Below are 72089 nucleotides of genomic sequence, written 5' to 3'. Positions count from 1 at the left end.
AAGCTGCATCTTTCTAAATGGTCGTAAATCCTATCCCTGAGGACCTTTTCCATCAACTTACCGACCACCGAAGTAAGACTAACTGGCCTATAATTACCAGGGTCATTTCTATTCCCTTTCTTAAACAGAGGAACCACATTCGCCACTCTCCAGTCCTCTGGGACCACCACAGAGGACGTAAGGATCAATGCCAAAGGCTCTGCTATCTCATCCCTTGCCTCCCAAAGTCTCCTAGGATATATTTCATCAGGCCCAGGGGACTTATCAACTTTCAGTTTCTTCAAAATTGCGAGTACATCTTCCCTCCGAACATCTGCTTCCTCCAGCCTATCAGCCTGTGACACCCTCTCTTCCTCAAAAACATGGCCCCTCTCCTTGGTGAACACCGAAGAAAAGTATTCATTCATTTAATTTAAATGTTTAATTTCTGTTTTAAAGATATTGTGAATATACTTTCCTGGACAATAAAGAAATTGGAATAACTCACCTTGGGTGTGGTTGAATGGAATATATCAATCTGATATCCACCTACAGTCTAGTGAAAGTCTGGAATGTGTAGCTGGAAATCGCTCCCTAACAGCACTGCGGGTGTACTTATACCTGAGGCATTGTAGCAGTTCAGGAAGGCAGTGTTGGGGTTGACCATGGCCGAGGCAGCTACATACAGCCACATATTCTGTTATAATTGAAGGACTGCAGATTGAATGTCAGGCATTGTGGGACTGGACTATCTTGACCACATTCCTGTGACTGCTCAGTTTCTGCAATCACGGACCATTAAAGCTGCTTAGCAGGGCCCCAACAGAGGACCTGGTGAGAATATTTACACAGGATGGGTTAGAATTAAAATTATTCCAGGATCGGCTGGTGTTCAGCGGCTGAGATACCCGAATTTGTAAAACGTGGGTCTGACCAATCAACACACGGTGACAGGTAGTTGGTGAAGAAGCGTTCTCAGGCATTATTTAAATTATTTTATTATAAATGTGTGACCCGATAATGTCACTTCAGTATACTCCAAGTAGCACTGGATTGAAAAGTGGACCTCTGAGCGTAGCTTCTAATCGTTATAATCCTACCCAAGCATGGCCAGTGAAAAAATCAGAGCTCGAGTGGGTACCGGACAGGTCTCTTACCTGCCATTTGGAAACTAAGAACAAGAAACTTATCGATAAAATGATAAGAGAATAGAGCCAACGTTTTGAGTCTGGATGACACTTCAGAAGAGCTCTTATGAAGGGACATCGAGACTCGAAACATTGGCTCTATTCTCTCTCTACAGATACTGTCAGACCTGTTGAGACTTTCCATCATTTTTTGTTTTTTTTCAGATTCCAGTATCCGCAGTATTTTACTTTTATGATAAAATGATTCGGTCTGATTGGAATCCCCACGACCCTCCCGCAAAACAGAGGGAGTGGTGGGAAAGGGAGAAAAAGGATAAGGATGATAAAGTCTGGGTTCTGATTCTCCGAGTTCATGTGGAATTAACAAAACGAGTGAACCAGTTTATAAAGAACAGAAGTTACCCATCCCGAACAAAAACTGATCAAATTAAAGTAATTAGGTTGAGGAATATAACAAAAAAAATATGAAGTTTAAAAAAGTTTGTTGTTCCTGAACTGTATTGTTGTCATTTTGTTGTTACCACACTGTATTCACCTCAATGCTTGTGGAATCTGTGCAGCGAGCAAGAATTGTTTAAACGAAGAATTTCTTCTTTCATTTTGATCAGCAAGAGGACATTATATTCTGTGAAATCTGCCTCAAGAATAAGGCTGATTGTTCAGTCTGAGTGTGAAAGAAAGATACAGGGGGCGATCTTACCGGCTCGACTCGCCGCTCGATTAGACCGGTGAGCCAGGAAGATAGCATGCGAGACTGGCTGGGAGTTTTGCTAGTGCAGTTCGGGTGGGTTTAAACTAATATGGCAGGGGGGTGGGGATCAAAAAAATTAGGTCTACAAGTGTAGAGGCTGGGGACGAGCTTGGGGCCAGGACAAAGCTGGCAAAGAAGAGCACTCTGGGGGAGGATGACCTCACTGGGCCTGGAGGTCTGGAGTGCATCTACTTCAATGCAAGGAGCGTCGCATGTAAGACAGACCAACTGAGGGCCTTAATGCTTACGAGGAATTTGGATGTGGTTGCGGTGACAGAGACTTGGTTGAAAGAGTGACAGGACTGGCAGCTGAATATTCCGGGGTACAAGTGTTTTAGGCAAGACAGAGGAGGGGCCAAAAGAGGGGGGGGGGAGTCGCAGTATTAGTTAGAGAGCATATTACAGCGGTGCAGAGGGAGGACAATTCAGAGGGGTCGTGTAACGAGTCACTGTGGGTGGAGCTCAGAAACAGGAAGGGTGCAGTCCGTTTGTTGGGGGTATACTACAGGCCCCTCAACAGCCCAAGGGAAGTGCATGATAGGATATGTCAGGAGATAATGGATAGGTGCAGGAAAAATAGGGTAGCTGTAGTGGGAGACTTCAATTTCCCTGGTATAGACTGGAAATCGCGTAGGGCTGGGAGTCTGAATGGGGAGGCATTTGTAAAATGCGTACAGGAAGGTTCTTTGGAACAATATGTAGATAGCCCGACTAGAGAGGGGGTTATACTGGACCTGGTACTGGGGAATGAGCCCGGTCAGGTCTTCAAAGTTTCGGTAGGGGAACATGTGGCAAATAGTGACCACAATTCTGTTAGCTTTAGGATGGAGATGGAAAAGGATGAGTGGTGTCCCAAGGGTAAGGTGTTGGATTGGGGGAAGGCTAACTTTAGTGCGATTAGGCAGAATTTGGCAGATGTTGATTGGGAGAGGCTGTTTGAGGGTAAATCCACATCTGGCATGTGGGAGTCTTTTAAGGAATAGTTGTTAGGGCTGCAGGATAGGCATGTGCCTGTAAAAAAGAAGGATAGGAAGGATAGGATTCGAGAACTGTGCATAACCAGGGAAATTGAGCGATTGGTCATAAAGAAAAGAGTGGTGTACGTTAGATCCAGGCAGCTGAAAACGGAGGGAGCTCTGGAGGAATACAAAGAAAGTAGGAAAGAACTCAAACAAGGAATTAGAAGACGCTATTCACAAAGGAGAGGGATGTGTTGACTGGGAGTGTCTCGGAGGGGAGTTTTGACCCGTTAGAGATAATCTCCATTACAAGGGAGGAAGTGTTAGGTTTTTTAGGGAATATAATGACTGACAAATCCCCAGGGCCTGATGGAATCTATCCAAGGCTGCTCAGGGAGACGAGAGATGAAATCGCTGAGCCTCTGATGCAAATCTTTGTCTCGTCACTGGACACAGGTGAGGTCCCAGAGGATTGGAGGATAGCTAATGTGGTCCCGTTATTTGAGAAGGGTAGGAAGGATAACCCGGGAAATTATAGGCCGGTGAGCTTGACGTCCGTGGTCGGGAAGTTGTTTCAGAGGATTCTTAGAGATAGGATGTATGCGCATTTAGAAAGGAATAAACTCATTAACGATCGTCAGCATGGTTTTGTGAGAGGGGGGTCATGCCTCACTAACCTGGTGGAGTTTTTTGAAGAAGTGACTAGAATGGTTGACGAGGGAAGGGCCGTGGATGTTGTCTATATGGACTTTAGTAAAGCGTTTGACAAAGTCCCTCATGGTAGGTTGGTGCAAAAAGTTGGATCTCATGGGATAAAGGGGGAGATGGCTAGGTGGGTGGAGAACTGGCTTGGTCACAGAAGATAGAGGGTGGTAGTGGAAGGGTCTTTTTCTGGCTGGATGCCTGTGACTAGTGGTGTTCCGCAGGGCTCTGTATTGGGACCTCTGCTGTTTGTGATTTATATAAACGATCTGGAAGAAGGTGTAACTGGGGTGATCAGTAAGTTTGCGGACGACACGAAAATGGCAGGACTTGCAGATAGTGAGGAGCATTGTCAGAGGCTGCAGAAGGATATAGATAGGCTGGAAATTTGGGCAAAGAAATGGCAGATGGAGTTCAATCCAGATAAATGCGAAGTGATGCATTTTGGTAGAACTAATGTAGGGGGGAGCGATACGATAAATGGCAGAACCATAAAGGGTGTAGATACTGAAGAAGGGAAAGGGTTAATGTTTTTTGTATTCAATGTATTTTGTGCCTAAAAGGTTGAACTTTGTACCTGCAATGTATCATAAACATAGCCCTTCCTTATGGCTAGCCTCCTTTTTGTTTATATTGCTCCTGGTAGTAATACAAGCCATTTGTTCATGTCTTTCATCTTTTACTTTTAGTATAAGCCATTTGTTCATGGTTCCCTCGCTTGTTTATATCATTCTGATAAAACAGACAGTTAAATATAGATGTTAGGGGGTAAGTCTTTCTTTCTCGTAGGCTTGTGTATGATTTAAACAAAGGAAGCAAATGGTAGAGTGCGAGAACGGCCGTTTGAAGGAGGACTCCCACTGGGACAACTGCACTCATACTCAGTCACCTCAAAGGAAAAGCTGCGGGAAGAGCAGGGGACCAGAGGTGACACCTTGACTGCAACGACCAGGAGAATTGTGCTTTATGACCCAAGGATACCAGATGGTCTCTAACCATGATCCAAAGACTATCAGAAGCTGTTAAAGGAACCATAATTTACGATCAAGGACTGTTAACTGGACTTTGCTTTATGGCTTGTATTGGGAACCCTGATGTATAAATATCCATGCTTCTTGTGTTCAGGGAGAACTTTGGCTTCCGCTTTCAAGGGGTCAAGTTCTCCCATAAGCTTATGAGAATAAAGCATGACTGTATTTTGACTCATACCAGCCTCAAGAGGTATATTTTCCGATTTCATTTTGGTGCCGAAACCCGGGGAAAACCCCGGATCTGTTTGCGGGACTCTGTTTGCAGGCCCAGGTTGAATGGCCACAACCTGTGTACTGGAATAGAGTTCTCAACCTAATAGGGTGAGTCAAACTACAGTGGGCTGAGCATATGTGGTGAGTGTGTGTGAGAGTGAAAGACATCTGAACTGAACACATACGGACAAGGAGGCATTTGTCTGTTATGGATTCTCAAGTGAGTGTAAAGACTGGAGAAAAGTTGCCTGAGGTGTGATGTTCAGACATGAGTGAGAAAGAAACTGTTAGTGTGAGAGAGAAACTGTCTGTGTGATCACCGGAGTAGAAGTAAGCTTAATAGTGTAAGCGGTGGTACGGAGGGATTTGATCAACCCTGACAGGTAACACCGGACTCTGATAAGAGCGACCAAGGAGTGGGAGAGCGAGAAGGGAGAATAGAAGGCTCCAAGTGGTGAGTATAAAACTTATCTGTATTATGGTGGGATCACAAGCACAAGGACAGTGGGGACTACCGGAATCTCTGATAAATGAGTGTATGACTGAGAGGAACAAATTCATTAAACAGGTGAGAAAAGGGGGGTGGAACTTATCCTACCCTCTGGGCCAACAGCATAAGTGGTTGGATAAAGAAAAGAGAAATATGACAAAGAAAATAGGAGTATTGTTAATACATCAGTTAGCTGGACTAATTGAGCAAGTAGTTGCCTCTACTCAAAAGTGGAGTGAGGATAAAGAAAGGATTAGGGAGTTAGAATGCAGAGTAAGGGAACTGGAGAAACAAAACCAAGTATTAGAAGAAAAGCAATGGAGAGGGGAAACCATTCCTCTACCTCCTTATGAGTCCACACAACAGGGACTAAACACTCTTCCAGAGGAATGGGACGCCCTAGAACACAACTTAGTGCTAGTAACCCGAGGGGGAACATATTTGCAGCCAAAAGTAAATTACGAACCCTTCACCCTAGGTGAGAGGCAGCAGATAATTGTTTCCCTGGGTAAATTACAACCTAGAAGCGCAAACACTAAATTCTGGGAAGAATTAGACACAATCTGGGTAGGATGCCTATTACACCTGAGAGACGTACACCAGCTGGTCAGGGCAGCCTGTCCAGTGGATAAGTGCAGACAGGTAGCAGGTGGACCCGCCGCTCCTCCAGCACAGGATTATAGTGGTGGACGGTGGACACATGTAGTCGCCCTAACATCAGAGATAGATGCCCAACAGACACCCTTCACCCAGTTTAAGGTAGACATTCTGAGTGTATTAGGGAATTCTCCCACTGACTGGAGTAGAATGACCACAACGAAACAGCTAAAAGGAGCTTCTGAATGTGGGGGATGGTTGTCCAAGGTACATCAGGAGTGCTCTGGACAAGGAAACCCAGGTCGAAGAGATCGAGCGTTCATCCAGGCTTTTAAGGATGAATTCTTTAGTGTTCACCAAAAAATCCTTAAAATGAGTATTCTCAGTACCTCGAACTATGATGAGTTGGTAGAATGGGCTAATGGCATACCTGGAGGTGGATAGGAGAGATCTTAGTTTTTGTATTTCAGTGTGTTTGTGTGATCTGGTTTCTAGTCGAATGTAGGTGGTTGTTGTATTAAATTGAGAGCAGGAATTGTTGAAACCTTTGTTCTTGTGGAGTGTTTATTACGGGTAATAAATGACCTTAGTTTAGCCTCAGGAGTGCTGGGGAGGTGTTAAGACTGTTAAAGATTAAAGTGATAAGATTTCTTGCATTTACTTCTGTTTTGAGTTTTAATTACAGTTTGGAAGAAAGAAGAATAAAAGTGACTATCTTAATCCAAGTTCTGTATTCTTTTAAATGTTTTACTTACATCTCAGTTTAAGATGTTAAGTTTGAATGAGTGTTGGAAGCTTCCATGTGTGTCTGTGTGTGTTTGTTTTGATGTGATTTTACAACTGTGGGTTTGATACAGAATTTAAATAAAATTAGAAGGTAAATTGAAATTTCAAAATCAAAGTACATAAATTGAAGTTGGAAATAGCCAATTTGAATTTTGAATAAACCTGTGTTTGAATTTTGTTAAGAAAGGACTTTACCCTTGGAGGGAACCATGTGCTCTCCCCTTTGTCTTAAAGTGAAGATTATGAGAGAGTTAGTTGAGAAATTGGGAGAAGAAATTAAGTAATTTTATGGAAAAGTAGATAAGCAAGAACAAAAGAATGTTGTAAATGTACTGTCTATGAGTCAGTTTAAAATATTTTAAGTCAACTGAAATGAATTGTAATTCTGCTTATTTCAAGTTCCAGCCGGAGATTAATCAATTAAATCTTAGTTGCCAATGCAAATTGCCCTTACAAATGTCTGATAGTTTAAATTTCTGTAAACTGGTTAAAATCATGTACTGCCGTTGGAATTTTATGTGCTATCTATTGTTCAAAGTTTGCCAAATATTGAGCACTGTCAAGCTTAAAATCTAGCCAGTTGAAATCAGACCAAAATATTACTTATTAATTAACTAGTATGTTTTGTACCTACTTTGGTTTTGATTTGGTGCCTGTTGTGTTCCTCGAGTGTGGGGGGGGGGGGCGGTTTGATCTGGAGCTCAGTTTAAAATTAGAAACGGCTTGAATTAAAAAGGGTTTGGATATTACGGTTTTGCTGTGTAAAGTGGTATGATACAACTGCTGCTTGATTATTTTTATTATACAGTATAGCACTGCTATATAGACCCGAAAATAAAATAAAATCCTGAAAAGCCTTCACCAATTTTGTATAATATAGTTATATATTATATGTTGTGTATTGATAAAACATAATTCTGTAGGAGCTTCCTGTTTTCCTCACCATACAAATGATTAAATTAGAGATAATGTCGGGGTACATTATATAAAGATTGGAGCTGTATGGTATGTGATTTTAATGGGGAATGCGATGTTTTTTGATGAGATTATATACAAATGAATAGATGTCCAACTGCAGCCAAAAACCAGTGTAAAGTGTTATTTAATTCACACTAAGCTTTCTATGGAAGGGGGGGGGGGGTGTAGTTAAATGTATAATGTACTAGCTAAAGCCATACAAATATCGGGAAATTGTGGACAGAGATATTGCCCACTATACTGATGAGATTAAGAATGACCACAAACCGGACAACCGGATTAACCCCTTATGAATTAATGACAGAATGGGCGATGATGTAGGTTCACTAAAAGATGAATTCAGGAGATATATTTTGGAACTAAGCACCCAACTAAAAGGGATGCGCAAATTGGTAAAAGACAATCCGGAACAAAGAGACACAGAGAGAGAGAGAGAGCTTGAAATGCTCCCTGACGGGTGGGAAGTTCCATCCTAGTAAAAGCACTACTTAACAAACCTGGGTTTGCCCCTAAATGGAAGGGCACCTATGAGGTTAAAATTGTGTAGTGTGCTTAATTCACAGATATGTGAGACGGTTGACCTCCAAGCAAGCTGAACGGGTTCGCGGGCAGTGGCGCGCGGGTGGTATAGCCTTTGGACCATTGTATAACGGTCGCGCGGGTTATTAGTTAAGTGATAGGATGATTTTCTTGCTGCTTCTCACGACCCTTGCCCTGCTAGTTACGGAGGGGAAGTAGAGGTGAAATTGTGTAGACTTGGGGACAGAGCATCGCAAGCATCTCTCTAATGATGGCTCTGTCTATTGTAACCTTCCGACAGATGGAATAAGTCCCTGGGAGGTAACCCGTAGGGACCGCTGCTTAGGATTCCTTAACCATGCCATGTTGCCAACTCTGTTGGAGGGGCGAGGTCATTGGGGTCTCCCATGCAATGTAATGTGGTATAACTGAAATTTTTAGTGTTTAGCTGAGGGACCGGGATGGACCTGTACCCGGCATCAGCGGAGGGCTCGGGAGGATGTGTACATCAACATGAGATTTGGTCGATCCAAGCGATCATTGTACCAATCCTCTAAAAACCGACCCTATCACATGAACACTTTCATGTATATGTCTCACTTGTATGTATTGCAGTCAAAATTTTGAGCAAGTGCTGGGTCTGCTTACATATTCTCATGCACGAAGGAAAGGGGGGAAAGTCGTTTATCCCCTATCCCTTTGTCAACTCCAGGAATAGTAGAGGGGATTTTGAATCAGAATGGAACCCAAGACGGGACAAGGAAAGTGACATTTAAAACCCCATCAGGCACGTTGTGAAAAACCAACAAGGGGTGATCTATCTGCTTGGTAAGAAACGGAACCATACTTGTTGGCTGCAGCTACTGTACCCAGCAGGTTAATGTCACCAGTGGTGCCTGGGCTTTGGTGCAACAGATTACAATCCATTGCCCCATTGCTGACTGCATATGATGGTACCTGTTTTGTCTGTGGAAATAATGCCTACCCATGGCTCCCTTGGGATTGGGTAGGATCGTGTTAATTCGCCTATGTGGTACCCTATATTCACCATTAGTGAGACCGAACGGTTCTTTATGATAGCTTTCACACGTTATGGGACAGCAAAAGCAGCTCAGGAACGTATACATATGGCCTCGACCTTGGAGAGCATTGCGAATGAAACTAGAGGCAGGTTCGAGGAGGTGAGCACAGCCTTCTCTGAAGTATCAGCCGAGGTTGTAGCTATCCGGACTGTTGCTTTACAGAACCGATTGACACTGGATTATGTGTTGGCTTTCCAAGGAGGAACGTGCGCTATAATTGAATCCGAATGCTGCACGCATATCCCAGACGTTTCAGAAAATGTAACTCATTTGGCAGATCATATCAAACGAGTGATGATGACAATACAAGGTGAAGGGAACCAATATCATAATTATAACCCTCCGGGATGGCTGGGGCAATGGTTCGGGTCGTGGGGATCATACCTGATGCACAGGTTAATTGTATTAATTGTCATTGTTATCGCATGTTGTATTTGTATGGCATTATTGAACGAACAGCCCAAATTATGCCGAGGGCAAGTGTACAGGCAGAAGGGGCAGACTTCCTGACGAAGGGGGTAGGCCCATATGCTGGTAACATTTGGCTCTAAATTGGTCATGGGGCCATGTTTGCACTTGGCCTCTGACCAAAAGGGGGGATTGAAGAAGGGAAAGGGTTAATTTGTTTTTGTACTCAAATGTATTTTGTACCTAAAAGGTTGAACTTTGTACCTGGAATGTATCACAAACATGACCCTTCCTTATGGCTAGTCACCCTAGTCATTTGTTCATGGGTTCAGCTGTTACTTTTAGTAGTATAAGCCATTTGTTCATGGTTCCCTCGCTTGTTTATATCATTCTGATAAAACAGACAGTTAAGTGTAAATGTTGGGTGGTAAGTCTTACGTTTCCCGTAGGCTTGTATATGATTTAAACAAAGGAAGCAGCTACCAAATGGTAGAGTGTGAGAATGGCCGTTTGAAGGAGGATTCCCACTGGGACAGCTGCAATCGCACACAGTCACTTCAAAGGAAAAGCCACGGGAAGAGCAGGGGGAACCAGAGGTTGCATCTTGACTACAACTACCAGGAGAATTGTGCTTTATGACCCAAGGATACCAGTTACACTCTGGTTTATGATTAGAGACTATCAGAAGCTATTAAAGGAACTATAATTTATGATCAAGAACTGTTAACTGGACTTTGCTTTATGGCTTGTATTGGGAACCCTGATGTATAAATGTCCACGCTTCTTGTGTTTAGAGAGAACTTTGGCTTCCGATTTCAAGGGGTCAAGTTCTCCCACAAGCTTGTGAGAATAAAGCCTACTCTATTTTGATTCATACCAGCCTCAAGAGGTATTTTTACCGACTTCAAGGCTGACGAAGAAAGTAAAAGCCCATGGGATCCAGGGCAATTTGCTAAACTGGATCCAAAATTGTGTTTGTGACTGGATGCCTGTGTTTAGTGATGTTCCACAGGGATTGATGCTGGGTTGCTTGTTGCTTGTAGTGTACGTTAATGACCTGGATGTGAATATAGGAGGTATGATTAGTAAGTTTGCAGATGACACAAAAATTGCTCAAGTGCTAAAAACCGAGGAGCAAAGCCTTAGATTACAGGACGATATCGACAGGGCGGCACGGAGGCACTGCTGCCTCACAGTCCCAGGGACCCCAGTTTGATTCCCGGCTTGGGCTACCCTCTGTGTGGATTCTGCACATTCTCACCATGTCTGCGTGGGTTTCCTCCAGGTGCTTCGGTTTCCTCCCACAGTCCAAAAGACGTGTTGATTAGGTGCATTGGTCATGCTAAATTCTCCCTCAGTGTACCCAAACAGGCACTGGAGTGTGGCGACTCAGGGATTTTCACAGTAACTTCACTGCAGTGTTAATGTAAGCCTACTTGTGACACGAGTAAATAAACCTTAAAACTTTAATTAGATGGGCAGAACAGTGGCAAGTGGAATTCAACCCAGAAAAGTTTAGGTAATTAATTTTTGGAGGACTAGCAAGGTAACGGAATGCGCAATGAATGGTCAGATCCTAGGAAGTACAGAGGATCAGAGGGACCTTGGTGTGCATGTCTGTTGTGGGAAAAGTCACCACTCGGAGATCAGACTTGAGGTTCAACATGCAGTTTATTAAATTGAAGCTTCGGGAGGATCTCTGGGCAGAGTCCCTCAATCTGGCTTGGTGACAGGTGCATTTATATACGTTAAAACATCGCAAACCTCGGCAGTTTTGCATCAAGCCACAGGCGGTTACATACTTTGGCCAATTGTGCCCCTTGACAATAGTTGGTTATCAATAACTCCCAATCACATTTCTTTGAAAATACCTCACTGTTCTAGTTCCCCTTTCAGGCCATCTGCCCCTGAGCTACCTAACTATTCTTGTCCTTTGCTGTCTGACTATTCCTGCTTGCTTTGTACTTTTACACTAAAAATGAGACATAGCTCACCCCAGCTTGTCACCGAGTCAAGGCTCGAGTGTTTGTGGTTAACCACAGAGTGCAAAAGTTACATACACAACTTTTCTTGTCTTAAAAAGTTTTACATTCACAACGGTGGCTTGAACAGTTTTGATTTTAAGTTTACTCCAACAATCCCTTCTCTTGGGCTGGATTATCATTTAATAATCCAATAGACCAACAATAGTAAAGTCTCTGTATCATTGGTCCGGCAATTTATACACAGCCTTTCGAGTATCGGTCCTCCGTGATTTTCTGTGCGTATGCTGGACCCATAGCTCACTGCTACATGGCTACAGTTATCCATTCGTCTGGTTCTCTTCTCCGCGATTGTTGCCTTCGGATTCCTCTGGTATTCCCATCAGCTGTTCATCTTCGATGACCATGTTGACTCCTGGCACGACTTGAGCCATCATAACTTTCCAGCAGTTATTAAGACAGCCAACAATCAGACAGCAAACAACAATGATTACAACAAGAGCAATCAATCATAGAAAGCTTAGTGTAAATCAAATAACACGTTGCATATCCATTCATTTGGATATAATCTTATCAAAAGCCATCGATTTCCTTATTTCAATCACATACCACACAGCTCCGATCTTTGGATGATGTATTCTTACATTATATCTAATTTGATCATTTTATTGAGCAGAAATGATCCCTCTATCGGCAGATTGTCTCATAAGGTAAACAACAGTATTACGTGGTCACAGAGCCAGACACAGCTCTTTAAAAAGCACATAACCAAATGAGCTATCTGTTGTGTTCAGTCGAATGCTGCAAGATTTTTGAGTCTGGTTGTAAGGCCAGTCACCAACTCTTTCTCTCTCTCTCAAGTAATCCGGTTTCACTTCCTGTCATGCTAATGTTAATTGTGCAAGTTATTACAAATTATGGCAAAGAATGGCTAAATGTCTGGAATAAATAGCCTTTTCTCTCACAGAATTATGTTTTATCAATAAAATTGGTTAAGGCTCTCCAGGATTCGATTCTCTCAGGTATATCCAACCCCTCTTAATTTAAATTGTTTTTATTTTTAAACTGCTCCAGATCGGAATCCCTGCATTTTAGAACAATAACAAGCATAATACATATAACAATAACAATTGTTACTTGATTAGAAATGTTTTGGTTTCAATCCTAGCTGGCTAGGTTTTAAGCTTTGCAGTGTTTTTACATTTGGAAAACCGTGAACAATAGATGGCACATGCAATTCCAATGGCAGTATATAATTTTACAGAGCTATCATCAATGTGAGATGATTTAAATGATGTAATTTGAATGATGTAATTTGTTGCATGTTATCGGAACATTACACAAGTCTTGAATTTCATCTTATTATCATGTTATTTAAGAATAACTAACTGGTAACACAAGTTCCAACAATTCATGGTGTTTAAAAATACTCAAGGACAACACATTTGTTTGTATTAACAACTGAGGTTAATCTCCTGCTGTAACTTGGGGTCATCAGAACTACGCTTCATTTCACAATTTGATACACTTTAAACTGACTCAAAGACAGTATGTTCATCTTATTCTTTTGTTCCTGCTTCTCTTTGTTTTCACAAAATTACTTCGTATTTTATTATAACTTCTCAACTATACTCTTATTTTAACTTCAAGACAAGGAAAGAACACATGGTCCTTCCAAGGTTTAACTCCTTTCTCAACACTAAAGCGAACACCAACAAAACATTCACGCAATCACGTTGTTAAACACACAGATACACATGGAAGCTTCCAACATTTATTCAGACTTAACATCTTAAACTGGGATGAAAATAAAACATTTAAGAAGACTGAACGTTGATTAACAGTCTCTTTTATTCTGCTGTTTGACTCATAACTGCTATTGGCAACTCGCCAATTGCTTCTTGTTCTAGCGCTAATTGCGCAGCCTTGTCTGCGGCTTGGTTCTCTTTGTATTTTAATCAGTCGGGGTTGTCCCTTTGGTGAGCTTTAATTTTTATTACTGCCGCTTCTCGGGGTTTTTCGCTAGCTTTTAGTAATGCCTCGATCCTTTGTTGGTGCTTAATAGGAGTTCCTCCCGTGGTTCCAAACCCCCTTCTACTCCAGGCCGTCATATAATTCTAGGGCCTGTGTAAGTGCCATTAGTTCTGTTACTTGGGCAGATAAACTTCCGGCAATCCTTCCTGACTTTACCGTTTCCAATTTGTCATTTACTACTGCCCACCCTGTCCGGGGTGATCCCTCCACGTATTTACGTGAGCCATCTACAAAAAGGGTCTCCTCAGCTGTCGCTAAAGGTACATCCTTTATCCTACCTTCTTCTGTATCCGCATCTACGTCCCCACAGTTATGTGGTTCCCCTGTATCCAAACTTCCTTCTGCTGGGTTATCTCCTGTATCTCTTACTATTATGACTGATTTCCTGGGAGGTAGGAGGACAGCCTCCCATTTGGCCCTTCTGTAACTCCCTTCTCTGTTAAGTTTTGATTCTATATCTTAAGATTACTGCAAGTCTTATAACACAAATTTCCTGTCGCGGATTAGGTCTCTGCTCGTTTCAGCAGAGAGCCGGAGGGGTAAGTTCACTCAGTTGAACATAAATAAGTGATTAATCATCACTTCAAATATGCAGGAGTAATTCTTTCCATTTATCTTTTCATTGTAAATTCTATCAAGAGTACATTTTGTAACAAAAGCCTGATCCAAAAAAATCCATTTATGTTCATCACTATTAAAGATCTCTACTAATTACGACGTTTACACTTTCTCACAGACTCTCTGGTTTAAGCTCAAGATGAGCACATAATTAATTATTTCCCTTAAATGGTTAACTCTCCTTACAACTCTTCAGCTGTAATGTAATGCATGATTGTAAAATGTAATAGTTTATTAAACATTGATCTGCTATACCCTATTCCACCACATGTGGCTCTTGATCGCAAACTTTCACCCCCCTCTCTCTCTCTTCCCCTTGTCGAGAGAGAGAGAGAGAGAGAAACTCACAGACTGCTGGAGTTTTAACCCTTTACTCCCCTGTTCTGTTGTGTTGGACATGTTTTCCGATTGGTACCAGTGTATTCTTTCAACTGGGTCCAGTGTTTCCAGCCACCTCTGCCTTGCATATCTATACAGGCACAGGTGTCTCCACTAATGATAACCTTGTTGTAACATCTCCTGAGAGGTCGTGTACGGGGGGGAGGATCCCCAGAGGTTATTGGGCTGTGGGTTGTTTTCCAATGCCTGGTTTCCTTTTTCCAATTCCCTGATTCTGATGTCTAGTTTCTTAATTTTTGCCATGTCCTCATTCTCTATTTCTCCAATTTTGGATTCTAAGTCCTTAATTTTATCCTTGTCTTTATTCCACCTTTTGGTCTAATCCTTTACTTGTCCAAAGAGACCATCTAACTGGTGGACTAATAACACTCCCGTCTTTTCATCTTACTCTTTTTCTTCGAAGGTCTGAGAAGCATCCCAGCCATCTTTTGGCATTTCTCTCATCAACGAATGCCTGTCAGTCGGTAAGGGAGCCTGGAATTCCCCACTTCATTTCCTCGTCTGTCATCCCATAGACTCCTACGTTCCCTCTCGAGGGTTTGCTTCCCTATACGGCCACAATTACTCTCTTAGTAACGTGTTTCTTCCCACGGTTTTTTATACTCACGTACTCCCGGCCACGATTACCTTCTCTGATGTGTTTCTTCCACTGGAGTCCGGCTCAAAGTAAGGAGTGATCAATTCCTTTGCATGCTACGTTACAACTTAACCGGTAGACTACCAACCCAACTTATATAACCTTAAATACACAAAGACAAAACTCTGCGCTCTTCACCACGACAGAGTTTGATGTTAGCCGCCTTCTGCCACTTGTGCCTCACAATCCTAAGTGCCCTTGGTGTCTCTTTACCTCTTCAATACCTGACCATATCGTGGGGAATTTTCCCTCTTAACGTCTGATCTAAGGTGAGCTCAGAGACAGGCACTACCTTTTCCTCATGTCGATCAGCACAAGTCACAGTTACTTATCACTATCGACAGTTAATACTTATCACTATACCTTATCACTATATCACAAATTCCCCGAATTTTACCCCAGAAAACTACACCGTTGACTCAGTCTGACTCCTTCAGATTCAATGATCTCTATTCCGGCTTCCGATCGTGGCCATCGATCGGACTTACCAGTAATACAGACCCAGCCGACTACGCCATTTGTTGTGGGAAAAGTCACCACTTTTCAGACTTGAGATTCAACATATACTTTATTAAATCGAAGCTTCTGGAGGATCTCTGGGCAGAGTTCCTCAATCTGGCTTGGCAGCAAGTGCAGTTATGTACATTAAAACATCGCAAACATCAGCAGGTTTGCATCAAGCCGTAGGCGGTTACATATTTGGCCAATTGTGCCCCTTGACAATAGTTAGTTATCAATAACTCCTAATCACATTTCGTTGAAAATACCTCACTGTTCAGTTCCTTTATCAGGCCATCTGCCTGACTATTCCTGTCCTTTGCTGTCTGACCATTCCTGCTTGCTTTGTATTTTTACACTAAAATGAGACATGGCTCACGCCAGTTTGTCACTGAGTCAAGGCTCGAGTGTTTGTGGTTAACCACAGAGTGCAAAGGTTACATAGACAACTTTTCTTGTCTTAGAAATGTTTTACATTCACAATGATGGCTTAAAAAGTTTTACATTCACAATAATGGCTTGAACAGTCTCAATTTTACTCCAGCAATCTTGATAAACGCTACACTACAGAAACAGCTTGAATCGGACGAGAGCAAATCTGCCTGTCTGCAATGTTCAACTCCGCTGTGTTGCTGCAGGTTCCGATGGTGAGACTGAGAGCCCATGTCACTGAATTCAGGAAGATAACCGTTACTTTCAATCTGATTGTACGACTTATCCCGAACATCAAAACTTAAAATCGTTCGTCTCGCAAATATCTAAGGGAGCAATGATTTCTGCCCATTCGTTCATGCATCATTTTCACCTTTCTTCGAATAATCTCAATCAATTGCTCTCAGTAATAAAGGAAAATTACTGCGGATGACAAAAGAGAAAATGCTGCAAAATCTCCCAATGTCTGGCAGCACCTGTAAGGAGAGAAAAGGGCGGACGTTTCGAGTCCAGATGACACTTTATCAAAGCTCATTGTGCAATTGTACTTAGTATTTGTTTCAATATTTAATATCAATGCATTATTTAACACATATGTCTTCATTATGATTTGAATATCTCTGAAATTGAACATCACTGAATTGCAAACATAACTGCCCAACAGAACGAATCGAATCACCGGGAAATACAGATCGCAATTTTGAGATTGACTATCGTCAGCTTTTAAACAAAGTCAACTGCATTTAAATGTAGAGAAATCAAGAATTATCGTGACACTTGAGCCTTTTTAATTATGGGCCTGAAACATTTAGGCGCATAACTTCCTGACCTTTACAGGAAAGTCCAGTAGATCCGCACTGAGTCTCGATTCCCTCATCTGTCTGAGTGGCTTTTCCTGTTTCTCAGTGATGAAAAACGATTTTAAAATAGATCTTGCGTGAAATGTGCGCCATTTCCTCTAGTTCACTTGCAGTATGACTTGTTGAGCACACACTGTCAGGTATTTCAGATAGTGATTAACCATATTAGTCTGCACCTATAAACCCATTAAATTCTGCTATAGACTGAACGAGATGCGAATAAGTGCTGGTGTCAAAATCGAAATTTCCTGTCAGTGCGTCAAAAGAAGCGTTTCTTATTTCACAGAAAGCATTTGAGGGTGATGCCAGCATGTCTTTCAGACTGTGGGAGGAAAGCGGAGCACCCGGAGGAAACCGATGCAGACACGGGGAGAAGATGCAGACTCCACGCAGACAGTGATCCAAACCGGGAATCGAACCTGGGATCCTGGCGCCTTGAGGCAGCACTCTTAACTGCTGTGCCACTCGGTTTCGAACCGGCGTCTTTCCGCGTGTTCGGCGAATGTGATAACCACAACACTACAGAAACAGCTCAATGATAACATGCCTTTCACATCGAGGCTCGGATAATGGTGAGCAACGAACTGAAAACAAACAGTTTTCCCTTCCACGACATGAGGAAGCTTAATGAATGTTTCTGCCGGGTTTTGAACCGGGGACTTTCCGTGTGTTCGGCGAACGTGATAACCACTACACTACAGAAACAGTTGGGATAGCAGTGGAGCTAATCTGCCTGTCCGCAATGTTCAACTACGCTGTGATGCTGCAGGTTCCGATGGTGAGACTGAGAGCCCATGTCACTGAATTCAGGAAGATAACCGTGACTTTCAATCTGATTCTGCGACTTATCCCAAACATCGAAATTCAAAATCGTTCTTCTGGCAAATATCTAAGGGAGCAATGATTTCTGCCCATTCGTTAATGCATCATTTTCATCTTTCTTCGAATCATCTCAATCAATTGTACTCAGTAATAAAAGCAAATTACTGCGGATGAGAAAAGAGAAAATGCTGCAAAATCTCCCAATGTCTGACAGCTCCTGTCAGGAGAGAGAAGGGCGGATGTTTCGAGTCCAGATGAAACTTTATCAAAGCTCATTGTACAATTGTACTCAGTATTTGTTTGAATATTTAGTCTCAATGCATTATTTAACACATATGTCTTCATTATGAATTGAATATCTCTGAAATTGAACATCACTGAATTGCAAATATAACTGACCAACAGAACGAAGCGAATCACCGGGTAATACAGATCACAAATTTGAGATTGACGATCGTCAGCTTTTAAACAAAGTCAACTGCATTTAAATGGAGGAGAATCAAGAATTATCTGTTCGTGACAGTTGAGCCTTTTTTGTTACGGGCGTGAAACATTCATGCGCATAACTTATGGACGTTTACCGGGAAGTCCAGTAGATCCGCGCTGAGTCTCGATTCCCTCATCTGTCTGAGTGTTTTTTCCTGTTTCTCAGTGATGAAAACGATTTTAAAAAGATTCTTCTGTGAAATGTTCGCCATTTCCTCGAGTTCACTTACAGTATGACTTGTATCTGTCTTTTTGAGCACACACTACTGTCAGATATTTCAGATGGTGACGAACCATATTAGTCTGCACCTATAAACCCATTAAATTCTGTTGTAGATTGAACGAGATGCGAATATGTGCTCAGTGTCAAAATCGTAATTTCCTGTCAGTGCGTCAAAAATCCGTTTCTTATTTCACAGAAAGCATTTGAGGGTGATGTCAGAGCAATGATAACATGCCTTTAACATCGAGGCTCGGATAATGATGAGCAACAAACTGAAAACAAGCAATTTTCCCTGACACGACATAAGGAAGCTTAATGAATGCTTCTGCCTGGTTTCCAACCGGGGACCTAACAGGCGAACGGGATAGCCACTACACTACAGAAACAGCTCGTCACGCAGTTGAGAAAATCTGCCTATCCGCAAAGTTCAACTACGCTGTGTTGCTGCAGGTCCCGATGGTGAGACTGAGAGCCCATGTCACTGAATTCAGGAAGATAACCGTGACTTTCAATCTGATTCTGCGACTTATCCCAAACATCAAAATTTCAAATCGTTCGTCTGGCAAATATCTAAGGGAGCAATGATTTCTGCCCATTCGTTAATGCATCATTTTCATCTTTCTTCGAATAATCGCAATCAATTGTACTCAGTAATAAAAACAAATTACTGCGGATGAGAAAAGAGAAAATGCTGCAAAATCTCACATGTCTGACAGCACCTGCAAGGAGTGAAAAGGGCGGACGTTTCGAGTCCAGATGAACCTTTATCAAAGCTCATTGTACAATTATAGGGTTCGTGGTGGGAGATACAGGACGGATATCAGAGGTAGGTTCTTTACGCAGAGAGTGGTTGGGGTGTGGAATGGACTGCCTGCAGTGATCGTGGAGTCAGACACTTTCGAAACATTTAAGCGGTTATTGGATAGGCACATGGAGCACACCAGGATGATAGGGAGTGGGATAGCTTGATCTTGGTTTCAGATAAAGCTCGGCACAACATCGTGGGCCGAAGGGCCTGTTCTGTGCTGTACTGTTCTATGTTCTATGTTCTAATTGTACTCAGTATTTGTTTCACTATTTAGTCTCAATGCATTATTTAACACATATGACTTCATTATGAATGGAATATCTCTGAAATTGAACATCACTGAATTGCAAACATAACTGACCAACAGAACGAAGCGAATCACCGGGTAATACAGATCGCACATTTGAGCTTGATTATGGTCAGCTTTTAAACAAAGTCAACTCCATTTAAATGGAGGAGAATCAGGAATTATCTGTTCGTGACCCTTGAGCCTTTTTTATTATGAGCTTGAAACATTCAGGCTCATAAATTCCGGCCCTTTACAGGAAAGTCCAGTCGATCCACACTGAGTCTCGATTCCCTCATCTGTCTCAGTGGCTTTTCCTGTTTCTCAGTGATGAAAAACGATTTTTTAAAAGATTCTTCTTCTAGTTCACTTACAGTGTCACTTGTATCTGTCTTTTTGAGCACACACTACTATCAGATATTTCAGATGGTGAATAACCATATTAGTCTGCACCTAAAAACCCATTAAATTCTGTTGTCGACTGAACGAGATGCGAATAAGTGCGGTGTCAAAATCGAACTTTCCTGTCAGTGCGTCAAAAAAAAAGCGTTTCTTATTTCACAGAAAGCATTTGAGGGTGATGCCAGAGTAATGATGACATGCCTTTAACATCGAGGCTCTGATCATGATGAGCAACAAAATGCAATCAAACAATTTTCTCTTACATGACTTGAGGAAGCTTAAAGAATGCTTCTGCCTGGTTTCGAACCAGGGACCTTCCGCGTGTTAGGTGAACGTGATAACCGCTACACTACAGAAACAGCTTGAGCCACAACTCAGCAATTCTGCCTCTCTGCAATGTTCAACTACGCTGTGTTGCTGCAGGTTCCGATGGTGAGACTGAGAGCCCATGTCACTGAATTCAGGAAGATAACCGTTACTTTCAATCTGATTCTGCGACTTATCCTGAACATCAAAATTCAAAATCGTTCTTCTGGCAAATATCTAAGGGAGCAATGATTTCTGCCCATTCGTTAATGCATCATTTTCATCTTTCTTCGAATAATCTCAGTCAATTGTACTCAGTAATGAAATCAAACTACCGCGGATGAGAAAACAGACAATGCTGTAAAATCTCACAATGTCTGACAGCGCCTGTCAGGAGTGAAAAGAGCGGACGTTTCGAGTCCAGATGAAACTTTTTCAAAGGTCATTGTACAATTGTTTCACTATTTACTTTCAGTGCATTATTTAACACTTATGTCTTCATAAAGTTGGGGTCTGATGTTGCAGTTGTATAGAACGTTGATTCGGCCGCATTTGGAATACTGCGCCCAGGTCTGGTCGCCACACTACCAGTAGGGCGTGGACGCTGTAGAGAGAGTGCAGAGGAGGTTTACCAGGATGTTGCCTGGTATGGAAGGGCTTAGTTATGAGGAGAGATTGGGTAAACTGGGGTTGTTCTCACTGGAAAGACGGAGGATGAGGGGTGACTTAATAGAGGTGTATAAAATTATGAAAGGCATAGATATGGTGAACGGTGGGAAGCTTTTTCCCAGATCAGTGGTGACGTTCACGAGGGGTCATAGGTTCAAGGTGAGGGGGGGGGGGGGCGGGTGGAGTTTTAACACGGATATCAGAAGGGCGCATTTTACACAGAGGGTGGTGGGGGCCTGGAATGCCCTGCCGGGCAAGGTGGTGGAGGCGGACACACTGGGAACGTTTAAGACTTATCGAGATAGCCACGTGAACGGAGTGGGAATGGAGGGATACAAAAGAATGGTCTAGTTTGCACCAGGGAGCGGCGCGGGCTTGGAGGGCCGAAGGGCCTGTTCCTGTGCTGTATTGTTCTTTGTTCTTTATTATGAATTGAATATCTCAGAAATTGAACATTACTGAATTGCAAACATAACTGCCCAACAGAACGAAGCGAATCACAGGGTAATACAGATCGTAATTTTGAGGTTGAATATCGTCAGCTTTTAAACAAAGTCAACTACATTTAAATGGAGAAAAATCAAGAATTACCTGTTCGTGACACTTGAGCCTTTTTTATTATGGGCGTGAAACATTCAGGCGCATAACTTCCAGACCTTTACCGGAATGTCCAGTCGATCCGCACAAAGTCTCGATTCCCTCATCTGTCTGAGTGGCTTTTCCTCTTTCTCAGTGATGAAAAACGATTTAAAAATAGATATTCTGTGAAATGTGCGCCATTTCCTCGAGTTCACTTACAGCATCACTTGTATCTGTCTTTTGGAGCACACACTACTGTTAGATATTACAGATGGTGATTAACCATATTAGTCTGCATCTATCAACTCATTTAATTTTGTTGTAGACTGAACGAGATGCGAATATGTGCTCGGCGTCAAAATCGAACATTCCTCTCAGTGCGCCAAAAAGAAATGTGCTTCTTATTTCACAGAAAGCATTTGAGGGTGATGTCAGAGCAATGATAACATGCCTTTGACATCGAAATTCGGATAATGTTGAGCAACAAACTGTAATCAAGCTATTTATCTTTACCCGACATGAGAAAGCTTAATGAACATTTCTGTTCGGTTTCGGGCCGGGGGCTTTGCGCGTGTTCGGCGAACGCGGTAACCACTCCACTACAGAAACAGCTCGAAACACGCTGGAGCAAATCTGCCTGTCTGCAATGTTCAACTACGCTGTCTTGCTGCAGGTTCCAATGGTTCGACTGAGAGCCCATATCACTGAATTCAGGAAGATAACCGTTACTTTCAATCTGATTGTTCGACTTAACCCGAACATCAAAACTTAAAAGCGTTCATCTCGCAAATATCTAAGGGAGGAATGACTTCTACCCATTCATTATTTCATCATTCGCATCTTCCTTTTGAACAATCTCAATCAATTGTACTCAGTAAAGAAGCAAATTACTGCGGATGCTGGAATCGGAAACGAAAAGCGAAACTTCTGGTAAGTCTCACAAGGATTGGCAGTATCTATAAGGAGTGAAAAGAGCTGACGTTTCGAGTCCAGATGACATTTTGTCAAAGCTCATTGTGCAATTGTACTCAGTATTTGTTTCAATATTTAGTATCAATGCATTATTTCACACATATGTCTTCATCATGAATTGAATATCTCTGGAATTGAACATCACTGAATTGCAAACATAACTGACCAACAAAATGAATCGAGTCACCGGGTAATACAGATCACAATTTTAGGATTGAACATAGTCAGCCTTTTGAAAAAGTCAACTCGATGGAAATGGAAGAGATTTAAGAATTATCTGATAGTGACCCTGGAGCCCTTTTTATCATGGGCGTGAAACATTCAGGCGCATAAATTCCGGCCCTTGACAGGAAAGTCCAGTAGATCCCCCCCCCCTCCACCGCCCCCCCGCCCCCCACCCCCCCCCCCTCCGAGTCTCGATTCCCTCATCTGTCTGATTGGCGTTTCCTGTTTCTTCATGATGAAAAACGATTTTTAAAAATATTCTCCTGTGAAATGTGCGCCATTTCCTCTCGTTCACTTACAGTATGACTTGTATCTGTCTTTTTGAGCACACACTACGATCAGATATTTCAGATGGTGATTAACCATATTAGACTGCACCTATAAACCCATCAAATTCTGTTGTAGACTGAACGAGCTGCGAATATGTGCTCGGTGTCAAAATTGAACATTCCTCTCAGTGCGTCAAAAAGAATGTGCTTCTTATTTCACAGAAAGCATTTGAGGGTGATTTCAGAGCAATGAGAACATGCCTTTCACATCGAGGCTCGGATGATGTTGAGCAACGAAAATGAAATCAAGCAATTTTCCCTCACCCGACATGGGAAAGCTTCATGAATGATTCTGTCTCGATTCGAGCCGGGGACATTTCGCGTGTTCGGCGAACGTGATAACCACTACACTACAGAAACAGCTCGAAGTATGCTAGAGCAAATCGGCCAATCTGCAATGTTCAACTACGCTGTGTTGCTGCAGGTTCCGATGGTGCGACTGAGAGCCCATGTCACTGAATTCAGGAAGATCATCGTTGCTTTCAATCTGATTGTACGACTGATCCCGAACATCAAAATTCAAAATCGTTCGTCGCGCAAATATCTAACGGTGCAATGATTTCTGCCCATTCATTAATGCATTATTTTCATCTTTCTTCGAATAATCTCAATCAATTGTACTCAGTAATAAAAGCAAATTACTGCGGATGAGAAAAGAGAAAATGCTGCAAAATCTCACAATGTCTGACAGCACCTGTAAGGAGTGAAAAGGGCGGACGTTTCGAGTCCAGATGACACTTTAGCAAAGCTCATTGTACAGTTGTACTCAGTATTTGTTTCAATATTTAGTATCAATGCGTTATTTAACATATATGTCTTCATTCTGAATTGAATATCTCTGAAATTGAACATCACTGAATTGCAAACATAACTGAGCAACAGAAGGAAGCGACTAACTGGGTAAGGCAGATCGCAATTTTGACATTGATCATCGTCTGCTGTTAAACAAAATCAACTCCATTTCAATGGTAGAGATTGAAAAGGCATCTGTTAGTTGCATTTGAGCCTGTTTAAAATGGGCGTGAAACATTCAGGCACATAAATTTTGGCCATCTTTAGGAAAGTCCAATAGATCCGCACTGAGTCTCGATTTCCTCATCTGACTGAGTGCTGTTTCCTATTTCTTTCTTATGAAGAACGATTTCAAAAAAAATGTTGTCGGAAATGTGCGCCATTTCCTCTCATTCGCTGACACAATCACTTGTGTCTCTCTTTTTGAGCACACACTGCAATTAGACATGATTCAGATGGTGATTAACTATATTAGTCTGCACATATAAACCCATGAAAGTCATTTGTGGGCTGAAAGAGATGCTAATATGTGCACGCTGTCTAAATCGAAAATTTCCTGTCAGTGCGTCAAAACAATCAGCATTTCTTATTTTACAGAAAATATTTGAGGCCGAGCTCAGAGCAAAGATAAGATGGCTGTAACATCCAGATTTGGATGGTGTTCAGCAACGATCTGAAATCACACAGATTTCCCTCACCCTGCATGGGAAAACTGATGAATGTTCTGCCCGGTTCTGAAGCGGTGATCTTTCACGTGTTGGGCCAATGTGATAACCACTACACTACAGAAACAAGAGAATGCGCCACGCCGCCAATTGGCCTGACTGCAATGTTGAACTACATTGTGTTGCTGCAGGTTGTCATGGTCACATTGAGGGTCCATGTCACTTAATAGAAGAACAAATCCGTTACTTTCAACCTGATATCTCAACTTATCTTAAACTTCAAAATTAAAAAGCGTTCGTCTGGCAAATGGCTCAGGCAGCAATGGTTTCGGTTCATTCATTAATACATCATTCTCATCTTCCATCAAATAATTTCAAACAGTTATATGAAATATTTGTAGTTATTCAACATTTAATTTCAATACGTTTATTTAACACAGATGGCCTCATTCTGAATTGAATATCTCTGAAATATACAACATTTTCTTGGAAACATGTCTGACCAACAAAAGAAATAGAGTCACTGGGTAATACCCATGCCATGATGTTTATTTGAGATTGACCACATTCATTCTTTAAAGAAAATAAAATGTACTTGAATCCTCTTTATTCTGTGTGTGAAGTATTCTGGCGCCTAAATCTCGTCCATCTATCGGAAGTCCAGGAGGTCCGCACTGAATCTCGATTTCCACATTTGTCTGAGTGGCTTTAATTATTTCTTTACTGTGAAGAGCAATTTTACAAAGGTGCTTCTGTGAAATGTGCCCATTTCCTCCAGTTCAGTTACAATTTCAATTGTGTCTGTCTTTATGAGCACACAATACAATTCGATATATTTCAGATGGTGATTAACTAGGTCAGTCTGCACCTCTAATCCCATTAAATTAATTTGTGGACTGCACGAGTTGCGAATATGTGTATACACAATGGAGTTCTTTATTCCCTGCTTCCTCAAAGAGAGCATTTCTGACTTTCCGAAATGCTTTTGAGGCCGAGATCAAAGCCAATATAACATGACCGTGACATCGGATTCGCATGAGGTTGAGCTATGAACTTACATCATGCAGACTTCGCTCTTACTTAATGACAACGATCCAACAGTGTTTCTGCCTGGTTTCGAACCGGGGACTTTTCGCGTGTGAGGCGAATGTGAGAACAACTACACTTCAGGAACAGCTGACAATGCCCACGTGCAGTTTCACTTGTACCTGTCTTTTAGAGCACAGACTACCATTAGACATGTTTCAGATGGTGATTAACTCTGTTAGTCTGCACCTATTAACCCGTTACATTCTGTTGTAGACTGAACGAAAAGCTAATGTGCGCATGCTGTCAAAATAGAAACATTTATTTCCTGTCAGTGCGCCAAAATATTCAGCATTTAGTTTACAGGAAGCATTTGAGGCCGACGTCAAGCAAAGATAATATGAATCGAGATTCGGATAATATTCAGCAACAAACTGAAATCATTCAGATTTCTCTCACCCGACATGAAAAATCTTAATGTATTCTTCTGCCCGGTTTCGGACCCGGGTCCTTTACAAGCACTACAGTACAGAAACAAATGATAGCATATCGCACTCAATCGACCTGACTACAATGCTCAACTCCACTGTGTTGCTGCAGGTTCGCATGGTTAGATTGAGAACCCATGCCACTTCATACAAGAACACACTCGTTACTTTCAACCTGATGTATCAACTTATCTTGTAATTCCAAATTAAAAAAGCGTTCCTCCAGCAAATGCCTAAGGGAACTCAATGAGTTAAAGCTCAATTGTTTCAGTTCAGAGTTCAGAAGATGTTGAGTAATATCCGGCCCCAGTGGTGATTGGTTCATTCCTTTCCAGCAGGAGACACCCAATCAGCTCACATCTCCTTTATCCGACATTTCACCCAATCAGCTCCGAGTGTCTTCAGTCTCCAATTCATGACGTCAGAGGGAGGAGCAGGAACCATTTGAATCTGTTCTCAGAACAATGAGCTGAACAGAAGAACATAAGAGAATAGGGAAGAGGTGTTGCAATGGACCATTTGCTCCTTCATTAGGGCCTGTTCCGCCATTCAGTAAAATCATTGTTGATCGCCCTCACAGTAAGAAGTCTCGCAACACTAGGTTAAAGTCCAATCAGTTTACTTGGTCGCACGAGCTTTCGAGAGACTGCTCCTTCATCAGGTGAGTGGAGAGTTGGGTTTAGAAACAGGGCATAGAAAGACACAGACTCAATTGCAAGATAATGGTTGGAATGCGTGTCTTAACAGCGAATCAAGTCTTTACAGGTACAGACAATGCGAGTGGAGAGCGGGGACAATGACAGGTTAAAGCAGTGTGAATTGTCTCAAGCCAAGCCAGTTAGTAGGATTTTGCAAGCCCAGGCCAAATGGTGAGGGTGACAAGTCGTGTGACATGAACCCAAGGTCCCGGTTGAGGCCGTTCTCGTGTATGGAAATTGGTTATCAGTTTCTGCTCAGCGATTCTGCGTTGTCGTGCGTCTTGAAGGCCGCCTTGAAGAACGCTTACCCGAAGATCGGTGGTTGAATGCACTTGACTGCTTAAGCGTGCCCCGACAGGAAGGGAATACTCTTGCCGGGTGATTGTCGAGCGGTTGCCATTCTTCTGTTGTCGTAGCGTCTGCATAGTCTCGGCGATGTACCATGCTTCGGGACATCCTTTCCTGCAGCGTATGAGGGAGACAACGTTGGCCGAGTTGCAGGTGTATGTATCGTCTACCTGGTGGATTCTGATCTCACGTGTGATGATGGCATCCGTGTCGATGATCCAACACATCTTACAGAGGTTGCCCTGGCAGGGTTGTGTGGTGTCGTGGTCGCTGTTCTCTTGAAGGCCGGGGAGTTTTCTGCGAACAATGGTCTGTTTGAGGTTGCGCTGTTTTTTGAAGGCAAGTCGTGGGGGCGTGGAGATGGCCTTTGCGTGATATTGTACGCTGAAGGCTCCGAAGAAGATGTCATAGCTTCTCCACTCCGAAGATGTCTTGGCTTCTGCACTCTGGGGACGGACTGGAGGAGGAAGGGCACTCTGAGGGCTGTGTCCCGTACTTGTCTTCTGAGGAGGTCGGTGCGCTTTTTTGCTGTGGCGTGTCGGAACTGTCGATCGATGAGTCAAGCGCAATATCCTGTTCTCACAAGGGCGTCTGTCAAAAACGACACCGCTCAGACTCCTCCGTTCAACCCGAGCTGTTGGACTCTGGCAGCGGTGGGATTCGAACCCACGCCTCGAGAGAGACTGGAGCCTAAATCCAGCGCCTTAGACCGCTCGGCCACGCTACCACACGGGCAGTCTTGATAATCATGTCGTTTCATTGCATTAATACTGAAATATATCAAAATCTGTGGAGTTGGGATGGGCCCTGACGAAATCGTAGCCGAATCAGATGATCCTGAAATGCGCAGCAAACAAAAATCATCTCCAGTCAGAAACACAATGAGCTGCAGTGAAGGGCCGGCTCCATTTAAACTGTCCTTAACCTCGTTTAGCTCCCAGAAAGGACAATATGGCTTCCTGTTGAATTTGCTCAGGGTCTTCACTTGAGAAAGGACAGGACACAAGGCGAGACTGGGATTTGTGCGTTCTGCCTGGAAATAACTGATATTTGTTCTCACGCATTGGAGGAGAGCAATAAATCTTCATTTCCTGACCTGCAATCAAAACAGCAGTGAAAGTTTCAAACTCTAACCAGCAGACCAACAGATTACAGCGCGTTTTACAATTTGCTTTGCCCACGATCCTTTTGTTATTTTAGTTTCCACGCCAGACCACTTGCACCAGAAACTTCTCCTGCAAAATGGCACCTTCCGTTTCAACACCAGAGAAGTGTTCAGCCAATTACAGGAATAATTCCACGACAGTTATCGCGTCCGCCTCCCACGGCGTGAAACTGGTAGAATTTGTTTTCCAAATCATTTTCACTGCAGACTGAGGGAAAAGTTATATTATTCATATATTTGCAAATTTTAACGAGTCTGATGGGTTTCCCCTGCATTTTCTAGTTGTGAAGTCACGGGTCACTCCTTGAAAAGGGCAGAAGGTAAGGTTCGGCACAGAAAACGAGGGAGGATGTATTATTTGACACAAGGAATGATAGACAAGGCAACATTGAGCTGGTGATGGCGGAACTCGGGTGTTCCAATGGTGCAAAGTCAACGTCTTCACGGCCATGGTCTCGATGGCAGGTGACAAATGTGGAAATAAGTTGAGTATTTTTTTAAATGAGAAACCCGTCGATTGTGTGACGGAAGAGGAGGAAGAGAATGGCTAAAATGACGATGATCCGCTGATTGGGGAAGTCACTGTCAGCTTCCCTGCTGGTCGAGTGGTTTGGATTCGGCACGTTCATCACTGTGGACTGGATTCAATCCCCAGCCAGAGGGTAACTCGTTTGTATTGCTGTGTGAACTGACACCATGAAAAGGAATTCCGCATTGAATGAAACCAGATCTGGCAGCGTCTGTGGAGAGAGAAACAAAGTTAATCTTCCAGCTGGATCTTTCATCAAAGCTGGAAAAGTCGGAAATGTAACAGATGGAAAACAACTGCTTGGCTGTGTTTCCAAAATATTGTGAGGGGCTTGAGGGGCTAAATGTTCTATCCAAAATCTCAATCATATTCTAACCCATTGCCGGTATTATTCTGAGCAATAGTTACCTTCGACTGTTAGCGGAGCCGCATGGTCTTAATTACTAAATTTAAGTTTCAATATCTGAATTGCTGTGGATTCAAATCCCACCACTGCCAAAAAGTGCAGCTCGTTTGTCTTTTCAGCGAATGGCATTCTGTAAGAACGAAAAAGGAGGGATGAAAGGTGCAGCGTGACCTTCTAGAACAGAAGGTTCTCGACAGCAACTTTTGTTGCTGTCACTATTCAATGATTTAATATGAGTAACACGAACACATTGACACCGGTTGCAGTGGTGGCCAAGCGGCTCAGGCGGTGGATTTGAAATTATTGTTTTCTCACGGAGATTTGAACCTCACCCAATGCGCTGCTCAGCATTCATTCCTTTCGATGACTGCAGAATTATTATTCTTTCAATGGAATCAAAATCTTTCAAATATTCCCATCTGTTTTTCCTGCTTCACTTCGCATTCCTTCATTTCTGTTCATCAGCTAGAAATCACCAAAACCCCAGCCAGAAATGGAACAAAACTGAACCCAGTTAGTGACATCATTGATCTATGGGTGTTTGTGTCTTGTCAGCCCTCTGTGACTCTCGGTGTCTGTGTGTGTTCCTCTGTGCATCAATGTGATTCAGTTCCCAGAGGGGGTGAACACATTTTTTACCATCACAAACTGCGTTCACTTATTCATATACTTCAAGGCAAATGGTACAGAGAATAACAACAAGTTTGAAAGTTGCGAGAAAGATTGACTGATGCAGGCTTTTTTTGACTGGCTATTGCTATTTGACTCAGTGGCCGTGTGTTACACAGCAGTGGATGGTTGAAATTTTCACTGATCAACATTTAAGCAGACAGTGGATTCACTCGGTGTGATGTTGCGTTCCAGTTATATATCTTCAACTATAGCATCAATTTCTATCAGTTACTGTGAATCCCATATTTCTAATAGGTTGGAAATATACAGCAGCATGATCCAATGTATCTCGTTTTATTTGAAATGAATATTCATCGATCGATTTGTATGACAACTCAGTGAATATCAGCAAGACTGGCAAAGTTTGGACAGTATTTCCCTGATGCAGAAGGACACAAAGTATATCAATATTGGGAACATAAGTAGAACCAGTAATAGAGGGAGTCTATTTGGCGCAGGATGCTCTCAAACCTCCTCCCTTTCAGTTGGCAGCAACTTTCCTGAACAATTTTCCAACAGAAATCCTGCGGCAGTTTAAATTCAGCGTTTCACTGCCTGGATCCAATTCAATTCCCATTCTCGATGCTGTGCTAATTGCTGTAACTCGCAATCAGTTACTGGTTTGCAAAGAGTCATATTGGACTCGGAAACTTAATTCTATATCTTGCTCCACATTTGTTGCAAGCCCTGTTGAGATCTTTCAGCACTTTCTGCTTTTATTATAACATGAATAACAGGAGAAGAAGCAGACCACTCAGTCCATCGGGACTGTTCCGCTATTCAATACCATCTTGATTGATCTTGGGCTACAACTCAGTTTTTCCACCATCTCCCCTTATCGCTGAATTCCCCAAGAGACCAGAAACCTGTTCATCCCAACCTTAAATGTGCTCGATGATGGGGCATACATAACTGTCAGGTACAGAGAATGCCAAAGATTCTCAGCCCTTTGAGGAAAGTCATTTCTCCTTATCTTAGCCCAAAATGATCAGCGCCTTATCTGTGCCACAGTGGGTAAGATTCCCCGACCAGCAGAAAAAAAAACAATCTCTCAGCCTCTATCCTATCAAACCTATTCAGAGCTGTGTCGGTGTAATGAGATCGCCTCTCATTCTTCTAAACTCCAGAGAATTTCATCACAGGACAACTCCCTCACCCCAGGAAGCAATCTGGTGAATCTTCTCTTTACCGTTTCCAATGCAAGCACATCCCTTTTTAAATTTGACTATCACATCTGCACAGAATATTCAACATGTCGTCTCAACTAACCCTGTGCAACAGCAGAAACACCTCGTTATTCTTGGACTCCAGTCTGCCGGCAATAAAGACCAAAATGTAATGTCCGTTCCAATTATCTGCTGCACCTACATGCTAACGTCACGCATTCCTTGGACAAACGAATCTATTCCATTCTTAATATCAACATTAATATTTTTCAGCTCGTCAAATATATTCTACTCTTTCTGTTTTTTTTACGAAGAAAATTTTTTCGCTTTTCAAGTTGGCACCTGATCTGCCCCTTCACTCATAAAAGCTTCCTGTTTTGTCGCGCAGTCTGTTGGACTCGACCCGACAGTTTCTTTCAACTAAGCTTGGTCTACTTGAGAACTGAACACACGATCCCTGGTTTACAAAGCCAGTACTCTAACCACTGAGCTACGGAGCCAAGCGCTGCAAGTCGCTCACATTACGTGCAGCATTATCAGTGGATTGAGGAACAGCATAGTGTTTGAGGTCGGAGATTTTTGATCTGGTGGAGAGTTTGATTTGCTGGAGAGCAGGAAATTAAAAGACGCAACTTGAAAATGACATGATTTGACATGTGTGCTGTGTGTGTATCTGACATGTATGTTGTGCTTGTTATGTGATTCTTCTTCAGAGTTGTTCGTTGTTGTTACATGGAGTCATAGAGTCATAGAGTCATAGAGGTGAACAACATGGAAACAGGCCCTTCGGCACAACTTGTCCATGCCGCCTTTTTATTCAAAACCCCTAACCTAATCCCAATTGCTCGCATTTGGCCCATATCCCTCTATACCCATCGTACCCATGTGACTATCTAAATGCCTCTTAAAAGACAAAATTGTATCCGCCTCTCCTACTACCTCTGGCAGCTTGTTCCAGACACTCACCACCCTCTGTGTGAAGAATTGCCCCTCTGGACGCTATTGTATCTCTCCCCTTTCACCTTAAACCTATGCCCTCTAGTTTTAGACTCCCCTACCTTTGGGAAAATATATTGACTATCTAGTTGATCTGTGTCCCTCATTATTTTATAGACCTCTATAAGATCACCCCTCGGCCTCCGACGCTCCAGAGGAAAAATGTCCCAGTCTATCCAGCCTCTCCTTATAACTCAATCCATCAAGTCCCGGTGGCATCCTAGACTTGCATCTCTGACTTTTCCAACTCCGATGCAAGTTCATTCAGCTGGAAGATTTAGACATTGCTCCCTTCACAGACGCTCTGAGGCGTGTTTTCATTAAAGGAAGAATTGAACAAAAAGTTATTCACTCCGTGACTGGGGATTGAAACGACGTCTCGGCGCCGATTCTGGTCACGAGACCCTCAGAGACGCTGATGTGAGAGATTTTCAGTGAGTTGATCATCTCTGTACCCATTGCTTCATTTCCAATAACTTTCAATAAAAATAAGGAACGACGGGAAGCGGACATGACAGGATTTGAGCCTCAGTTAAAAAATCCCAATCTACCCCTGGGCCGGGACTGCAGTCTCAATGTTTGCAATCCTGTGGTTATATCGGCAGATAGCCATTCAGCCTGTGTTCCCGTTTGTATTCTCTGTCGGAGCAACTCAATTCCTTCCAGTTTTGACAAAGGGTGATCTGGACTCGAAACATCAGCTCTCTTCTCTCATAACTGATGCTGCCAGACTTGATGAGATTTTCCAGCATTTTCCCTTTTTGTTTTCGATTCCAGCATCTACAATAATTTGCTCCACTCCTTCCACATGCGCTTCTTTACCTCAACAACTGTTTACATTGGTCAGTGTCTCCGCTTTCTTCCGGCCAAAAACAACACGGCAGAAACTCCTGCATTCAATCTGAACTGCTGGATTTCAGCTGCACAGACCAAAAGTTAAACCCACTCGAGCAATGGCGGGATTTGAACCCACAGCTTATACAGAGATGGGACCTAACTACTGGTTTAAATTGCCCCGTCACGCTACCCCATAACCATCCTGCTCTTTACTGAAAACGTTAATGAAATTTAGTAGCAGCAAAGGAGCTAAGAAAGGCCATCAGTCGGTTTGAGCCTGCTCCTTCACTGAATCAATTCATCCTGAACTGTCGAACAAACAGAAATCACATCCAGTCAGAAACAGAATCAGCTGCAGTGAAGGACCAGCACCATTTAAACTGTCCTTAACCTTGTCTGGTTCCCAATATACTGCCAGATATGACATGAAAACCTCCTGTTGGATTTGCTCAGTCTTCACCCCAGGACACGAGGAAAGATTGTGTTTTATATGTTCCACCAGGCAATACCTGACATTTGTTTTTATGGTTTGGATGATTCACCACAAGTAAGTCTCTATCGCAAAATGGCACCTTCTGTTTCCACCACAGTGATATATTCAGTCCATTATAACAGACAACAGACATTCCACGCACAGTTATTACTTTCGCTTCCGACGGTTCAAAACTGGGCAGAAACGTTTTCAAACATTGTCGTTGCAGAGTGAGGGAAAGGTTTAATAATTCAGTGTGAACGCTAAAATCTGACCGATTTACCTTCCAGATGTTACCTTACATCACCATCTCTATCGTCAGCGCTTTGCAGCCTATCATTGTCTTTCTGCTCCTATATTTGTTCTTGACCTGTTGCACATGTGACATTTCCAGCTGTGATGGAGACTTGCAAACCTCACTCGGCTGATTTTAGTAGATCTGCTTTTGATCAGATAGCAAATCAGGTTATTTTTAATAGTTTGCCGAGAGCAATAAATAATTGTTTCCTGAGCGGGAATTGAAACCAAACAACACTGGGGTGGGACTGAACACAACTCCCTGGACAACCAGGGTCACGGGTGAAATGTGTTTTTCAAATTGACTGACCGTACATCACTTAATATGTCCAGTTTGGATGGAACATGGACTGCTTCAGCTAATGACAACACCGATTGAGTTCGCTAGGACATGAAATCGACACTGAGGTAAAATAGTCCCACAACATGCTGGAGTTTTTAGAACTAGAAATTAGAACAGTACAGCACAGAACAGGTCCTTCGGTCCACGACGTTGTGCCGAGCTTTATCTGAAACCAAGATCAAGCTATCCCATTCCCTATCATCCTGGTGTGCTCATTGTGCCTATCCAATAACCGCTTAAATGTTCCTAAAGTGTCTGACTCCACTATCACTGCAGGCAGTCCATTCCACACCCCAAACACTCTCTGCGTAAAGAACCTACCTCTGATATCCTTTCTATATCTCCCACCACGAACCCTATAGTTATGCCCCCTTGTAATAGCTCCATCCACCCGAGGAAATAGTCTTTGAACGTTCACTCTATCTATCCCCTTCATCATTATATAAACCTCTATTAAGTCACCCCTCAGCCTCCTCTGCTCCAGAGAGAACAGCCCTAGCTCCCTCAACCTTTCCTCATAAGACCTACCCTCCAAACCAGGCAGCATCCTGGTAAATCTCCTCTGCACTCTTTCCAGCGCTTCCACATCCTTCTTATAGTGAGGTGACCAGAACTGCACACAATATTCCAAGTGTGGTCTCACCAAGGTCCTGTACAGTTGCAGCATGACCCCACGGCTCTTAAACTCCAACCTCCTGTTCATAAAAGCTAACACACTATAGGCCTTCTTCACAGTTCTATCCACTTGAGTGGCAACCTTTAGAGATCTGTGGATATGGACCCCAAGATCTCTCTGTTCCTCCACAGTCTTCAGAACCCTACCTTTGAACCTGTAATCCACATTTAAATTTGTCCTACCAAAATGAATCACCTCACATTTATCAGGGTTAAACTCCATTTGCCATTTTTCAGCCCACTTTACATCCTATCTATGTCTCTTTGCAGCCTACAACACCTTAGCGGGTAAACGTGTAGGGATATAGGAGTGGGGCCTGGGTGGGATTGTGGTCGGTGCAGACTCGATGTGCCGAATGGCCTCTTTCTGCACTGTAGGGTTTCTACGATTTCTATGATTTCATCCACTACTCCACCATTCTTGGTGTTATCAGCAAATTTACTGATCCACCCTTCAGCCCCCTCCTCTAAGTCATTAATAAAAATCACAAAGAGTAGAGGACCAAGCACTGATCCCTGTGGCACTCCGCTGGCAACCTGCCTCCAATCCGAAACATTTCCATCCACCACCACCCTCTGCCTTCGATCAGACAGCCAGTTACCTATCCAATCGGCCAACTTTCCCTCTATCCCACACCTCCTCACTTTCATCATAAGCAGACCATGGGGGACCTTATCAAACGCCTTACTAAAATCCATGTATATGACATCAACTGCCCTACCTTCATCAACACACTTAGTTACCTCCTCAAAGAATTCAATCAAATTTGTGAGGCACGACTTGCCCTTCACGAATCTGTGAAGGGCAAGTCGTGCCTCACAAGTGATCGGGGTATATGAAATTCTAAAAAGAATTGATAGATTTAACGTCGACGAAATGTTTCTTCTCATGGGGCAATCGAGAAGAACAGCTCAAATGTATAGGTTGAGAGGCTGTAGATTTAAAACTAAGATGAGGAGGAACTACTTCTCGCAGAGGGTCGTGAATTTTTGGAATGCATTTCCCCATAGCGCGATGGAGTCTGAATCATTAAATGGCTTCAAGAAAGAGACAGATATATTCCTGATAATAAAAGGGATGAGGGGATATTGGAACAGATAGGGAGGTGGATTTTAGAACAGGGAGAGATCAGTCATGAACTGATTGCATGACGGTTCAGGCTCGAAGCGCTGTATTAGCCCACTTCTGCTCCTAATTCTATTTCCTAAGTGTAACTTTCAATTTTCAAAACCCACCAACTCATTACTGTGGCTCCAATTACATCCACAGGTTCCCCTTCATCCACAACACAACTGCGTCCTGTAAAGGACTTAGGAATGGCCCCATTCTGTGGTGTCATTACTTTAAAATTCTTTGTTTCCCCCATTTAATATCTCCTGATTTACACCCGGCCAGAGGCCTCCCCTCTTGTTATGCTGCTGCAAAACACTTCTTTAAAACTTCCTACATTTCTAACCATTCCCCGTGGTAATCAAAGATTATGGAGCTAAAATATGAGATTTGTTTTCCAGCATTTTCACCTTTCACTGCAGAAGTCTGAGTAGCTTTGAATGGCAATGGAAATATTTTCATTGAACAACTTCGCCAGCAGCGGCTCGTTGGACGAGGGGTATGATTCGGGCTGAGGGTGTTAACATCACCAACTTGCGAGAGGTCCTGGGTTCACAGGCCAAGCAAGAGGTCTCATTCAGCTGTCATTTCGTATTGGAAAAGTCAAAGGTTTTGTAAATGTATTTGCAGTGCAAACGGTGGGATTGGTTTACGTGGGATTTGGTTTGAGAACCTGAGCACACAGAGCAGGCAATCTATCAACACAACACACACAAGAAAATCAAGACATTAAAAGGTGAATATGCTTGTGGCCATTCACTTGATCTCTGGTCACCAGTTTAGAGGACCCCATGTTTGTTGGTTCAGGCAGCTGGCTGTGTGTATATTGTTATTCATTCATGGGTTGTGGATGTGTACCTCACTCGCTATTTCTGTTTTTCATTGTCTCTATATATCTCCCTCAGAATCTGTCAGTGTCTCTGACAGTGTGTTTATTACGTTGACCGATTTTGATCCTTGCACTCTTCATTCATTCGCTGTCTCTGTGCATCCGAGGTTCACTGAATTGATTTCTGCGTTTCTCCTGGGAGGAGAGATTCAGCGGGATGAGTCTGTTCGCTCTGGAGTTTAGAATAATCAGAGGTGATCTTATTGAAAAGTCTGAAACTCGAAAACAGTTTGACAGTGTCCATGCTGAGAGGCTGTTCCCCCCACCCCAGGCTAGTTTATTATGAACAAAAAAAGGTGAATTGTGTAAGAGGAGTTCGGAATGTTTGGGAGAGGTGAAGCGAAGCATTGGAATATGTGAATGATGTAATTGATGATTGTGAGGAAGGGATAGGAACCTTGGGGATTCTGTAGGTCGATTCAAAGAACAAAGAACAAAGAACAGTACAGCACAGGAAACAGGCCCTTCGGCCCTCCAAGCCTGTGCCGCTCCTTGGTCCAACTAGACCAATCGTTTGTATCCCTCCATTCCCAGGCTGCTCATGTGACTATCCAGGTAAGTCTTAAATTCATTGTAAACTTTGAAATCAGGGCAAGTATCGACACCAGTTGGAAAAACATTTGTCTCCATACATTTTAGGTTATGGAAACCAACCTGATCCATGTGCCTGGCGAGCTCAGTCGGTAGAGCATAAAACTCTTAATCGCAGGACCGTGGGTTCGAGCCCCACGTTGGGCGTCATCGTTTTAAACTTTGCCCCATTCTTGGGTGAATTCCCGATCTCCGTTCCTCCAGAAGCATCACCGCTCAAACTGAGTCTTTCTCCTTTCTGCGTTGTTTATCTCAGAGTTGTGGGTTTGTGACTGAAAACTGCCTCCAGTTCACTGGAAGGCGGGAGTTTCGCGCTGAACTCAGCGAGAGGTTTTGTTCTCATTTATTGTGAGATTCAAACCCAGATCGGCGCGATTGTGTCAGTGGGAACAATAATCATCTCCATTGTAATTCAATCACTCCAGCCTCCCATCCTATCAAAAGACCGTTTGTCCTTTCCTCCTCTCCCTCTCTATTTTCCTTGATTCTGTACTTGTTTGAAAACCATTCAATGACAAATTTCTTCCAGTTAGGGTCAAAGGTCAGCAACCTGAATCATTCACTCTCTTTCCCTCTCCACAGAAGCTGTTGAAGCCGATGAGTGCTTCTAACATTTTCTGTTTTGAGGTGGGATTTGCAGCAACTACAATACCTTGCTTGGGATCACAGTGGATCACTTTTCTCTGACTGAACCTTACCTGTTTGAACAGTTAAAGGGCTGCGGTTTTAAATAATGAGACACCAGAATATGTCACCCTATTTGACATGAAATGAAACAAAATGAGAATTAATCATTTCATAAAATGCTGCTAATGCAATATATATTTCATTCTCAATGCCAGCATTTGTTGTCCACCCCTATTTCCCACTGAACTGCGTATTTTGCTGGGCCATTTCAGAGGGCAGTTAAGAGTCAATCACATTGCCTTGGGTTTGGAGTCCAATGGATGAAAGGGGAAGAATGGCAGATTTCCTTCTGCAAAAGGTCCAGATGAGTTTTCATGACAATCAGAAAACAAGCTTCATTACTGAGACTAACTTTCACTTCCGTTTCAGTTCTAGACTGTGGTGGGATCGGGACCTGTGAGCCTGAGCCACGGGATTCATGCTCCACTGATTTTACCACTACGTCACCATCATCCCCGAAGGGTATAAGTGTAAATCCTTCACATGGAACAAACAGCTTAATTTCACATTGAAAAAATAAGATTTAAAGCAGTGTACTGTGGAAATCATTGTCAGAGACTCAGGATACCGGGGAATTGATGAGATATCGATTGCGTTCATTGAAAGACAGAAAAATGTGGTGAATGCTCAGTGTGTGTGATGAAGGAGCTGCGCTCCGAAAGCTAGAGATTCCAAATAAACCAGCTGCACTTTTAGCTGGAGAGAATTCTTACCGGGCACTGAAGGGCATTTGATTTACAATTCGCAAAAAGATGATTTTTATAAAATTAACAGCTTTCAGTATATCGCACCGCAATCACATTGCAGAAGGTGCAGTGGGTTACTCTCCTGGCCTCATTGCATCAGCTCCAGAGAACGATTGCTCAAGAACACAAAAAGCTCAGCGATAAAGAGGTCGACGGCTTCATTCATCAGCGGTTACCCTAGAGCACAAGACCTTTCTCCGAAACCACACACGCACGCACCCGCACGCACCCACCCACACACGCACACACACATGCACACGCACGCACGCACACTTGCTCAATAATGCTCAGGACACCTCAAATTCCTTGTTGGTCGAGTCGTTAGAATTCGCCGCCTTCAATGCCATGGTCTGGGTTCGATTCCCAGTTAGGGAATGATGATTCATTGCTCTCGTACAACACATGAATTAATTGCTTCCTGATTTAAAACGGGAGCGATACTTGTGGCAGGTTGAACAGCAAGGAGGAAAAATCTGCCCCAATCCACAATCCTGTCAATTACCCACAACAATTAATATTTCCATTAAGAAGTCTCACAACACCGGAGCGATTTGGAATCAAGAGCTTTCGGGGCGCTGATAAAATAAAGCAAATTTATTTTATTATCGGAGCAATTGAACCAGTTGGACTTTAACATGATGCTGTGAGTCGTCTTATTCTGCCCATCCCAGTCCAACGTCCGTATCTCGACATCATATTTACATTGCAATTGCTGGCACCTCCTGTCAAAATGAGTGAGCTATCTTCTGCTGCATTAAATTTAACTGTAGCCCACCACATTCAAAGAGTAATGTTTCTTATAAACCTTATTGTAGTTCATCTGTTGAAAAGGTTCATCTTATCACAGCTCCGCTTTCATCACACTGGAAGCGAATGTGAAAATATGAACAGTTTCAAAGCTGAACAACGTGCACACGATTGGAAGGTGAGTGCAACCGTGAGTAATTGGCACTGTGCATATTCCTGTACTCAGTTTCTGGGAGAATCAGGAAGCTGAAATTCTGGTGGTCCAGTGCTTAGGATTCGGCGCTTTCAGAGTCATAGATCGGCTTCGATATGCTAAGATTTAAAGTTTTTCATAATCCGTTCAACAAACCTGAATTGCTTCCTGATCGAAAACAGCTCTCTCAGAAGCAGTGCAGTTAGATCTATAATTCTGTGTCTGAATTGGAAATGTCACATGGGCAACAGTTGAAGAATAAACACAGATAGTGAAAGGCCGTGATAGGCTGCAAAGCGCTGCCAATACGGATGGGGATACAAATCTGTATGACAATGGGGTAGATTTTATCGATTAGGTTGACACAAATATCTCCTCGACCTGGATCCAAATCTCAGCCAAATCACAAGAAAACTTCTCGCTAACTTAAACACTAAGCTTTCCGACTTCACTCAGAAACCAGTAACTCTGAGACAAAGCGGGATGCAGTCTGACCACTCGATCCCCCTCCACACTTAATAAGAATATGCTGGATCCCGTGAACCAGCTTGCGACTGAGGGGATGTAGCTCAGCGGTAGCGCATTTGACTGCAGATCAAGAGGTCCTCGGATCAAATGCGAGTGCACTCTTCCTTGTCGAGCTGATACTTTTTTTTCAATTGGAACTGTCTTCCATTGGCTGCACAGCGCTTTGTGACGTCCAGCAACTGGGAAAGGCGCTACATAAATACAAGTCGGTCTTTCATTAATTATCTTTAATCCCAATCCTTTGGTTACTGACCCTCGTCAGTGGAAACAGTGTGTCCCTATCTGCTCTATCAAACAGCCCTTTCCCATGTGAACTATCTGCTCTCAATCTCAGGACTTTGCAATTATAAAAACAGCATTCTGGTGAAAGTTTAACTCAGTCCTCATTCCACTGATCTTTGCCGACTTGCTGTGTATTTTCCTTATTGAACACATTTCAGGTTGCGACAGACGGATTCCTGAGAAATCTGAGAAAGAAGGGGAGTGTGCAGGAAAATGGAAACCCAAGATAAAACATGGGTTAAAGTTTCGAGTTCAGTTATTGAGTTTAATAATATTTGAAATATATAAATTGTTACAAATAAGATGTTGGAGATAAATGTTCAATAAACTAACGTCGCCTAACAGTAGAGGCAGAAACACACGATAAGTTTTTTTTTAGTGTTGCCCAAGGACTCAGTGACACTCAAAAACCGAGAGACAATGAAAGCAGATGGAGAGGGAAAAAAAGTGAAAGTCCCGTCGCTGGATGGTCTCGAACCATCAAACTTTCGGTTAACAGCCGAACGCGCGAACCAATTGCGCCACAGAGACTGACGAAAACGGAGCTTACATGGCATCCTAAATCAGGGTGACAGCGTGTTGGCTGCAAGTTAGACGCCAATTCAATTTTCACCAAACCTGACACAGAAAGACCAAATGATGGCATCGTTTACAAATCTAAACATGTATATTTTATTATTTTACCCCACAGTGTTGTTGTGGTGGAATGGTTCATCCCTTCTAACATGGAAAACGGCCGTTTGATCGAGCAGGGAGGGACAGACTGTTCCCACTGACTGGGCTCAGTAACAGAGGACGAGGATTGAAGATCATGAAATATTTGCATTTATATAGAACCTATCCCGACCAGCGGACGTCACAAAGCACTTTCCAGTCAATGAAGGGCAGTACCTTAATTAACATGTTTTACTTGTTTCCTTAAAGTTCTTGGTTATTTGAATAAAATAGCTTGTTATGGCTGATCTTGGGGTACAACTCAGTTTTTCACCAGCTCCCCATATCCCTGAATTCCCCGAGAGGCCAGAAACCTGTCTATCCCAACATTAAATGTATTCGATGATGGAGCTTCCATAACTGTCTGGCAGAGGGAATTTCAAAGATTCACAACCATTTCAGTGAAGTAATTTCGCCTTATCTTAGGCCGAAATGATCAGCCCATTTTCCTGAGACTGTACTGCCGTGGGTTAGATTTCCCGACAAGCAGAAGAAATCTCTCAGCCTCCACCCTGTCAAACCCAATCAGACTTGTGTAGGTTTATTGAAATCGCCTCTCATTCCTCCAAACTCCAGAGACTTTCAGCCCAATTTACTCAGCCTCTCAGCATACGACAACTCCCTCATCCCAGGGATCATTTGCTGAACCTTATCTGCACCGTTTCCAATGCAAATAAACCCTTTATTAAATGTGAATATCATATCTGCACAGAGTATTCAACTTATGGTCTCAACAAAACTCTGTGCAACTGCAGCAACACCTCGTTACCCTTGGACTCCAGTCTGCCGTCAATAAAGACTAAAATGGAAGTTTCCTTCCACTCATTGCCTGCACCGACATGCCAGCTTTATGCATTCCTTGTACAAATGCATCTATTCTATTCTCAATATCGACACTAACCTTTTTTAGCTCTTCAAATATGTCCTGCTCTTTCGATTTTTTTACGAAGAAGGACATATCTTTTCGCTTTCCAAAATCACACCCGATCTGAACCTCGACTTATCTCTTGTTTGACTTTTAGACTCTCTTCCCCTTTCCGACAGCTTCTATCAGCTAAACTTTGCCCGTAGGCTCCAGCGAGAATTGAACTCGCGACCCCTGGTTTACAAGACCAGTGCTCTAACCACTGAGCTATGGAGTCAAATGCTGCAAGAAGCTGCCACTAAGTGCAGCATTATCCGTGGATTGAGGACCAGGATGGGGTTTGAGGACGGAGATTTTTGATGAATGTGGAAATGTCTGAGGTGGAGAGCCGGAAGTTAAAAGACAGAAGTTGAAAGTGACATGATTTGACATGTGTATTGTGTATGTACTTGACATGTATGTTGTGTGTGTCATGTGGTTCTTCTTCAGAGTTTATCGTTAATGTTACATCTCTGATTTTTCCAGCTCTGATAAAAGTTCATCCAGCTGGAAGATTTAGCTTGTTGTTACCTTCACGGACGCTGTTTTTATTGAATGAAGAAATGAACAAAAATTTATTCACTCCGTGACTGGGAATCGAAACCGCGTCACGGCGCCGACGCTGATCACGAGACCCTCAGTGACGCTGATGTGACAAATATGGAGTGAGTTGATCATCTCTGCACCCATTGCTTCATTTCCAATAACTTTCAAATAAAAAAAAGTCACAATGAGGAGTGACGGGAAGCGCACATGACAGGATTTGAACCTCAGTTAGAAAATCCCAATCCATCCCCTGGGCCGGGACTACAGTCTCAATGTTTGCAATCCTGCTGTTTAATTCGACAGACAGCCATTCAACCGGTGTTCCCGTTTGTATTCTCCATCGGAGCAGCTCCACTCCTCCCAGCTTTGACAAAGGGTCATCTGGACTCGAAATGTCAGCTTTCTTCACTGCTTACAGATGCTGCCAGACATGGTGAGATTTTCCAGCATTTTCTCTTTTTGTTTCCGATTCCAGAATCCACGATAATTTGCTCCAGTCCTTCCACACTCGTTCCTTTACCTCAACAACTGTTTACATTGCTCTGTCGCTCCTCTTTCTTCATGCCAAAAACGACACGGCACAAACTCTTGCATTCAATCTGAAATGCTGGACTTCAGCTGCAGGGACCAAAACTCAAACCCATTCTGGCAGTGGCTGCAGTCGAACACAACAACTCCGTAGAGACTGGACCTTCAGCTACGGGCTTAGATTACTCAGCTCCGTTACCACGTATGCAGCTGTGCCCTTTACTGGTATTGTTATTGAAATTAGCAGCAAAGGAGCTGCAACAGTCCATCAGTTGGCTTGAGCCTGCTCCTTCACTGAATCAATTTATCCTGAACTGTGTAACAAGCAGGGATCACATCCAGTCAGAAACAGAATGAGCTGCAGTGAAGGACCAGCACCATTTAAACTGCCCTTAACCTTGTCTGGTTCCCAATATCGTGCCAGAAATGACAAAAAAACCTCCTGTTGAATTTGCTCAGTCTTCACTTCAGGACACGAGGCGAGATTGTGTTTTATATGTTCCACCAGGCAATAACTGACACTTGTTTTTACGGTTTGGATGAGAGCAACAAATCTCCATTACCTGACCACCAATCCAAACAGCAGTGAAAGTGTCAAATTCTAACCAACAGATCAGCTGCTTGTTGCCTGTTTTACAACTTGCTTTACACACACTGCATGTGTTGCTTTATTTTTCGCGCCAGGCCAGACTACATTCACCACAAGCAAGTCTCTGTTGCAATATCGCACCTTCTGTTTCCACCCCAGTGATACATTCAATTCGTGACAACATACAACAGACATTCCACTTACAATTATTAATTCCACTTCCGACTGTTTGAAACGAGAGAGAACCTTTTCCAAATATTTCCATTGCAGCGTGAGGGAAAAGTTGAATAATTCAGTGTGAACGCCAAAATCTGATCTTTTTACCATCCAAATGTTACCTTACATCACCGTCTCTATTGTCAGCGCTTTGCAGCCTATCACTATCTTTCTGCTACTGTGTTTGTTCTTGACCTGTTGCGCATGTGACATTTCCAGCTGTGATGTAGACTTGCAAAACTCACTCGGCTCATATTAATAGATCTGCTTTCGATCAGATAGTAAATCAGGTTATTTTTTAATAGTTCGCTGAGAGCTAAAAATAATCGTTCTCTGAACGGGAATTGAAAACAAACAACACTGGGGAGTACTGAATACAACCCACTGGACTCCCAGGGCCACGGGTGAACTGTGTTTTTCAAAATGACTTACCATATATCCCTTAATGTGTCCAGTTTGGATGGAACATAAGTGACTGCTTCAGCTAATGACAACACCGATTGTGCTTGCTGGGAAATGAAATCGACAGTGAGGTGAAATACTCCCACAAGATGCGGGAGTGATCGTGGTATATAAAATTCTAAATAGGATTGAAGAAAGTAAAATCATTTTTCTTATGCGCAATCGGGAACACCATGTCAAATGTATAGGTTGAGAGGTGGTAGATTTAAAACTGAGATGAGGAGGAACTGCTTCTCACTGAGGGTCGTGAATTTGTGGAATGCATAGCCCTATAGCGCGGTTGAGTCTGAATCATTAAATGATTTCAAGGAAGAGACAGATATATTCCTGATAATTAAAGGGATGAGGGGATATTGGAACAGATAGGGAGGTGGATTTGAGAACAGGGAGAGATCAGTCATGAACTGATTGCATGACGGTTCAGGCTCGAAGGGGTGAATTTGCCACTTCTGCCCCTAATTCTATGTTCCTACGTGTAAATTTCAATTTTCAAAACCCACCAACTCATCACTGTGGCTCCAATGTAATCTACGTACATTACATCCACAGGTTCCCCTTCATCCACAACACAACTGAGTCCTGTAAGGGACTGAGGAATGGCCCCAATCTGTGGTTTAATTACTTTAAATTTCTTTGTTTCCCTCATTTAATCTCTCCTGATTTACACCCGGCCAGAGGCCTCAAACCTCTTGCTATGCTGCTGGATAACACTTGTTTAAAACTTCCTACATTTCTAAAAATTCCCAATTATTCCCAATGAAAGGTTATGGAGCTAAAATATAAGATTTGTTTTCCTGTGCACTGAAGCTGTCTGACTTTCTGAGTTTTTCCAGCATTTTCACCTTTCACTGCAGAAGTCTGAGCAGCTTTGGATGTCAATGGAAATGTTTTCATTGAACAACATCCGCAGCAGCGGCTCGTTGGACGAGAGGTATGACTCGGGCCTGGGGCGTAAACATCTACAAACGTGTGAGCGATCTCGGGTTCACATGCCGGGCTCGATCCCTTAATCAGCTGTTGTTTCGTATTGGACAAGTCATAGGTTTTCTCAGTGCAAACGTTGGGATTGGTTTACGTGGGATTTGGTTTGAGAACCTGAGCACATAGTACAGGCAATCTATCAACACAACACTCACACAGGAAAATCAAGACATCAAAAGGTTAATATGCTTGTGGCCACGCACTTGATCTCTTTTCACCAGTTTAGAGGACCCCATGTTTGTTGGTTGAGACAGCTGACTGTGTGATTATTGTTATTCATTCGTGGGTTCTGGATGAGTACCGCACTCGCTATTTCTGTTTTTCATTGTCTCTATATATCTCCCTCAGACTCTCTGACCATGTTTTTATTACGTTGACATCTTTTGCTCCTTGCTCTGTCCATTACTTCGCTGTCTTTGTGTAACCGAGCTTCACTGGATTGATTTCTGCGTTTCTCCTGCGAGGAGAGAATCAGTGGGATGAGTCTGTTCGCTCTGGAGTTTAGAATAATCAGAGGTGATCTTATTGAAAAGTCCGAAACTGGGAAACAGTTTAACAGTGTAAATGTTGAGTGCCCTCCACCCCTGGCTAAATTATTAAGAACAAAGAAAAATAAGGTGAATGATGTAAGAGGAGTTTGGAATATTTGGGAGAGGTGAAGCTAAGAATTGGAAGATGTGAATAACGTAATTAATAATTGAGAGGAATGGATAGGAACTTTGGGGATTCTGTCGGTGGATTCATTGTAAACTTTGAAATCAGAACAAGCTGAGACACCAGGTGGAAAAACCGTATTTGTCTCCATGCATTTTAGGTTATGGAAAGCTGTGTAGTACATGTGCCCGGCTAGCTCAGTCGGTAGAGCATGAGACTCTTAATCTCAGGGTCGTTCGTTCGAGCCCCACGTTGGGCGTTATTGCTTTTTAAACTTTGCCTCTTTCCTGGGTGAATTCCAGATCTCCGTCCTTCCAGAAGTGTCACCGCTCAAACTGAGTCTTTCTCCTTTCTCACAGTTGTGGATTTGTGATTGAAAACTGTCTCCAGTTCACTGGAAGGCGGGGAGTTGAGCGCTGAACTCAGCGAGAGGTTTTGTTCTCACTTATTATGAGATTTAAACCCAGATCTGCGAGATTGTGTCAGTGGGAACAATAATCATCTCCATTGTAATTCAATCACCCCAGCCTTCCATCCGATCAAACGACCGCTTGTTTTTTCCTCCTCTCCCTCTCTATTTTCCTTGACTCTGTCCTTGTTTGTCAACGATTAAATCACTATTTTCTTCCAGTTAAGGTCAGCAACCTGAATCATTCACTCTCTTACCCTCTCCACAGAAGCTGTTGAAGCCGATGAGTGCTTCCAACATTTTCTGTTTTGAGGTGGGATTCGCAGCAACTAAAATTCCTTGTTTTGGATCACAGTGGTTCACTTTTCTCTGACTGAATCTTACCTGTTTGAACAGTTGAAAGGCTGAGGTTTTAAATAATAAGACACTGGAATATACCACCCTTTCACATGAAATGAAACAAAATGAGAATTAATCATTTCTTAAAATGCTGCTAATGCAATATATATTTTGTTGTCAATGCCATCATTTGTTGTCAATCCCTATTTCCCACTGAACTGAGTATTTTGCTGGGCCATTTCAGAGGGCAGTTAAGAGTCAATCACATTGCCTTTCCTCTGGAGTCCCATGGAGGGCAGAAAGGGGAAGGATGGCAGATTTCCTTCTGCAAGATGTGTTTTCATGACAATCAGAAAACAAAGCTTCATTACTGAGACTAGCTTTCACTTCCGTTTCAGTTCTAGACTGCGGTGGGATCGTGACCTGTGAGCCGGGGCCACAGGATTCATACTCCACTGATTTTACCACTATGTCACCATCTTCCCGGAAGAGTGTAAGTTTAAATCCTTCACATGGAATCAAACCACCTAATTTCACATTGAACACAATCATTTAAAGCAGTGTACTGTGGAAATCAGTGTCGTACACTCAAGATACCGGGGAATTGACGAGATATCTATTGCTTTCATTCAAAGACAGAAAAATGTGGTGAATCCTCAGCGTGAGTGATGAAGGAGCTGCGCTCCGAAAGCTCGTGATTTCAAACAAACCTGTTGCACTTTAACCTGGTGTTGTGCGAATTCTTACCGGGTACTGAAGGGCATTTCATTTACAATTCGCAAAAAGATTATTTTTATAAAATTAACAGCTTTCAGCAAATCACACCGCAATCACATTGCGGACGGTGCACTGAGTTACTCTCCTGGCCTCATTGTATCAGCTCCAGAGGACGATTTCTCAAGAACACAAAAAGCTCAGCGAAAAAGATGTTGGTGGCTTCATTCATCAAGGATTACCCTGGAGCACGTGACCTTTCTCCCAAATCACGCACGCACACACAAGCACACAATTGCTCAATAATGCTCAGGTCACCTCAATTTCCGTGTTGGTTTCGTTGATAAAATTCGCTGTTTTCACTGCCATGGTCTGGGTTCGATTCGCGGGTAGGGAATGATGATTCATTGCTCTCGTGCAACAGATGAATTAAGGAGAGTGGGTATTGCTTCCTGGTCAAAAACGGGAGCGATACTTGTGGCAGGTTGAACAGGAAGAAGGAAAAATCTGCCCCATTCCACAATCCTGTCAATTGCCCACAACAATTCATATTTACATTAGGAAGTCTTACAACACTAGGTCTATTTGGAGTCAGGAGCTTTCGGGGCGCTGATAAAATAAAGCAAATTGATTTTATTATTGGAGCAAATGAACCTGTTGGACTTTAACAATGTGCTGTGAGACTTATTATTGTGCCCACCCCAGTCCAACCCGGTATCTCGACATCATATTTACATTGCAATTGCTGGCACCTACTGTCAGAATGAGTGAGTTACTTTCTACTGCATTAAATTTCACTGTGGCTCACCACATTCAAAGAGTAATGTTTGTTATAAACCGTATTGTGGTAAATCTGTTGAAAAACATCAGCTTATCACTGCTCTGCTTTCATCACACTGGAAGCTGATGTGAAAAGATGAATAATTTCAAAGCTGAACAACGTGCACAAGACTGGAAGGAGAATGCGACTGTGAATAATTGGCACTGTGCATATTCCTGTATCCAGTCTATGGGAGAACCAGGAGAATGAAACCCTGGTGGTCCAGTGCTTAGGATTTGGCGCTTTCAGGGTCATAGGTCGGCTTCGATATGCCAAGATTTAAAGTTTTTGCTAATCTATTTCACAAACCTGAATTGCTTCCTGATCGAAAACAGCTCTGTCCGAAGCAGTGGAGTTAGATCTATATTTCTGTCCGAATTGGAAATGTTACATGGGCAACAGTTCAAGAACAAACACAGATAGTGAAGGACAGTGATAGGCTGCAAAGCGCTGCCAATAGAGATGGGGATACAAGGTCAAATCTGTATGACAATGGGGTAGATTGTATCGATTAGATTGACACAAACATCTCCTAGACCTGGATCCAAATCTCAGCCAAATCACAAGAAAGCATCTCGCTAACTTAAACGCTAAGCTCTCCGACTTCGCTCAGAAACTCTGAGACAAAGCGGGATGCAGTCTGACCACTGGATCCCCCTCCACCACTTAATAAGACTATGCAGGATCCCGAGCACTAGTTTGCAGCTGAGGGGGCGTAGCTCAGTGGTAGAGCGTTTGACTGCAGATCAAACGGCCCTCGGTTCAAATCCGAGTGCCCCCTTCCTTGTCTAATTGTTAACTTAGTTTCAATTGTGACTGTTTTTCTTTGGCTGCAAAGCGCATTGTGACGTCCACCAACCCTGAAAAGCGTTACATGAATACAAATCGGTCTTTCATAAATTACCTTCAATCCCTATTATTTGGTTACTGACAATCGTCAGTGGAAACAGTTTGTCCCTTTCTGCTCTATCAAACGGCTCTTTCCCATGTTGGGAGAAGCGGGAAACCACTAAATCGCTGCAACACTGTGGGGAATGAAGTTGTCAAAGGGGCTTGCATAGTATTGTAAACGATGTGGTCATGTTGTAGTTCTCGACTATGTTTTTATAAAGAGAATTGGGGTTGGATATATACAGCACTCGCTGACACCCTAATATAGCGTGTCTTCATCTCAGTGGCGGAATTCGTTATTGCGTTCGACTTTAAGCAAATGGTTGGTGGCTCAGTACCATCCAGAGGCGGTGGTTGTACTTTCATTTTCCCCATAAGCATTCATTGTCGCGCAGTTCCGGCTTGTGAACCGAGGCAACAATAAAAATATTCCTCAAGTGTTGCCGCTCGACTGTTGTCAGGTGTTGTCAACGTTATTTATTTAATGAATATTCATATCATACATATCACATGGTATAATATATATTCATTTCAAATATGCAATTAAAGTTAAGAATTAGAGTCTTGGTTGGATGTGTTTGTGTGTCAGTTCTCCGATGAGTCCTCATCTGAGACTGGGAAACAATCTCTCAGTATTCTGTAGGTTCAATAAGATTGCCTCTCAGTCTTCCAAACTCCAGGGAATTTCAGCCCAATTTACACAGCCTCACATCCCAGGAGAACTCTCTCATCACAGGAACCTACCAAGTGGACCGTCTCCAATGGAAGGGTAGCCTTTTTCTGAAAAAAACATTGTGGATATCAGAACTGCACCGAATATTTCACACTTGCTCCCAACAAAACCCTGTATAAATGTAGGTTGGTGTTTTTATTCTTATACAGCAATCTGTTGGCAATAAAGACCAAAATGTCATTTCCCTTCCTATTGTTTGCTGCACCACCACGCTATCTTCCTGCGTTCCTTGTACAAACACACCCAAATCTCTCAAGATAAACGCTTATATTAGGAAGGACGATGGCCTTGTGGTATTATCGCGAGATTATTTATCCAGAAACTCATCCAATTTTACGGGGCCCCGCTTTTGAATCCTGCCACGGCACGTTGTGCAATTTGTATTCAATTAAAACTATCTGGAATTAAGAATCTACTGATGACCATGAAACCATTGTCGATTGTCGGAAAAATAAACATGGAGTTCGGTAATGTGCTTTAGGGAAGGAAATCTGCCGTCCCTTATCCGGCCTGGCCGACATTGATTCCACAGCTGCAGCAAAGTGGTTGACTCCAAACTGTCCTAGGGCAACCAGGATGGGCAATAAATGCTGGCCAGCCAGCGACGCCCATTTTTAATGAATTAAGACAGAACTAGGTCATCTTTCCAAATACTGTCTCCTCTTTCTCCGTTTATGAACAAGAGAATATCTTTTTGGGCAACATGGTGCCACAGCTGCCTCACAGCGCCAGGGACCCGGTTTTGATTCCCGGCATTGATTACTGTCTGTGCCGAGTCTGCATGTTTTTCCCGTGTTGCGTGGGTGTCCTTCTTACTCCCACAGAGTGAAAGATGTGCTGGTTAGGTGCATTTGCCATGCTAAATTCGCTGTCAATTTACCCGAGAAGGTGCCGGTTCTGCCGACGAGGGAATTGTCACAGTAACTTCATTCCAGTATTAATGTAAGCTTAACGGTGCCACTAATAAAAAACCTTTCAATTGTCCAACATTATACCCGATGTGCTCCAACCACTGAGCTATGGAGCCAATTCCTGCGCCTAGTGCGGAGTTAGTGTATCATCATCAGTGGAGCGAAGAAGAGGTTGAATTTTCAGGTGGGTGATATTTGATGGATGTGGAAATATCCGAGGTGGAGAACAAGGAGTTAATCGATGCGATTTGAAAGAGGAAGAATTTGACATGTGTGTCAGTTGCTTTTGTGATAAATGTCTGCCGTCTCATTCTTCTTCAGAGTTTATTGCTGTTGTTACATCTCCGATTTTTCCAGCTCTGAAACAATTCATCTCAGTGGTTGGAGCACATCGGGTGTAATGTTGGACAATTCGGTTAATGAAGAGTTAAATAAGAAGTTATTCACCATTTGCCTGGCAATCCAACGCGGAACATGGCGCCGAATCCTAACCACGGGACGCCAGGAAAGCTGATATCAGAGATTTGAAATTCGTTGATAACCATCTCTCTCTTCACTGCTTCATTTCAGGTCACGTTCGTTACTGACATTGTCACGCAGTCATTCCAATATCTTGGAACCAACTGAAGCAAATGATGTCTTCTTCCTTTATTTTCAGATACTTTCAACTCCAGAAATTTAGTACGTGCTGAGCAAAGTGCTCTGTTTAGTTAACAGTTTGTCATCAATTCCGGGCCATAGCGGAGGAAACATTGACTCTGAACCACTCGACCCTCCAGGCAGTACTTCCACTGGCTCAATGTTGCCTTGCCTACCATTCCTGGTGTCATGAAATTCATCATGCCTTCTGATCTATCACAGAAATTCCTTTTGTTCCTTTCAATGAGTGGTTCCTGACTTTGCAATCAGAAAATACTGGGAATACTCAGTGGGTCGGTTCATTTCTTCGTGATAAACGCGCAACTAATTCCAATAGGCGAATCCTTTGAAATTAAAAGCATTTGGAAATTTTTGTGTGAGGGCAAAATACTGCGGATGCTGGAACCTGAAATAAAAATTTAAAAATGCTGGAAAATCTCAGCAGGTCTGACAGCATCTGTAGAGAGAGAATAGAGCCAACATTTCGAGTCCGGAGCTCTGACGAAGGGTCATCCAGCCATAAAACGTTGGTTCTATTCTCTCTCCACAGATGCTGTCAGGTCAGTTTAGATCTTGCAACCTTTTCTCTTTATGATGAAAGTATTTCTGCCCGAATCAAACCGGGGACCTTTCGCGTATAAGGCGAATGTGACAACCACTACACCACAGAAACATTGCAATGCAATGATTCAAGGAAACTGGTTCCACAAACCCGTCAATTGCCAACAATAATTTACATTTGGGTTGCATGGAATTAGTGTGATAACAAAGGTATTTCGCAAAAATAATGAACTGGACATATAGCAGTGGTGAGATTCGAACTAATATTACTGTCCTGTAAGTCCAACAGGTTTATTTGGTAGCACGAGCTTTCGGAAATTAAAAGCATTTGGAAATTTTTGTGTGAGGGCAAAATACTGCGGATGCTGCAACCTGAAATAAAAATTAAAAAATGCTGGAAAATCTCAGCAGGTCTGACAGCATCTGTAGAGAGAGAATAGAGCCAACATTTCGAGTCCGGAGCTCTGACGAAGGGTCATCCAGCCATAAAACGTTGGTTCTATTCTCTCTCCACAGATGCTGTCAGGTCAGTTTAGATCTTGCAACCTTTTCTCTTTATGATGAAAGTATTTCTGCCCGAATCAAACCGGGGACCTTTCGCATATAAGGCGAATGTGACAACCACTACACCACAGAAATATTGCAATGCAATGATTCAAGGAAACTGGTTCCACAAACCCGTCAATTGCCAACAATAATTTACATTTGGGTTGCATGGAATTAGTGTGATAACAAAGGTATTTCGCAAAAATAATGAACTGGACATATAGCAGTGGTGAGATTCGAACTAATATTACTGTCCTGTAAGTCCAACAGGTTTATTTGGTAGCACGAGCTTTCGGAATACTGTCCCTTTATCAGGTGACTCATATGCTGAACGGGCAGTGCTCCGAAAGCTTGTGCTCCCAAATAAACCTGTTGGATTTTAACCTGGTGTTGTGAGACTACTTACTGTGCTTACCCCAGTCCAACACCTGCAACTCCACATCACTACTGCACTGAACTCATCAATGGTACCAGCAGAACCTATTGATGCCGTATCTGGTGTTGCCAGTGAATAGAATCAATGGAGTAGAATTGGTTCACATGTCCCATTGAACCTCCTCGACGATTGAATCCAGGCAGATCCATAGCCTCAACCCCAATTTCCCAGTTTATCCCGATTGCCCTTCATTCAATTAGATTCCAACAACTCTCCACCTCAACCTTCAATGTCTTCATCAACTGAAGATCCACAGACCTCTGTGAGGCTACAGAATTGATGCAAGATGGCGCCCGAGCGAGGCTACTTCTTGCAAGCTGTGCCCCGCATACCTTCTAATTCTATCCTTCACTCTCGTTCTATGCTTCTAAAACGTCATTCTAACTATTTTAAAGTCTCCAACAATGCTTTCATCAATTTCTTACAACCTAGCTTTGATTGGAACACTACATTCTGCACTCTCTCATTCCCTTCTCTATGAACGGTATGCTTACTCTGTAAAGCGCGCAAGAAACAATACTTTTCACTGTATGCTAATACATGTGATAATAAATCAAAGAATTCCAAAGATTCACAAGACTTTGAGTGAAAAAATCTCTCCGTACCTCATTCATAAATAGCTGAAACATCATCCAGAGAATATTAGCCCAGAGTACCTTACTGAGGCACTTTTTGTCACCGTATAACCGTAACGTCACTCACTTGCCATGGCAAATCCATCTAGCCGACATCAGCTGCACCGTGAGTGTGACAGTGGAAGTAGAAAAGCAACAGAAGGTCAGTGGCGACTTTGCTGAGGGCATTTTTAAAATAAATGGTGAAGAACAAATTAACATTTTGTCTGCTCAAATCCAGTTCATAAGCAACAACGACCTAGAATCAGGGAAAATTTAAAAAAATATTAATTTCGATTATGTCTCCACCTTATTTCGAATCGAGGAGCCCATCGTATATGAAATGAACATGTTAACTCCTCCAATCCAGAAACGCTGCTCATGACCAATGTGACCAGCCGAGAATATCAAGCCGTGCAGTCAGATTGCAATGTAAATCCTTGTTTTGTAGAATTTTAATTCTGTTGAAAATCTTAGCCATGTGGCAGAGTCATTGATCTAACATAAGATTCAGAAAGTAACATTTGCCCCGAATTTTATCTCTTTCTCCGTGACTGCAGTTGCCGAATATTATTCCAGCATTGGGGAAGGGGAAGTGCCACATGGCTGTGAAATAATGTGATGCCTTAATATTTAATAACACTTGAAAAGGTTTTGTCAGTTTTTTTGAGCTCAATAATCAGCATACTTCAGGAACACAGGTGACACATGGAAGTGTTTAAAATTTGATGCGTGTCCAAAGATTCTGCAAAACCTGCTGATGCATGTATTATAAATACAGGTTTTGCCAGAACATAAAACACACTGCAAGACGGCAATGATAAATGAAATAGTCCCACAAGCTATTCACGTGTAACTTCAAATTTCCAAAACCCACCAATCTCATCGTTGCTGATCCTGTGAAACTTACCATGTAAAACACGGCAGGCATTCAGCTCTCAAAGAAACTCAAATGTGAATTATCTGCTCTCAATCTCAGGACTTTGCAATTATAAAAACAGCATTCTGGTGAAAGTTTAACTCCGTCCTCATTCCACTGATTATTGCCGACTTGCTGTGTATTTCCCTCGTTGAACACATTTCAGGTTGGGATAGACAAATTCCTGATCTATCTGAGAAAGAAGGGGCGTGTGCAGGATAATGGCAACCCAAGATCAAACATGGGTTAAAGTTTCGAGTTCAGTTATTGAGTTTAATAATATTTGAAATATATAAATTGTTACCAATAATATGTTAGAGATAAATGTTCAATAAATTAACGTCGGCTAACAGCAGAGACAGAAACATACGATAAGTTTTTTTTAGTGTTGCCCAAGGACTCAGTGACACTCAAAACCCAAGAGACAATGAAAGCAGATGGAGAGAAAAAAAAGTGAAACCACCGTCCCTGGATGGACTCGAACCACCAACCTTCCAGTTAATAGCCGAACGCGCTAACCAATTGTGCCACAGCGACTGACACAATAACGATCAACATGGCATCCTTAATCAGGGTGACGGCGTGTTGGCTGCAAATTCGACGCCAATGCAATTTTCACGAAACCTGACATAGAAAGACCAAATTATGGTATCGTTTACAAATCTAAACATGTAGATTTTACAATTTTACCCCACAGTGTTCACGTTTTACCCCAAGTACTGTTCACGTTTAGTTCAAAATTGCACTCAAATTAATTACCTGTAATAAACGCTCCAAACATTGCACATATACCGAATAACCACATTGTTGTTTGTCTTTACGCCTATTTACTTAGAAACCTGCAGACACTGACAATATGTCACCGTTGGTTCTACCAGTATTGAGGCTCGGTGTCTCTTGTTCCCGCTCATATGTCATGACATTCTGTGTTTGGCGTAGGGTACAGCCACCAGTCTCCTGACAATCGGACAGTAACTGATCCAAATGCACAAACTGCAAAGATTGAAATTTCAAACGGGATAATGATATTCAGAAGGAAGTAACATTTATCATTCAATGATATCAATGCACAATGCCGCGATTCACACACTGAGTGTGTGTGAACGCACAGTAATCACTGACACTGCTGAAAACTCGAATTCCTTTTGTTTAACAGCAATATATTGAAGTTCACTGACGTCGTATGTACGTCATAGCGAACACAGAATGTGACACACATTGATAACTTGCAGGGAATATATTATAAATAACGGATCTTTCATCAATGTTTAGTTCATGCAGGATTTTTAGAATCCGGGATTAATATTACACACATTCAAAGGGATTTATAAGTTTCTAGTTTGACTTATGGACAATTCTGCTAAACTTTCAGTTAGCACTTGTTCAGCAGAGTTTTTTTTTTACCTTACGTCCTCGCTGTGACCATAACTTGCAAAATCAGTCTTCCAATGAATGAAATGCTCACTCTGTCACCTTTACCCGAATGAAGATTCCTTGAGGAAAAAAAAATGCACCGTTGTCAGTTTAACCGCTAACGTTATTATAAAGCGAGGTCGGGAGGCGGAGCTTCTCGCTGCTGTCATAACCTGAGATTGGCTGTTGCGGTCCCAGTGACCTCAGTCAGATACATGTGCACTTCCGGTTCTAACGGTAGTTTCCCATCTCCATGTAACTCCTGATAGAAACAGTGACCGAGTGTAAGGATGTGTAATTCTCTGCTGAAGATGATTCATGGAAAAATATTCAGCTACTGCAAATGCTACTGAGACCACAGATTTCCGCTCCTAAATTCATTCTGATGATCAGATTATCTAATTCCATTTGAAGCAATTGAAACATAAAGTAGACGAATCAAAATCAGAACAGAGAAGGGGAAATGTTTTAACAGGGCATATGAAACACCAACACTTCGTGTGACGTCAGCTTTCGAGACGAAGAAAAACTTTTAGCGCTTTATAGTGTTCATTATCAGCAGCAAATTCCTCAGATAAATCATTAAAAGCTTATCAATTTTGGAGAATTGGAAACTGGAAACAAATACATTTCAGCACCACGAGTTATCCTAAAGCATGTGACAGCCAATCTGGTACTTTCGCAATGCAGTCACTGTTGCAATGTCTCGAAAATAACTTCCCTTATCGAGGAGACAGTGGGCATGTGACAATGTCACTCCGCGCATTAGTCAGAGGGCCACGTTAATCTTCCACACCAATTGATTCAATTCTAACATTTGAAACTGGTAAACGCTAAATTAACACAGTCTGTGATTGAAAATTAATATCAATAATGGTGATCGTGAATTTTCATCGTTTGACATGGAAAATTAATTTACTCAGCAATGTCCTTCAGGGCGTCAGGCGAGGACATCGCCATCTTTCCTGAACCTGACCGACATGCGACTCCTGATTGACTCTACACTACTCCCTCAACCCATTAGCAAGCCATTTACTTTCAGGACAATTAGGGATCCATGGAATGCATGCAATCCCTGCAGTGCAAATGATGGCCAATTGGCCCATCGCGTCTGCGCACATTCTCCGAAAGAGCGTGTAATGTCACACATCACCTGGAACTGTTAGTTTTTGTACGAGTGTTAAGGCTCTGTGTAACGTGGTGCTTCATCGACGCGCAGTAATACACGGCTGAGTCAGAAATCTGAGTGTCTGTGATGTTCAAAAGGATGTTTGTTTTCATTTTATCCTGTACAGCAGAATACCGCTTTCCAAATGTAGGCGCGTTCTCTTCATTACCAGCAGTATGTCTGACCAGCATCTACTGAAGGCCTATCCCGAGTACTCTACGTACCAATATAGGTAAGCTGCGGCGTATGTGGTGGGGTAGGGACAGCACAACACTACAGTACCCCCTTCAATCACTGCTACTACTGTGGGGTTTTGGAAAAGTTTATCCAGCTGGCTCTGCGCTGGAAAAAATAACAGAATGTGACAAACATAACTCTTAGATGTGTTTTTGATTTAAAATGAAATACGTTTTGAGCACAATTTTTCTCTCTCTCGACCGCATACACTCTTACAGTCAAAAATACACACATTTTCTCTCTCTCTCTGTCTGTCACAGACAATCACAAAAATATATTCTCTCTTTCGCCACATAGGTTCCCTCCTACAGACAAAAACAGGTGCAGTTACACACAGACACGCACAGAAACTCACAAAACGCAGGGACACAAACAAACAAAGGCATCCGTACATACTCAGGCACGCGCAGACACACAGCCAAAAACATATACACAGACTGACAGACAGACACACACACACACGGAAAAAACACACTTAGACAGATATACAAATAATAACGCGGGCTCTTCACTAATTCACTAAAATTCACTAATCTACTGAAACTTAGCGATGGACTGCATTCCGTGAGAAAAATTAAAATGGGAGAATGTTCAGAGATTTATTTCCTTAGCTAACTGGCCCCAGACTATTAACATTGCAATTTTCTTCTGGGTATATTCATTAGCCAAGGCTACCCTTCTCGGGGAAGCAAAATCCCTCCCCCAGACCGGCCGTTCTGACTGAGATAGTTCAGTTTGATTTTCCATTAAATGGACTCGGGGCATTCATTGGTCCAAGGGCAAAACTCGAGGAGCCAGACCTCCCCAATGAGGGGAATAAATATTAGAGGAAAATCGGAAAAACATCAATGAAATAAAACGGTGATAATCGCCCGAAATACTCACTCGTTTGAAGGATCATGAGCAAAAGTAATAGGTTGGCGGATATTGTTCTGCGCCAGCAATCACAATGAGGATCAGAAGGCATGTTTGTACTGGATATTACGTCCAAATTCTATACTGTATGGAAATGTACGCTGCACATTCAATTAATTTGATACGTCCTATTACCGCATTTACCAACACATGACCATGAATCCCATACACAACATGCAAACTGCGATTGCCAGCTAACTTTTCTGACGTGTTCAGGCAGCCAATTGGTGCGGTGTTGCGGCTTTGTGTGTGTGTGTGTGTGTGTGTGTGAGAGAGAGAGAGAGAGATTGGGCAGGTGGTGGAGGCGGGTCTGGAGCGGTTGGGGGCTAGAGGGATGGGCTTAAGGGTAGTCATGGCAGGAGAGCTTGCACCTACGACTGTTCGATATGGCAACAGTGCAAGTTTCAGGTGTCACTAGTGACCAGGTGTTCAGGAAGTGTGTCCAAACGTAGCAACTGGCTAACCACATTTCGAAGCTGAGGCTGAGAAGATTCAATGTGGGCATCCCCATGGCTGAGTAAGTCGTCGATAACACGTTCCGAAAGTGACCACACCGCAGGTGAAGGTTGAAAAGGCAGAAAGCCCATGGGTGACCACGAGGCGGAGTAGAGGAAGGAAGGTAGTTCAGGACTGGCCTGTGGTCATCTGGCAGCTTTAACGTTTTGGCTACTGTTCTTTTCGCGGCGGGGGGGGGGGGGGGTGGGGGTGGTGGGGGAGGGGGGTGGGGGGGGGGGGCGGGGAGCGGGAAGGGGACTGCTCTACTGATTCTTTCGCGGTGGAGCGGGAGGGAGGCTGACTGTGCCGGGGAAAGCAGTGAAAGTCAACGTCGTGGCAACATGCATGGGTCTGCTGCACAATAGGGGAGGAGGAAAATGGCATTGCTATAGAGGGAGGGATTCAATCCTATGGAGAAAAGACTTAACATTTCTGGGATGGTGTGCTGCCTCCCTAGTGCCAGGGTCAGAATGTCAGTAAACGGCTGCAGCTTTTTCTGAAGGTGGAGGGGGTAGGGGAGGGTGGAGGGGGTGGAGATGGCTACAGAAACCGTGGTAAGTATTGATTTCAACTAAATAATGGAACAAGCGAGGAAATCCTGCAAGCAGAGTTCAGGGAGCCAAGAAGTAGATCAAATAAAAAATAAAAAACAGAAGTTCGTAATCTCTGGATTACTCCGGTGCCACGTGTCAGTGAGTGCAGAAATAGGTGGTTACTTCAGAAGAATACACGTCTGGAGAATAGGTGCAGAAGTGAGGTCTTCAGACTTCCAGAGCTCTGGAACTGTTCTGGGAGACGGCAGGACCTGTGCAAGGAGGTCGGTTTGCAACTGAACCGAAATTGGAATGGCTACCAATATTTTGGTTTCAATAGTGTAAAATTCCCTCGATGCAGGAATAATTCTGGTGGATTGAAAATATGCAAATACAACGTCCTAACTCTTTAAACTCGGTTTGACGGACATCGTCAAATCTGAAAATGTTTCTCTCACTCACGAGTGCAGCTTATGTTGTTTCAAGTCAGAATCCTATATGCATTTATTTTTCTCAATTAAAGGAGCTTCTCATTAAAAATCCACACCAGACTGGAATGTAAAACTGTGAATCTCATGTCCCCAGCAGATCAGACTTGGCCCTGTGAAGAGAGAAACAGATGATCAGGTGACAGCTCTCTGACCTTTCATCTGAACTGAAAGAGAAATGTAATACTGTATTACCAAATGAAAAGGGGACACGTTAAAGCCAGGAGAAATCAAAATTGAGTTCAACATTTGATATATTAATCTCTGTCCTATTTTCTTTCGCTCTTCTTTCCCCATTCATTTGTCTCTTACTTTATGTTACTTGAATCCCTTCCCGCAATCCCCGCATTATCACGGTTTCTCCTCAGTTTGGTTGTGCCTTTTTTTCCTTGATAGGTCGGATTATCAGCAGAGGCGTTGGTCACTGACAGAGGACATGTTGCATTTCTCCTCACTGTGAACTGTGCTTAGTCATAGAGTCGTACAGCGCAGTAGAGACGGTTTGGCCCATCGAGTGTGCAACGACAATAACTGCCACCAACATCGCGCTAATCCCATTTTCTAGCACGTGTCCCATATCCTTGAATGCTATTATTTTTCAAGTGATCATTCCGACACTTTTTAAAGTTTGTAATTTTTCCGGCCTCCAATACCTTCCCAGGCGCTGTACTGCACATTCCCAACAACCTCTTCGTGAAAAAGATACCTGCCGAATCTCGAGCCCCTTAGCTTAAAACTATGCCCCGTCGTGATTAACATCTCAACAAAGGGGAAGATCCGCTTTCCCTTCACCCTGTCCATGAACCTCAAACATATATGCCACAATCAGCCCCCGCACTCCTTCAGCTTTCTCTGCTCAAAGGAAAACAATCCAACCCTATCCACTTCCCCCTTTTCGCTCAAATGCTCCGTCCCAGGAAAAATCTTGGTGAATCTGCTCTGTTCCCCTGTTAGTGCAATCATATCCTTCCTATAGTGAGCTGGCCAGAACTGCGCACAGTACTCCAGCACTGGCCTAACCACCGCTCTATACAACACCAACGTTAATTCCTTGCCCTTATATTCTGTGCCACGACTGATAAAAACAAGTGTCCCTTATGCCGTCGTAGCTCTCCTATTCAGCTACTCTGCCAAATTCAGGGATCAGTTTATAAGTACTCCAAATCCACATGTTCCTCTGAGCTTCCTAATGTCCTGCGATTCATTAAATAGTCACCGGTGTTATTATTTCTCCCAAAGTGCATCACCTCGCACTTATCTGGTTAATACACCATCTGCCACTGTTCGTTCCATCTGACCAACCTATCGAGATCTTCCTTTAACATAGGGTTTTCGTCTTCAATATTAACCACGCCAACAATCTTTGTACCAGCTGCAAACTTCTTATAATTCCCCTCAACTTATTATCTGTATTATTTATGCAAGTAACAAACAAAAAGCGTCTCAGCACTGAAACCTCTCGTAGGCCACTGTGCTCTAACCTCCATTAATTCGAACGGACTTCTACCACTACCCTATGTGTCCTGTTATGAAGACATTTTCCGATCCATCTCGCCCAGTTTCCTGAATTCCAAGTGCTTCTATATTCTCAATCAGTCTCCCTTGTGGGACCTTCTCAGTGCTTTGCTAAAACAAAACAAACTACGTCAACTGCACTTCCCTCAGTCACAGGGGAAGCAAGTTAAAAGACGCAACTTGAAAGTGGCAAGATTTGACATGTGCGTCGTGTGTGTATCATCTGACTCTTCTGCAGAGTTTATTGTTAATGTTACACCTTTGATTTTTCCAGCTCTGATACAAGTTCATACAGCTGGAGGATTAACCTTGTTTCTCCCTTCACAGGCTCTGTGAGTCGTGTTTTCAATAAATGAAGAATTGAACAAAAGATGATTGACTCCATGACTGGAAATTGAACGTGGGGCCACTGCGCCGAATCCTGGTCACTATGCTCTCAGGGAAGCTGATGTGACACATTGGTAATGAGATGATCATCTCCGTACCCATTGCTTTAATTCAAATAACTTTCCCTAAAAACATAGTCACAATGAGGAATGATGGGAAGCGTACATGACAGGATTTGAACTTCACTTGGAAAATCTAAATTCATCACATTTCTCCCTGGAACCAAATGAGAAAATGTTGGAAAACCTCAGCAGGTCAGGTAGCATCTGTAAGGAGAGAAAAGAGCTGTAGCTTCGAATCCAGATGACTCACTTTCAGAGATTCCAGCATCCGCAGTAATTTGCTTTTATCCAGAGCTTAACCCCTGGGCCGGGAATACAGTCTCACTGTTGCTTATATCGGCAGCCAGTCATTCAGCCGGTGTATCCGTATGTTCCCCCTATAGGAGCAACTACACTCCTTGCACACATTCTCCATTACCCCAACAACTGTTTAATTGGCACTGTTCCTCCTCTTTTTTCCTACCAGGAACGACACCACCCACACTGCTACATTCAATCTGAGCTGTTTATCTTCAGCTGCAAGGGCCAAAGCAAACAACAATTCTGTCAACGATGGGATTCGAAGAAACTTTTCTGCAGCAACTAGAGTATTATGTCCAGCGCCGTAGACCACTCGGCCACGCTAAACAACATGGTAAGTGTGTTATTTACTGTTATTGTTACTGAAATACATTAGAAGCAACGGAGCTGGGAAAGGCCATCAGAAGGCTTGAATCTGCTCCTTCGCTGAATCTGGTAATCCTGAACTGTGTAACAAATAGATTCCAACTCCAGTCTGAAACAAAATGAGCTGCAGTGAAGGGTCGGCACCATTTAAACTACCTTAACCTTGCCTGTTTCCCAATCTCCTGCGAAATGAAAATAAAACTTCCTGTTGAATTTGATCACGGTCTTCACTTCAGAAAGGACGGACACGAAGCGAGACTGAGCTTTCTCTGTTCTTCCAGGAAATATCCGATATTTATTTTCACGGTTAGGACGAGAGCAATAAATCTTCATTTTCTGACCTGCAATTAAAACAGCAGTGAAGTATCAAACTCTAACCCCCAGACAAGCATCTTGCAGCGTGTTTTACAATTTGATTTATCCACGTTCTATTTGTTATTTTGTCACCATCCATAATTGAATGTGTTCAGATAATGACAACAAACGCTCCACTGCAGTTATCACGTTTGGTTCCGAGGTTGCGACACCGGACATAAATATTTCCAAAGATTGTTCATTACAGAGTGAGATTGTTTTCAAAGTTTTACAATTCATTGTCAGTATAAACGGTGAAATCTGATCCATTCTCTTCCAGATTTTACCTTGCTTCACCATCGCTGTCCTCAGCGATTTGCAATCTATTACTTTTAGAAGTCTCACAACAACCAGGTGAAAGTCCAACAGGTTTATTTGGAATCACCAGCTGAGGGAGCGCTGCTTCTTTGAGCGATTGATTCCGAATAAACCTATTGTACTTTAACTTGGAGTTATTAGATTTATTTCTGTGCCCACCCCACATTGCCAGCAGCTCCACCTCATTACAATCTCTCACTGTTCTTCTCTTTCTGTGTTTGCTCTTGACATTTCCAGCTCTGAAGTAAACTTGCAAACTTGATTCTGCTGATCTGCTTTACATCAGAGTTTAAATCAGATTACTTTTAACCGTTTGCTGAGAGCAATGATTAACTTCGCAACCAAGGGGAAGAGGTGCTTTCCGTTCACCCTGTCCATGAACCTCAAAATTGGAAACGGCAAATGATTCTTCTTTTCCTGAGCGGGAATTGAAAGCAAACATAACCCGGGGTGGGAGTGGGGGTGGGGGTGACGGGTGGGGAGTGGGGGGGGGGGGCGGGGGGGCTACTCACAGTGCGAAAGACAAGCGTTCGATACTTGGCTTGGATCACTGTCTGTGTGGAGTCTGCACGTTCTTTGTGTTTCTGTGGGGGTTTCCTGTGAATGCTCTGGTTTCTTCCCAGAGTCCAAAGTTGTGCACGGTAGTTGGATTGGCTATGCTAATTCTTCGGCTAATTACCTAAACAGGCAGTGAAGCGTGGTGACCAGCGGATTTTCACAGCAACTTAAGAACATAAGAACATAAGAAATAGGAGCAGGAGTAGGCCATCTAGCCCCTCGAGCCTGCCCCGCCATTCAATAAGATCATGGCTGATCTGACGTGGATCAGTACCACTTACCCGCCTGATCCCCATCACCCTTAATTCCCTTACCGATCAGGAATCCATCCATCCGCGCTTTAAACATATTCAGCGAGGTAGCCTCCACCACCTCAGTGGGCAGAGAATTCCAGAGATTCACCACCCTCTGGGAGAAGAAGTTCCTCCTCAACTCTGTCTTAAACCGACCCCCCTTTATTTTGAGGCTGTGTCCTCTAGTTTTAACTTCCTTACTAAGTGGAAAGAATCTCTCCGCCTCCACCCTATCCAGCCCCCGCATTATCTTATAAGTCTCCATAAGATCCCCCCTCATCCTTCTAAACTCCAACGAGTACAAACCCAATCTCCTCAGCCTCTCCTCATAATCCAAACCCCTCATCTCCGGTATCACCCTGGTGAACCTTCTCTGCACTCCCTCCAATGCCAATATATCCTTCCTCATATAAGGGGACCAATACTGCACACAGTATTCCAGCTGCGGCCTCACCAATGCACTGTACAGGTGCATCAAGACATCCCTGCTTTTATATTCTATCCCCCTCGCGATATAGGCCAACATCCCATTTGCCTTCTTGATCACCTGTTGTACCTGCAGACTGGGCTTTTGCGTCTCATGCACAAGGACCCCCAGGTCCCTTTGCACGGTAGCATGTTTTAATTTGTTTCCATTGAGATAGTAATCCCATTTGTTATTATTTCCTCCAAAGTGTATAACCTCGCATTTATCAACGTTATACTCCATTTGCCATATCCTCGCCCACTCACTCAGCCTGTCCAAATCTCTCTGCAGATCTTCTCCGTCCTCCACACGATTCACTTTTCCACTTATCTTTGTGTCGTCTGCAAACTTCGTTACCCTACACTCCGTCCCCTCTTCCAGATCATCTATATAAATGGTAAATAGTTGCGGCCCGAGTACCGATCCCTGCGGCACGCCACTAGTTACCTTCCTCCAACCGGAAAAACACCCATTTATTCCGACTCTTTGCTTCCTGTCGGATAGCCAGTCCCCAATCCACTTTAACACACTACCCCCAACTCCGTGTGCCCTAATCTTCTTCAGCAGCCTTTTATGGGGCACCTTATCAAACGCCTTTTGGAAATCCAAAAACACCGCATCCCAAGATCACAAGGTTGAGCTCCTACACCCAGCTTACAAGCAAAACTGAAGCGGGAGAATCCGTCAAAGAATGGAATTGGATAATCTGCTTGGAGTCAGTGGACTGGTCAGTATTTAAAAACTCTGGGACTAGCCTGAACGAGTCGCCACTGCAGTAACTGACTTCATTCGTAAGCATGCAGAAGACTGTGTGCAAAAAAAGCAAATCCGCGTGTTCCCCAATCGGAAACCATGGATGAACAGGGATATCCAATGCTTGCTGAAGTCCAGGTCTGAGGCATTCAAGTCAGGCGACACTGACCTTTACAAGAAAGCCATATACGATTCAAGGAGATCCGTTAAAGATGCCAAAAGACGGTACTGCACCAAACTAGAGTTCCAGGCTAGCCACACAGATCCACGCCATGTATGACAAGGTCTGCAAGACATAACAGGATACAGGATGAAGACATGTAAAATCTCGGCTCCAATGCACTCTTCCCTGACGAGCTCAATGCATTCATGCCCGTTTTAAGCAAGAGGTCAACGGGAGCATGCCCTCCACCCTGGAAGCTCTGGATGAACCTGTATCTGGCGTCACCATTGCAGATGTCAGAGCAACTTTCTCGGAAAGCGACTGGACCAGATGGGGTACCCAGACGAGCACTGAGATCCTGCGTGGATCAGCTGGCGGGGGTATTTGCAGACATTTTTAACTTCTCTTTACAACAATCTGAGGTCCCTATCTGCTTGAAGAAGACGACCAGCATCCCGGTACCTAAGAAAAACCAAGCAGAGTGCCTCAATGACTATCGTCCCGTGGCTCTGACATCCATCATTATGAAGTGCTCTGAAAGGCTAGTCATGGCACGAATCAATTCCAGCTTCCCGGCCGCCGGGGATCCACTACAGTTTGCCGATCGCTGCAACAGGCCCACAGCTGACGCCATCTCCCTGGTCCTGCACTCATCCCTGGGACACCTCGATAACAAAGATACCTATGTCAGACTCCGATTCATTGACTACAGCTCAGCCTTCAACATCATTATTCCCACGAAACCCATCTCCAAACTCGGTGGCCTGGGCCTGGGCTCCTCCCTCTGCAACTGGATCCTGTGCTTCCTAACTCACAGACCACAATCAGGAAGGGTAGGCAACAACACATTCTCCACGATCGTCCTCAACACCGGTGCCCCACAAGACTGTGTTCTCAGCCCCTTACTATACTCCTTGTACACTTATGACTGTGTGGCGAAATTCCCCTCCAATTCAATTTTCAAGTTTCTGACGACAGTACCGTTGTGGGACAGATCTCAAACAATGCCGAGACAGAGTACAGGAATCAGATAGAGAATCTTGTGAGCTGATGCGGCGGCAATAATCTCTCCCTCAATGTCAACAAAACGAAGGAGATTGTCATCCACTTCAGGAAGCGTAGAGGAGAACCTGACCCTGTCTACATCAACGGGGACGAAATAGAAATGGTCGAGAGCTTCAAGTTTTTAGGTGTCCAGATGACCAAAAAGCTGTCCTGCACCCGCCCCACCCCCCCCCCTCCCGCCGCACGCCGATCTTTCGTTAAGAAAGCCGACCAACGCCTCCACTTTCTCAGAAGACGAAGGAAATTTGGCATGTCAGCTAAGACTCTCACCAGCTTTTACAGATGCACCATAGAAAATATTATTTCTGGTTGTATCACAGCTTGGTATGGCTCCTGTTCTGCCCAAGAAACTACAAAAGGTTGTGAATATAGCTCAATCAATCACGCAAAGCAGCCCCTCATCCATTGACTCTGTCTACACTTCCCGCTGCCTCAGCAAAGCAGCCAGCATAATTAAGGACCCCACGCATCCCGGACATTCTCTCTTCCACCTTCTTCCGTCGGGAAAAACGATACAAAAGTCTGTGGTCACGTACCAACCGACTCAATGATAGATTCTTCCCAGCTGCCGTCAGACTTTTTAATTGACATACCTTGCATTAAGTTGATCTTTCTCTCCACCCTAGCTATGACTGTAATACTACATTCTGCACTCTCTCGTTTCCTTCTCTATGAACGGTATGCTTTGTCTGTATAGCGCGCAAAGGACAATACTTTTCACTCTATGCTAATACTTGTGACAATAATAAATCAAATCAAATCAAATCAGTGAAAAAGCAGATAAATGGATGACTTCCAAGTCCATATCGCGAGCAAAGTGAACATTCTTCAATTTAGGAATTTGCCAGTTAAGAGCGCTGCAGCTGTGAGGATTTCTTAAAGCCAACATGTTCACAGAACCAATGCTGGATGTGAACTCAGCAAGTTGAAGCTTAATTGCTCGATTTCAGATTTCACAAGATGTTGAGTAATATCCGACCTCACTTGCGATTGAATCATTCCTGACAGAACCAACAGGAGATCCCGAATCAGCTCACGATTCCTTTGTCCTACATTTCATCCAACCAGCTCACAGTGTGTTTGTTCTTTAAAACATGACGTCAGAGGGAGGAGCACGGAACTATTTGAATCTGTTCTCAGAACAATGCACTGGGCAGAAGGACATCAGAGAATAGGGAATAGGAACTGGAGTGAACGTTTAGTTCCTTCACTCGGGCCCGCTACCGCCGTTCAACAAGACCATGGTGGATTTACCGCACATACACCTTCCTGCATATCCCCATATTTCTTATTTGCCTTAATATCCATCAATCTATGCCACCCTGCTTGAATAAACTACGTCTCTCTGTGATGGAGAATAGTAATGTTGGGTATTAAAAACAATTTTGTTTCTTTATCAGAGTTAATCTTTGCTTTGTTCACTTATGGGTAACAGTTCATGTTGTTTCCATAACAGCACCAGAGCTTCCCCGTTCTTGAAATGCTCGGAAACAGATATGATGACGGATTTTACAGAGAGCGACACACATTCAGCGCCGCAGAAATAAAGCATTCGAGCAAGTTGGCCTTTTTTAATGTGTTTCCGTTATATTAACAGTTCACAATCCAGGGTCACAGGTCTGATACAGTGAGACGAGGTGAGAGTGCCTTTGCTGTTTTTTGTACGGACTGACTGTGCCTCTGTAACAGTGTGGGGATCAGCGCACAGTGATACACGGCAGAGTCAGAGAGACAGACCCGGGTGATATTTAACGGAACCGTTTTCTTGTCTTGCTCCAAATCAGCAGAAAACCGGTCAAGGAAATCGGTAGAATTATCCCCCCTTCCCTTTGCCGTAACTCCTCAGTAAATATCTCAGAGCTTTCCCAAGATACTGGATGTACCAGAAGGGAGTATTGCCTGCATATTTTGTTTCGTAACTGCAGTTCAGTATTACCGTCTGTCCTTCCTCAACCGTAATTCAGGCGGCTCCTGGGAAACTGACTCCTGTAGGTTTATTTGGTAGCAAAAGCCACACAAGCTTTCGGAGCTCCAAGCCTCTTTTTCAGGTGAGTGGGAATTCTGTTCACAAACAGGGCATATAAAGACACAGACTCAATTTACATGAATAATGGTTGCATTATTCATGTAAATTGAGTCTGTGTCTTTATATGCCCTGTTTGTGAACAGAATTCCCACTCACCTGAAGAAGGGGCTTGGAGCTCCGAAAGCTTGTGTGGCTTTTGCTACCAAATAAACCTGTTGGACTTTAACCTGGTGTTGTTAAACTTCTTACTGTGTTCACCCCAGTCCAACGCCGGCATCTCCACATCATAACTGACTCCTGGCCATTGGTTCCTGTAACATGATATGGAATGTGTGAGAAATCTGTGAGTGAATATAATCCATGAAACGCACACTGTGAGGATTTGAGCTCAGACTCACGGGGCAGAATGGCCATTATTATCAGTAATGCACACAGGTAACACATGGCCCCTGATTGCACAGTAAACAACGACATTATTTAAAATATGTTGCTGCATGGAGTCTTATATCACAGAGTGACCTCAGGTCAGAGGCGGCTCCTCTTATCGGGACATTGAAGGGCGTTTCTTCGTGCTGCAATTGGCTGGTTTCTCAGCTCTGAAGTCAGCTGAGGGCCAGTCACGGTTAGTTGTGGGTATAATGGCTGACTCTCCAATCACATTCCATCCCTGGCTGTGTCTATCTCTTTCACATTCTCTTGCTCTATCTCACATTGTCAGCCATTTGTCACTTTCTCGGTTTGAATCCCTTTCCTCTGAACTGCGTGTCCATCCCTTTCGCCCTAATGAAGGTAGAAGGTGAAATAAATATATTAACGTAAGTCTCAATGCGCCGCTGGGCCTTTTCTGCGTTGTATACTTCTCTGATTCTATCACTATATGACTCAATTCACAGGGATAGATTGTCAGCTGATCCAGAAATTTTACATGCACAGATTGATTAAGTTATTCATCCAGGAGATCTGCGGGTCTGTGCGAATGGGATCGGGAAATGATTGAATTCCATCCTAGAGTAATATGTAATCTTTACCAACAGTGACAATCATTGACTTCAACGAAAGAAAGCCTCTCAGATGGCGCTGCATTGATGCCTTCATTATCTGTACATATTATATGAAATTCAACCCCATGCGTTGTCCTGATCTCAAACTCTTGATTATCAATCAGCACCTGGATTTTGTATGAGGCCCGCGGAAGGCTCATTCACTGTGGGTCCCAGTGCGCAGTCGTACACGGCGCTGTCTGTCATCTCCAAATTTTCACACCTCCGGTTGAGGTTCCCGCTGAGGCGTTAAAAGCCGGGAGCTGCCTTCTTATTCCCTTAAGTATCGGCTCTAAGCAGATACTTAGGAGCTTGCTGTGGATACAGGCGATAGCAGCACTGGCCATATGCTCTCGCTGAACTCGGAACAGAGTACGTGCAGGGAATTGCTGATTCTTCACCCTCTGCTGCTCCAACTCCTGTTTCTGACTGGTACACTGAGACTCCATCATTCATCTTTGAAAAAGAACAGCACACAAACGACGGTAGAAGGAGTAACATGAGGAGGTTGAATACCCAGAGATAGAAATGATTTAAATATAAGGAAATGGGGAATTTAGAGCAAAGGTTTAAATTGACCGACCTGTGATTCGGACAGAAACCAGAGGCAGACATGGTTGCAGTCTGAAATCCAGAAACAGAGACAGTGACTGCACTAGATCTGCAATTGACATTTGCACCAGCCGGAAACAAATGCGATTTTTTCTCCCCACCCATTTTCATGTCTGCAAACAATGGCGTTCTCGAGAAGGGGATCGTGACCTCTAATAATCGGAGAGCGCCCTCCTGTGGACACCATGACCATATGTTGGAAACAGATACACACGTGCACAGATATACACGTATAGAGACCACATTTGTCAGGGACAAAGGAGGACAGCACAATAAGTTTGCTTCCGTGGGTGCCGTGTAGAAATAAATGACCTGTGCACACATCGTGCATGTTCACAAGCAACTCATTGAGAGTGCAGCGTTGTTACACTGAAGAAAATAAGGCGGATTCCATGTGTTGAAGTAAATCCATTAAATTCTGCGCGTTCAATCCGAAAGTTTCAACGGAGAGGAGGCACAAGATGAAAAGCTTGTGACCAGCGTAGAAATATTTTGACTAATTTCGAGAATGAAACTTTTGTTTTATAAAATCTTCTGGCATTCATATTTGGTGGATGTATTTACGTTCACAATCGTGTCGATCTGTCTATTCCACTATATATGCACTTGTATTTATCAATCTGTTGTTGCACCAATTCTCTCTGTATATCGGGACCGACGTGTCTATGTCTTTAGGTGTTTCACGCATCCCGACAAGCTATCAAAAGCACACCACTCTATCTCTGAAATTGCCAGCTTATCTATTCATCCATTTATCCATCCATTGTCAACTGATGTCTGCTTTGCTTCAGGCGCCTGAATACCACCAAATCAATAAAAAAATAAAAATAACAGCGTATGTTTAGAAAATGATATGAAAGCGCGTGGAGGGGCTTGGTTTTTCCCTTTATTTATCTCAGCCTCTGAATTGTTTGTTGGAACATTTATTAGGAACAGTAACATAAAGAGGAATCTGGACGTGCAGGTCCACAGTTCCCTAAAAGTGGTAACACAGGTGGCCAAGTTGCTGAAGGAGGCATATGGCATGTTTGCCTTCATCAGCCAGGGAATTGAGTACATGAGTTGGAAAATCATGTTCCAGCTACATAAACCTTGGTTCGGCCGCATTTCGAGTATTACGTGCAGTTTTGGTCCTCACACAATCAGAAGGACATGGAAGCTTTGGAGAGAGTGCAAATAAGGTTCACCAGGATGTTGCCTGGTCTCGGGGGGTGTTGGCAATGATGAGAGGTTGAATAAACTAAGATTGTTTTCACTGGAAAGGTGGAGGCTGAGCGGAGACCTGATAAACTCGACAAAATTATGAGAGGAATAGGCAGGGTGGATAGTCGGGTTTTCTTTACTTCTGGTGGAATTGCGAATTGCAAAGGGTCAGAGGTTCTAGGTGAGATGGGGAAAGTTCAAGGGAGATGTGAGGGGAAGGTTTTTCACACAGAGAGTGATGGGCGCCTGGAACGCGCTGCCAGAGAACATGTTGGAAGTGGGCACATGAGCAACATTTAACAGGAATCTGAATGGCTGCATGGATAGGGAGGGAATAGAAGGATAAGGCAGAAGGTTTTGTTTTCGTTAGGGCATCATGATTGGGACATTCGTGGAGGGCCGAAGGTTCTGTTTCTGTGCTGTACTTTTCTTCGTTTTCTGCTGTTCTTGAAATAACCGTACACTTTTGTTTGCAGATGCTTAGTAATATGTCCAAATGCAGTTGCAAGAATTGCATATTTTCAGTGAAAGACGGAAATAAGTTGCACGTACTTATAGCCTTTCAAAGTTAAAGTTTATTTATTAGTCACAAGTAAGGCTTACATTAACACTACAATGAAGTTACTGTTAAGATTCCCTAGTCGCCACACTCTGGTGCCTTTTCGGGTCAATGC

The 72089-nt window shown here is 43.2% G+C and overlaps 7 non-coding genes across 7 annotated transcripts; 2 read left to right on the top strand and 5 right to left on the bottom strand.

Annotated features, from left to right (window-relative positions):
• Positions 1-20416: 20416 nt before the first annotated feature.
• On the bottom strand, positions 20417-20489 carry trnav-aac (transfer RNA valine (anticodon AAC)). The gene has a single exon. It is a non-coding gene; the product is annotated as a tRNA-Val (tRNA).
• Positions 20490-27872: 7383 nt separating this feature from the next.
• On the bottom strand, positions 27873-27954 carry trnal-uag (transfer RNA leucine (anticodon UAG)). The gene has a single exon. It is a non-coding gene; the product is annotated as a tRNA-Leu (tRNA).
• A 13062-nt stretch (positions 27955-41016) lies between these two features.
• Positions 41017-41090, bottom strand: trnan-guu (transfer RNA asparagine (anticodon GUU)). The gene has a single exon. It is a non-coding gene; the product is annotated as a tRNA-Asn (tRNA).
• A 1252-nt stretch (positions 41091-42342) lies between these two features.
• On the bottom strand, positions 42343-42415 carry trnat-ugu (transfer RNA threonine (anticodon UGU)). Its single transcript has one exon. It is a non-coding gene; the product is annotated as a tRNA-Thr (tRNA).
• Positions 42416-46339: 3924 nt separating this feature from the next.
• Positions 46340-46412, top strand: trnak-cuu (transfer RNA lysine (anticodon CUU)). Its single transcript has one exon. It is a non-coding gene; the product is annotated as a tRNA-Lys (tRNA).
• A 2732-nt stretch (positions 46413-49144) lies between these two features.
• On the top strand, positions 49145-49216 carry trnac-gca (transfer RNA cysteine (anticodon GCA)). Its single transcript has one exon. It is a non-coding gene; the product is annotated as a tRNA-Cys (tRNA).
• A 5932-nt stretch (positions 49217-55148) lies between these two features.
• trnan-auu (transfer RNA asparagine (anticodon AUU)) lies at positions 55149-55222 on the bottom strand. The gene has a single exon. It is a non-coding gene; the product is annotated as a tRNA-Asn (tRNA).
• Positions 55223-72089: the final 16867 nt, after the last annotated feature.

Source organism: Mustelus asterias, unplaced genomic scaffold, assembly GCF_964213995.1.
Source record: "Mustelus asterias unplaced genomic scaffold, sMusAst1.hap1.1 HAP1_SCAFFOLD_145, whole genome shotgun sequence".
Classification (NCBI taxonomy): Eukaryota; Metazoa; Chordata; class Chondrichthyes; order Carcharhiniformes; family Triakidae; genus Mustelus; species Mustelus asterias.
This window is presented reverse-complemented; position numbering and strand designations above follow the sequence as displayed.